Source organism: Miscanthus floridulus, chromosome 7 (genome assembly GCF_019320115.1).
Source record: "Miscanthus floridulus cultivar M001 chromosome 7, ASM1932011v1, whole genome shotgun sequence".
In the NCBI taxonomy this organism is placed as follows: Eukaryota; Viridiplantae; Streptophyta; class Magnoliopsida; order Poales; family Poaceae; genus Miscanthus; species Miscanthus floridulus.
In genome coordinates, this window is record NC_089586.1 from 18,136,876 (window position 1) to 18,208,489 (window position 71,614).

The following is a 71,614-nucleotide window of genomic DNA, read 5'->3' on the forward strand; positions in this document are numbered from 1 at the left end:
GTGTGCCACTTAATCAGCCGTTCCAGACGATCCCTGCAAGCACTGCGGGAAGAAAGGCCATTGGGCCCGTGACTGCCGCAAGAAAAAGAGGGAGGAGCAGGCCCATGTGGCCCAAGAGGAGGAGGCCACACTCATGATGGCCATCGCCTCGTTCCCCTCCGATGCGCCGTCACCAGTTTCGCCGCCGACGTCGCACTCAACTTCTACACCGGCGGCGCTCCCTGCCCTCCACCTCATCGAGCGCAAGGTGTTCGCCGCCCTCGACTCCGACGCAGATCCGGATCCGAGGCGATGGATCTTGGACACCGGCGCCTCCAATCATATGTCCAGGTCCAAGGCTGCCTTCGCCGATCTAGACAACGGCGTCATCGGCTCCATCAGGTTCGACGACGGCTCCATCGCGCAGATCGTAGGGAGCGGCACCGTGTGAAAGGATCAAGATGCCTAAGAGGGGGTTGAATTGGGTTAATTCTAAATTTTCTTGCAATAACCAAATCCTACAGTTAGCCCAATTAACCCCTTGTGCCTAGAAAAGTGTTTCTATTGATCTAATGCACAAAGGACTTGCAACCTATGTCCCAAACTTACTCTAGCATGGCAATTCTATGAATGTAAAAACAAGTATTGAATTGCTCAAAGTAAATGCTCAAAGTAAGTGCTCAAAGTAAATAGAGAGAGAGGAACGCGGCGATGTTTTGCCGAGGTATCGGAGAGTCGCCACTCCCCACTAGTCCTCGTTGGAGCACCCGCGCAAGGGTGTAGCTCCCCCTTGATCCGCGCAAGGATCAAGTGCTCTCTACGGGTTGATTCTTCGACACTCCGTCGCGGCGAATCACCCAAAGCCGCTCACAACTTGAGTTGGGTCACCCACAAGCTCCGCCGGGTGATCACCAAGCTCTCAATCACCACCAAGCCGTCTAGGTGATGGCGATCACCAAAAGTAACAAGCACGAACTCTCACTTGACCACGCGAAGCCTAATGAGAAGATGGATATACACTTTGCTACTCTTGATTCACTAGTGAGGCTACTCTCTTGGATTCTCAAATCTCAATCATCTCACTAGGACCTTGCTCTTCTTGGCACTCACAAATGTGTTTCTCAGCTGTTGGAATGAGCAAAAGTAACTCCACACACGAGTGGAGCTTCTATTTATAAGGCAGCCTGAAAAACGAACCGTTATGAGCTTCTGCGGGGTGACCGGACGCTCCGGTCATGTTGACCGGACGCTCCGGTCAGTTCAACCCGCAAACCAGTGTTGAAGTGTTGACCGGACGCGTCTGGTCGCATTTAACCCTCACTGGATGCTTACTGTACTCGACCGGACGCTGAACCCTCAAGGTCCGGTCAGTACTGACCGGACGCGTCCGGTCACAGATTCCCTTCACTGGAACCTTACTGGAGTCGACCGGACGCTGCCTCTCAGCGTCCGGTCGCACCGAACACAGTCTCTTGATCAAATGAACTGACCGGACCCTGCGGCCAGCGTCCGGTCGCACCGGAGCCAGCGTCCGGTCAGCATTTGACCCTCCATTCACTTCCAACTCTCGATCATATGTGAATGAAGTTTGCTCCAAAGGATCTTAGGCATTCATAGGAGCTACCTAGTGCTAGTTTTAATAAGTGTGCACCACACCTAACTCACTAGACTCATCTAGGTCAAGCTACCCGTCCATACCCCCCTTAATAGTACGGCCAAAAGAAAAACAAAGTCCTAAACTACTCTAAGTGTCTCTTCAACTCCAATTGACACTTAGAACTAGTTATCCTTAACCTTGTCGTCCATCCTTTGAAAACCGAAACGATTTCCATCGTAGGGGCATGACCACCTCGATTGCCCAATCGATCTCCATTACCATGACCTAACTCTATTGCCTCTACAAAACACACATTAGTCATATTAATCTTATATTGTCATTAATCACCGAAATCCAACTAGGGGCCTAGATGCTTTCACCGTGCTCTTCACCTACAAGAACGGGGAGCACCGGTCGTTTCCCAACGTCTACTACCTACCGCGCCTCACCGCCAACATCATCTTCGTCGGCCAGCTCGACGAAGGCGGCTTCCAAGTGCTCGTGGAGGAAGGCGTGATGCGCATATGCGACGAGGAGCGCCACCTGCTTGCGAAGATCCCATGGAGTCCAGGCAGACTGTACGTGCTCGACGTCACCATAGCACGCCCAGTTTGCCTGGCCGCACGCTTTGACGACGTCGCCTGGACGTGGCACGTGTGGTTCTGCCACATCAACTTCGCCGCGCTGCGCAAGATGGCGTGCGGGGGGCTGGTCCACGGTCTGCCCCAGCTCAGCCAGGTGGAGCAGGTCTGCGAGGCATGTCTCGCCGGCAAGCAGCGCCAGGCGCCGTTCCCACAGAAGGCGCTCGGACGTTCGACGGAGGTGCTGCAACTTCTCCACGGCAACATCTGCGGTCCCATCACGCCTGCGACACCCAGCGGTAATCGGTACTTTCTTTTGCTCGTCGATGATTTCTCACGGTATATGTGGATTGCCCTGTTGCCGAGCAAGGATGCCGCTGCTGCCGCCATCAAGAACATCCAAGCCATGGCCGAACGCAAGACCGGGAAGAAACTACTCGCCCTGCGTACCGATCACGGGGGCATGTTCACCACGGCAGACTTCGTCGACTACTGCGCCCACCTCGGAGTTCGGCGTGAGCTCACGACGCCGTACACGCTCCAACAGAATGGTGTCGTGGAGCGGCGCAACCAGACCGTCGTGGGCACGGCTCGAAGCATGTTGAAGGCCAAGTCCCTTCCCGACGTGTTCTGGGGAGAAGCCATGGTGACGGTTGTGTACCCCTGAATCGGTCGTCGTGCAAGGCCATCGGGGGAAGGACGCCGTACGAGCTGTGGACCGGCAGCACACCGATGGTGCACCACCTCCATACGTTCGGGTGTGTCGCTCACGTCAAAGTGACCACGTCGAACCAGAAGAAGCTGGACGACCGCAGCCGGCGCATGATCTTCGTCGGGTACGAGCCCGACTCTAAGGCGTATCGCATCTAAGATCCGATGACCCGGTGCGTCCACATCAGCCGCGACATCATCTTCGACGAAGCGGCACAATGGGCGTGGTCCGCTGAACACGACGACGACCCCGGTGACTTCGTCATTGAGGAGACCGAGCCCCTAGAGCCCGCGGTGATCACCACCACAAGTGCAGCGACAACGCGCGCTCCAGCTGCGGACTCGGCGCCAGGCTCAGCTTCACCTGCTCCATCAGTAGCGTCACCGCCACCAGCCGTGGACCCGTCCGCGACGACCCCTACAGCCAGCGGCTCTGCGTCTGTGACGTCAAGCCCGGCGCCACACCAGAACATCGAGTTCGCGTCACCGCCGGGAATTGGAGCTAGCGAACAGCTGGACGCCGACCACGACGACGACGCACCTCTCCGGTTCCGGTGAGTCGACAACGTGATCGGGCCGGCCTCACCACCGGGGCTTGCTGACCGGGAGCTAGAGGAGCACCTGCTGCTTGCAAGCGATGCCGAGCCAACCTCGCTCGAGGAGGCACTACGCCATGAGTGCTGGTGCCATGCTATGCTGGATGAGATGACCTCCATCAAAGCGAGTGGCATGTGGGAGTTGGTCAAGCCACCGCCCGTACCCGACCAATAGGCCTCAAGTGGGTCTACAAGGCCAAGAAGGATGCGCCAAGGGATCGATTTCGATGAAGTCTTCGCTCCCATGGCGCTCCTAGAGTCCGTGCGGCTGTTTCTCGTGCACGCCGCGTGCGAAGGCTGGGCTGTCCATCACATGGACATCAAGTCTGTGTTCCTGAATGGTGTGCTACAAGAAGAAGTCTACGTCGAGCAGCCCCCCGACTTCATCCTCTGGGGCCATGAGCACAAGGTGCTCCACCTCGTCAAGGCACTTTACGGGCTCTGGCAAGCTCCACGAGCCTAGTATGCCAAACTCGACGAGTCCCTGATCAGGCTCGAGTTCCAGAGGAGTACCTCCGAGCACGTCGTCTACCTCCGTGGTGCTAGGGACCGTCGCCGTGTACGTCGATGATCTTATCATCACCGGCGGCAATCAAGTCGACATCGATGCATTCAAGTCAGAGATGCACTCCACCTTCAAGATGAGCGACTTGGGGAGCCTCCACTACTACCTCGGCCTGGAGGTATCTCAATCGGAGGAGGGCATCACCCTGTGCCAGAACGCATACGCTGCCAAGATTCTGGAGACGGCAGGGATGATTGGGTGCAAATCAACCTGCACCCCCATGGAACCGTGCATGAAACTCAGTAAGTTGAGCACTGCCCCGGCTGTTGATCCTACTCATTACAGAAGCATTGTGGGGTCCCTGTGATATCTGGTGAATACATGGCCAGACTTGGCATATTCAGTGGGCTATGTGAGTCGGTTCATGGAAAACCCGACCACCGAGCATTTGGGGGCAGTCAAGAGGATCCTCAGGTACATCTCTGGGACCCTCAGCTATGGCTGCCAGTACCAGAGGAAGAAGGAGGAGGAGTCCCGTCTGCTCGGCTACAGCGATAGCGATCAGGCGGGTGACATTGATACGCGGAAGAGCACCACCGGCGTCCTCTTCTTCCTCGGTAACAACCCCGTCACCTGGCAATCTCAGAAGCAAAAGGTTGTAGCTCTATCGTCCTGTGAAGCAGAGTACATAGCTGCAACTACAGCTGCTTGTCAGAGAATTTGGCTGGCACGGCTGATCTCAGAACTCAGAGGCAGAGAGGCCGGTGCCACCAGCTTGAAGATTGACAACGAGTCCGTCATCGCGCTCAGCAAGAATCCTGTGTTCCACGACCGCAACAAACACATTGATGTCTGGTATCACTTCATCCGAGAGTGTGTTGAGGATGGCAGGGTGAAGACCGAGTCGATTGGAACTGCATATCGCTGGCGGACATTCTGACCAAGGCCCTGGCGCGAGAGCGTTTCTGTGAACTGCGCTCGTCGATTGGGGTCCGAGATGTACGACACCCGGGCAAGGCTTAGGATGAGTAATGTTAGATAAGTCTGGCCCTATTTTAGTCTTTGCATGTTTTTTCTTCCTTGCTGCATGCGCGCGAGCTCCGGAATGTGGCAGCCGCGCGCGTAGGAACCGTGGCGTGAGAATCGCTCGCGCCACACGCTTGAGCATGCAGTCATGGCCGGCGATCGCGGTGTGTGGGGATGGACGCGCACACATCTCGCGTCGTGCGTGCTTTGGCGAGCTTCGCTCTTTGTATTTCAGTTCAATAAAAGGAGAACAGGTAGATAGAAAACGCTGCGCTTTCGAGCAGCACCAAAATCGTTGTGTTCTCGCTCGCTCATTCTCTCTCGCCGCCGCTCGTGTTCATCTCGCAGGTGTTCACCGCCGTTCTGTTTCTAACAATCTCGAACTCCCGCGGCCCATCTTACTACTGTCAGTTGGTTGCTTCAAACGTTTGATACTGGAAGAAAATGATGGAACTTTAGTAAGCAGGCCTTGGATAAAACTTAAGCTAGGACAACACGGACAATACTGGTACTCCGTGTCCGTGGCGATTGGAGACTATTACCTTCGGAGCAGAGCGGAGGCCGCCGGCGCGCCACGCCGTCGGGCGCGTTTCCCGATCCTGTACTCGAGCTCACGACCACCGTACGCCGGAGCGCGTGCGGATGGGTTCCCAGCGCCGCCGCCCGCCGTCGCTCCGCTTGGGACCTGAAGCGGTGAAGCCTGCGAAGGGTGACGACGAACTGGGCTGGGCCGTGGCCGGTGAGTGTTGGGATCCATGATGCATGGGCTGTTTTGGGGTAGCATGTTTGGGCTCGAATCTTCTTACCATGGGCTAAGCCGGGATCATGACTTTTGAAACCAATTAATCATCGTGACTTATTTCTCAAAAAAAAATCATCGTGAGTTTTTTATGTTATTATCTCTATCATTCCCATTGACCCTCAAAAAAAAATCTCTATCATTCTCATTGATAATCATGACTTCAATTTTTCCTCCTCCATTGAAAATTTGTAAGGTTATTTAATTCCGTGTTTTATATCACCGTGTCATGATCATTCCATATGCTCAAGTCAAGGTTATATGACACATTCTAGACCTTCATCTAAAAAATGACATTCTAGACAGCTAGTTTTAGCTTGCATTTATTTTAGGTTTAATTAACTAATTTATTTATTGTCCGGAACGTCGAATACTGCTATGTGATTGGTGGCAACAATCTGCAAACACTTAGGCCAATTTTAGTAAGAGTTTCACATAAGTTTTTATCTACATTTAATAGGCTGTCACATATGTATTTTTTAGAATATGACAGTGTCTTTGATGACATGAAACTCACTTAGCACGATTACTAGCTCTATACGAGTCATGAAATTAAATGCCTATAAAAAATAGAATGAAACTATACATTGACAATGAATGTTTCATTTAGGTTTTATTTTATTTTACACGATGTGACGGTCTTGAAAATAATGTTATAAAACTCTTCATTGAGAATAACTTTACTCAAATAGGTTTTATGTCCCGGTTTTACAAAGACTTATGTGTTGAAAACACTGTATTCATGACCGATGAAACTCTACTCTTATAAAACTTTGATATTTTTTATTAATATTATGTTATGTTAGCATATTTGCTAAGTTTGTAGCTTATTTAATATCTATAAAACCTCCACTGAGACATCAAACCTCTTATGTTTTCTAGGAGCCACACATTTCAAATGTGACTCAAACGATCATCATCTATCAAGTTTCTCATGTTTCTAAGTCACGCAATTATTTCAAAAGTGACTTGAAATGACTAATACCAATAATATAAACTAGCATCACAAGATCGTATTCGAGCGTGTCCAGTGGCGGACCCAGCGCCGAGAATTGAGGTAGGGCGAATTTAGACTATAAAATTTCGGCTAAAAATGACAAAATGCATATTATGAAAGAAAGTTGTAGAACAACTAACAAGTAATCAAACCACAAATTCGCAATGGCTTGCATAATGACAATACCAAATTTCTTAGAGCATCTCTAACAAATTAACTATACTCTATGCTCCAAAATATGCATATAGACGATCTCTATTACTGGTAATGTGACTTTTTTTGTCCCCTCCATCAAACTACCCAAAACACATCCCCTATATTTCTTTTTCTACTCTCTTTTCCTCTTGCGCATATACACTAATTTTAACTACAATTTCATGTCACAATAATTCAACTTTTTCGTAAATAAACTGTAATTTCTTACAGGCTAGATCGTTGCTATACATGGTAGGATTTACTCCTAGGCAATCTGGACACACCTTTTTGACTCACAGGCAATTCAACAAGCACCTAGAGAGCACCATGATACATCACATCACCAGCGAAGTACAAAGAGAAGACACACCTTTCTAGAAGGACCACACAGATCCAGAAGAATAGAGCATGGCCTGAATGTCGGACCTGCTAAGCGTGTGACGACGTGCTCCCCCGGGTCCGCCGGCGAGGCTGCTGCTGCCTGTTGGCGTCTTCGCCTCTTCGGAGCTCGCCGGCTCGTCGCCTCGGCCGACCAAGCGCAGCGCGCAGGGACACCCGCCGCCGCTCGCTCCTCGCTGGCCGTCGGCGTAGGGACTAGGGAGTAGGGACGCCGGGACTGGGAGGCAGGGAGCTCGGCTTGGAGCGCCGCCGCCGCACCGCCAGTTGGAGCGCCGCCGCCGAGCCCGAGCGCAGAGCGCATTTCGCCCTCTGCCTCTGGTGTCTAGTGTGCGCGGTGCTTAGACCTAAGGGCCAAAATGGGCCATTCCTCAGACGGCCAGACGGCCCAGCATGCAGCAGGCAGCAAGGCACCTTCTTCAACCTCCCAGCTCCCGTCATCGCCGCATCGGACCTGCACGGCTGCGCTCGCACTTCGACGGACGCTCGTCAGCGGCCGGAGAATAGGGGGTACTAGTGGTGCTCGCCGGAGGGCCGCCGCCCTATAGGTCGGTCCGCCCGTTTCCTCATGTCATGTACCGTGAGAATCCAATGAATCCCACGTTCCAACCATGTGCCAAGTTTGTTTTGACGGCTCCATCAAGCTACTATATATGATGAATCAATGCACACGTTGGGCTGTTCGCCAGAGGGAAAAAATAACAAATAAGTAGAATGCAAACAGTAGAAGCGAACGAACCAATGCACAGACTAGCAGAAAGGGACGCAGCACCAACTCAGGGCTGGAGCAGACTCTTCGTCTCCCCACATGAAGCATAAACAAAAATACAGTAATAATTTGAACTGAAGTTCCAGGAGTCTTCACACCGGCAATTTTTCACGCCGCGATCAGTCCGAAGCACGCGTAGCTTTTTGTCACTCTCCGCCTCCGCACGCGTCTTGAAATTCTTGATCGCCTCCGCCGCCTCATCCTCGCTCGTCAGGAATTGCAGCCACATATTACGACTGCAATCATCTACGAGCAGGAGGAAGTACCGTCGACCATCGTTTGTGGCTGGCGTGATTGGCCCGAAGAGATCGCCGTGGACGAGCTTGAGAGCGTCCGCCGCGCGATACTTGGCCGTCTTTGGGAACGACAGCCTCCTCTGCTTCCCCGCCAGGCAGCTGTCACACAGCTCGCCTGCGTGCTTGATGTGGGGCAACCCTCGGACCATCTTATCCAGCCGACCGAGCATGTCAAAGCTGAGATGGCCGAACCGGGCATGCCACAGCCACGGCTCCTCGGTGTGCCGTGCTGCCAGGCACACCGGCCGCTCCACCTTCAAGTCAAGCAGGTACAATCGATTACGTGAGTGTTTTACCTTCGCGAGAAGACGCCGCTCCTGATCCCAAATCTTCAGGATCCCGCTCTCGATCAGTACCTCGCATCCGCGCTCGTCCAGTTGCCCGATGCTGATGATGCTTGAACACAACTGCGAGATGTAGTATACATCCGTTAGCGCACGGTGCTCATCGTTCTGGCACCTGAAGATGATGGTGCCGCGCCCTTGGATCGACACCCTTGAGCCGTCACCGAACTTCACCGTGCCGGTCACATTGCCGTCGAGCTCGGAGAAGGATTCCTTGGACCCCGTCATGTGGTTGCTGGCGCCGGAGTCCAGGTACCACCGCTGCCCCTGCTTGCCGCCCACACGTCCGAGGTGGACTTGGGCGCGTGGTTCATCGAGCTTGACAGCCTTCAGAGCCTTGTCGTGCCCTTCCACCGTCATCACCTCTCCCTTCTCCTTGGTCTCAACGTCGTGCAGTGCAAAGAATGTCGCAATCAGGAGAGTGGCCTCATCATCCTCATCAGCCTGCGCTAAATGAGCCTCAGCCTTCTTCTGCTGCTTACGATTTGGACACTCCTTTGCCCAATGTCCCGTCTTCTTCTTCTCCGAAGAAGCCTTGCCACGACGCTTGCCATCGCCACTGCGGCTGGAGGAGGTCTCCCCGGACTTCTGCTCCTTCATCCGGGTAGCCTACTCCTCCTCTATCAACAGCAGTTTGCCGCTGTCCGTCGTTGCTGTGGCCTGCTCCATGCGCTCATTCATTACCCGCAGACGGCCTGTCACATCCTCAATGGTGAGGGTGGACAAGTTCAGCATCGTCTCTATGGAGAAAGCGACCTGGATGTACTTCATCGGCATGGAGTGGAGGTACTTGGAGACCGCCTATTCTTCGTCGATAGTGACACCGTGGCTCCTCAGCTTGCTGATGAACGACTGCAGGCAGAGGAAGAAGTCCTCCACCGACTCACCATCCTTAAACTTGAGGTTGACGTACTCCTGCTTCGGCAGCTGGGCCGTCGCCTTCTTTGCGCGGTCGGAGCTGATGCGCATCGCTGCAATGGCCTCCCACGCCTCCTTAGCATAGTTCTTCGCCCCCAACGGCTCCTTGTACTCCATTGACACAGCAGCGAGGATAGCCTCCAACGCTGACATGTCGTCTTCTTCGTTGTCGGTGCCCTTGTCAATGGCATTCTAGAGCCGTCGGGCTCTGAGCTTGACCTTTATGGTCACCGCCCACTCGCCATAGTTGGTGCGAGTTAGCGTCGGCCAACTGGTGTCGCTGACCTCCCACACCGTGCGCACGGGTGAGCCGATCGGTCACCGATGTTCTCGCTCACTATGGCTAGAGGTAGAAGAAGGAGGAGAGAACAGAGGACACACACAACACAAAAGCGCCAACGTTGGTCGAAGCTCTGCAGAGGAGATGGCAAAACTGAACTCTCTCGCTTTATTGAGTTGTAGTGGGAAGCTATATATATATAACTCTACCCATCTAATCATAGTACACAGACATGCTAAGCTATCATGCTGCTACAGTGACTAGATGTGACAGTAGGACTGACTTTGGCGCCTGCCCCTGCTATGGCTACAGTGCGGTGGGGGAGCCTTTCGGCGCCTGCCCCTGCCGCGGCTACAGTGCAGTAGCAGAGGAGCCCTTTCAGCGTCTGCCCCTGCCGCGCGTACAGAGGAAGAGCAACATATTACTTTACAGAAGGAACAGGCTTGGTCGCAGACTTGTAAGTTCCAAGTTTTTATCCATTGTTGCATCAACATTTCTACAAAATTCAGTGGCCATAAAAGCTTATTTGATATGTTGAAAGAATCAAGCTACTAAAAAATTGTTTTTTTTAGGGAATACTAAAAAAATTGTTGCCATATATATAAGAACATATATGCATGCACAGCTCTGGCATAAGGAATTCAATAAGTATATTCTTTAATCCAAGGACCTGAGAGTTGAAGCAATTGGAGGATGGAGAAACTTGTGTGAACTTAACAAGAAGCCGCAGCATGGAATCATCATTGTTTGGTTGCTAGTCAAAGTTAAAATAATGGCTTTCTACAGTACACACTCCAAGCAAAGTAGCTCATATTTTTCTTCTGGAAGGGGATGGCTGGATGGGATGCATGGAATTATTGATTGGCAGCTAGTCAAATTTAAGGAGCTCAGAGTCCAAACTATATGATCATAATTTGTAACAACATGCTATAACCATCAGGGAGGGTCACTTAATCATGGCATGCTGTTCCCATAGCAGCAGACGTATATCATGTTGCATTTGAAATTATACAAGCTAATCAAGGAAAATGAAACGTGAATTCAAGTCTTCTATTTGAATCGATATTACAACAAATGATTAGAATCTTTACGCAGACTGCGATCAGATTCGTAAGTCTCGGTAAAACTTAAGCTAGGATGACGCGGACAATGCGACTACTCTGTATTCGTGATGATTGGAGTCTGGATTGAGGACCCACTTGGGAGGAATCTCTCCAGCTCTACGCTACAATAACCAGAGAGGCCACGAAATGTGGCTTCACTGCTTGCTATAAATTTTTTTTTTTTGGGAAGAAGAAAGAAAAACAATTTCATAAACAGTGTAGTTGCACTAAAGGCCCGACTCCATTTTTCTTTGAGTTGATTACGACTAGGGTATGTAACCAAGATAAAAGCATGATACCCTCGCTTCTTCTACCTCATGCTCTTCCCTGATTACACCATTGGTACTTCATCTAGACAGGATATAATGCAGCCAAACCATTTCTCATACAACAAATGCAGCAGCAAATTACACGTACCTTTTGTTGGCCTTGCCATTCTGCTGCTGATCTCCTTGACCACCCCAGCCAGTTCCTGCACGGAGGTGGAGAAGTCCTCTACAGGTAATTAACATCTCAAGCAACATGTTTACAGGGCAACTTACATCCATAACATGGAAGGGAATGGAGAATCTAGTGGTGCTCAATGCCAGCAACAACAGTTTTACTGGGCAGATTCCAAGTCATTTCTGTAATATGTCACCATACTTGGCTGTTCTTGAGCTCTGTTACAACAGATTCAGTGGCAATATCCCCCCAGGCCTTGGTAATTGCTCCATGCTCAGAGTACTCAAGGCTGGCGACAACCACCTCAGTGGGACTCTCCCTCATGAACTCTTCAACGCTATCTCGTTGGAATGTCTCTCCTTTTCTAGCAATGGTTTACAAGGAATACTTGATGGAGGATATATAGCCAAACTCACTAATCTGGTCATCCTTGATCTTGGGGAAAATAGATTCACCGGCAAGATTCCAGACTCTATAGGTCAGCTCAAGAGATTGCAGGAAATCCATTTGGACCAGAACAGTATGTTTGGGGAGCTACCATCAATCCTGAGCAACTGCACAAATCTCATGACCATCGACCTCAAGATGAACAGCTTCACGGGAGAGCTTGCCAAGGTCAATTTCTCCGACTTAGAAAATTTAAAAACCTGTTGCAGAACAACTTCAGTGGAAAAATTCCAGAAAGCATGTATTTGTGCAGAAACCTTACGGCGTTACGGCTAGCTTACAATAAGTTCCATGGACAATTATCAGAAGGACTAGGTAATCTGAAATCACTCTCGTTCCTTTCACCTACTGGCAACAGTTTTACAAATTTAACGAATGCACTTCAGATACTGAAGAGCTCCCAGAACCTCACCACCCTTCTTATTGGGCCCAACTTCATGAACGAGATCATGCCAGATGATGACACCATCGACGGTTTTGAGAATCTTCAGGTTCTTTACTTAGGTGGATGCTCATTGTTGGGGAAAATACCTTATTGGTTATCGAAGCTAACAAATCTGCAGATGTTATTTTTAAATGACAATCAACTAACTGGGCCAATTCCTGACTGGATCAGCAGCCTAAACTTCTTGTTGTGTCTAGAATTAGCAAATAACAGTCTGACTGGGGAAATTCCTATAGCATTAACAAAGATGTTGATGCTAAAATCAGATAAGACTGCGGCACCTTCGGATTTAATAGTCTTTGAGCTACCAGTTTATATACATACATCAATTGAATACCGCAAGGTGAGTACTTCTATGAAAGCGCTCGATCTAGGAAACAATAATTTCATTGGTGTAATCCCTCCAGAGATTGGTCTCCTAAAAGGGCTAGTTGGACTTAATCTGAGCTTCAACAGATTATATGGGGATATCCCCCTCTCCATCTGCAACCTCACAAACTTGCTGGTGCTCGACATGTCAAGCAACCATCTAACTGGTACAATCCCTGGTGCACTGAACAATCTACACTTCCTTTCTCAATTCAACGTTTCTTTCAATGACTTAGAAGGGCTTGTGCCCACCACAGGCCAGTTGAGTACGTTTACAGATTCTAGCTTTAGTGGCAACCCTAAGCTGTGTAGTCCTATACTTATTCACCAGTGCGATTCAGCAGAGGAAGGTCCCATGTCCACTGTATATGAAAACCAAGGTAGCAGCAAGGTCATCTTCACAATCACCTTCTGTCTTTTCTTTGGAGTAGGGGTGCTATATGATCAGATTGTATTATCCAGGTACTTTGGCTAACCTCAATCAATAGAAATGGGCATGAGTTTTCAGACAAGCGATTGACATAACTGGGCAGAGAAACAAACAGCTGCTACAGCTTTGTAATTGTATTACCAATTTACCAGTGCCAAACTTGGTGGGATCTCCAGTATTTTCACTTCCAGAAGATCAAATAAATGGCCCCAGGCACAACTCTGGCATTGGGGGTTCAATAAGTAATCTTTGATCCAAGAACTTTAGAGTTGAAGCAATTGGAGGATGGATAAATTGGTGTGGACGCAACAAACTGCAGCATGTAAAGGGCGTACCCAGTGCAGAGAGCTCCCGCTCTGTGCGGTGTCTGGGGAAGGGTGTCAGTGGCAAGCCTTATCCTTGCCTGTGCAATGCGAGGAGACCGCGACTCGAACCCAGGACCTTCCGGTCACAGGCGGTAAGACTCTACCACTTGCACTAGGCCCGTCCTTCAACAAACTGCAGCATGTAATAATTATTATTGATTGGTTGTTCGTCATTTGTCAACGTTAAAATAGTTTGCATCTACAGTACATGCTCAAAGAAACTAGCTTAGATTCTCTTTGGAAGATGAGACTTGTCTGTGTTTCGAACCGCTGACTAGTAAATTTGTGTTTGCGCGTTTAGCCTGGATAGTGTGCTCGAAGGACACAAGGGTTATACTGGTTCGGACTGAATGTCCCTACGTCCAGTCTGAGGCTGCTCGTGTTACCAGCACTTGTTTGTAGTAGGGTTACAAACGGGCGAGAGGTAAAAGGTCCCAAGTCTCTAATGGAAGTATCGAATGGAGTTGAGTCTAGTTGAACTGAGTTCATTGAGCCGTGCCCTTTATGAGGCGTCCTGCTTCCCCTTTTATAGATGAAGGGGAAGGCTCAGGTTACACGAGTGAAAGAGAGAGAGAGAGAGAGAGAGAGAGAGAGAGAGAGAGAGGAAAAAAGCGAGGAGGAAGAAGGCCTCCGGGGTCGCGACGCCCTTCATCTCCTTTACACGGGTCCCGCCTGCCCTGTAGATGATGACAAGGACGGCTCCACGTCGCGACCCTGTTCATCACTGACACTATATGCGGGTGTCGTCAACCGATCCTGGCGCTCCATTCGATCTCGACGGGCGGCATAGTTAGCAGATACCCCCGTCGGAAGTCGTACATGGATTAGGTAGCACAGCGCCGGCACGCCCGACGCTGTTGGTGACGTGAGTCCTCAGGTATGGCCCATCGTGGCCGCGGGTCACATCAAGACACGTCTACTCCCTTTCTGGTGTCAGAAGTTTGACCCTAGGTTCGTACTCTTAGACCCGTAGTGGTTGGAGACCGCACGAACCCCCGTCTGGCGAGGCGGAATCCCCCTTCGATGGGTCTAGCGAGGCGAAGTCCGCACCCGAGGGGTCGGGCGAGAAGGAGCCCGCACCATCGGGGTCAGGCGAGACGGAGCCCGCGCCCTCGGGGTCGGGCGACACAGAGCCCGCACCCTCGGGGTCAGGCGTGATGGAGCCCGCGCCCTCGGGGTCAGGCGAGTTAATTGTTCATGGTCATTAGCCTCCTTGTTCCGGGTATCCCTAATATCGATACCCGATAGTAGCCCCCTAGCCTACGGAGGAGTAGGATACTCCTTTGACAGATTTTTCATACGGAAGGACTCTGAGGGCCTTGATCTTCCTTTGCGGCCCACGGGATGTCTTGGTAGGGTTGCAATTCCTTTCTGTTACGATCGGACTCTTCGAGAGCATGCAACTACAGGGTTCGGGGGTCGAAAAAGATTTCTCTTGATTCCGATCCCTCCCTAGGATCCGATCGATCTGTCATTGATATGCGACCACGCACTCGGTCTCCTTGCGAGTCCGACTTCCCCCGAGCCCCCGCTTGTAGCAGGGGTCCGATCGAGGGGTCAGCTCGTCTTGTGGTCGTCCTCCCTCAAGCGTTTTTTTATAAAATAGAGGGGCTGAGCTATGCCATGTTTTCCTCGATGGACGAATCATGGTGCTTAGTGAGCTATTAATGGGCTAGTCCAAGTAGGGCCTAGGCTTCCCGTTCGCGGGGGTCCGGCATGGGTCAGCTGGTGACTGACTCCAGATTCCTGACGGCCAGTCCATATAGTTCTCAGGTCTGTTCGACCGGTCCCAAGGTCTCGTTGCCTTTCTTCGAGGAAAACCATTGACCTCTCACCGGCCAAGACTCAAACGTGGGTCGGAATGCCCGTGGCGCTCATGCGCCTAGGTGCTGGCCACTACTCACTCTAAAGGTGCCCCGGAGCAGTTGTGAACCCGTCGATGGGCCAACCTTCGAACTCTTGGGCCTTAATGGGCCGTGGGAGCATTTTTAGCTCCATATCCCTCCTTACCTATGGCGGTTTTTGTCCCATCGAGGTGGCAAACCATTGTTCGACGCGCCCTTCGAGGAGCGACTAGGGGTGGCCTGTGCACGATTCCCGGAAAGGTGATGTGACGAGGCGCGGCAGACGCGTCAAGCCGCCCCGCTCCGTTCGGGCCTTATAAATAGCGGTCTTTTCCTTCACCATTTGGTACGCCTAACCGCAGCCTCGCCTTCTCCGCTTCTCCACCGCCAGCACTTTAGATATCTTGCCCTCGCTCTTGCGTCGCCAGCAAAATCCTTGTTCCTCCGCCCTTGCTCTTCCGCCATCAGCAAAGCTTTCATTCCTCCGCCTTTGCTTCCCATGGAGTCATGGTATCACTCTGATGTCACCCACGTGCACATGGAGGGCCTTGTCAAGCGTGTCCTTCTCCACGGGAGGACTGACGCGGCAGAGTGGCTCATGCTCGATCATGAGGAGGTGTCGGCACTGCTTGACGGCTATGTCATATCCTTCGTGCCCCTTCCACGAGCGCAGACTCACGATTCCTCCCCATCCATTCTTTCGGGGGCTGCTGCACCATTACCAGATCGAGTTGCACCACCTGAATCCCAATGGGATCCAGCACATCAGCTGGTGACTGACTCCAGATTCCTGACGGCCAGTCCATATAGTTCTCAGGTCTGTTCGACCGGTCCCAAGGTCTCATTGCCTTTCTTCGAGGAAAACCATTGACCTCTCACCGGCCAAGACTCAAACGTGGGTCGGAATGCCCGTGGCGCTCATGCGCCCAGGTGCTGGCCACTAGCGGGCCCATCCTTAACCACCCCTCACTCTAAAGGTGCCCCAGAGCAGTTGTGAACCCGTCGATGGGCCAACCTTCGAACTCCTAGGCTTTAATGGGCCGTGGGAGCATTTTTAGCTCCATATCCCTCCTTACCTGTGGTGGTTTTTGGCCCATCAAGGTGACAAACCATCGTCCGATGCGCCCTTCAAGGAGCGGCTGGGGGTGACGTGTGCATGATTCCCGGAGAGGTGATGTGACGAGGCGCGGTAGGCGCGTCAAGCCACCCCGCTCCGTCCGGGCCTTATAAATAGTGTCCTTCCCCTTCACCTTTTGGTACACCTAATCATAGCCTCGCCTTCTCCACTTCTCTGCCGCCAGCGCTTTAGATCTCTTGCCCTCGCTCTTGCGTAGCCAGCGAAATCCTTGTTCCTTCGCCCTTGCTCTTCCGCCAATAGCGAAGCTTTCATTCCTCCGCTTTTACTTCCCATGGAGTCATGGTATCACTCCGACGTCACCCACACGCACATGGAGGGCCTTGTCAAGTGTGGCCTTCTTAGCGGGAGGACTGACACGGCGGAGTGGCTCGTGCCTGGTCGTGAGGAGGTGCTGGCGCCGCTCGACGGCTACGTCGTGTCCATCGTGCCCTTCCACGAGCACGGACTCGCGATTCCTCCCCACCCGTTCTTCCGGGGGCTACTACACCATTACCAGATCGAGTTGCAGCACTTGCATCCCAATGGGATCTAGGACATCACGGCCTTCATCATGCTGTGCGTGGGATATCTGGGGATCGAGCCCCACTTTGAGCTATGGAGGTACGTCTTCTCCGTCTCCCTGCTCAAGAAGAGGGATGGAGCTAGGGACCTGTCGGTGCCGATGGGATGCATGGGCATCCACCTCCGAGGGCAGCGGTCCACCGAGTACATGCCCTACTAGCTGTCGAGATCCAACAAGGGGATGGCATGCATAGTGATTCTACAAGAAGAATGATGCCACCGACCCCTTGCTAGACTTCACCGGATGCCTCATCGAAGAGGCACCGTAGGTGTGGTCGTGGGGACCTCCCGAGAAGGAAAAGAAGAGGATGTGTGATATTCTTGATGCCATCATGTTCCTAAAGAGCCACGACCTTCGTGGGGCCAGTGTCATCGGGGCGTATCATGCGAGGCGGGTGGCATCGCTAATGGCGCACGCCCTCCTGCTGTACGGGATGATGCCCGGCGCGTAGCTCGATGAGACAGTGCTCGCCCAGGGGCTGCTCCATGACAGCGAGGTTGTGCAGCGCATCAAGGAGGCGACAGAGGAGTCCAATGCCATATTCCCGATCCTGGGACATCCCATGATGCGACCGGACATGGGCTTCGTCGAGTTGCCGGCGGGGTTGGGCTTTCGGGCCTCCGTCGCGCTGCTGTCAGAGCACGTGGCCATGAGAGCGTCGAACCGTGCCGCAGATAAGAAGAGGAAGAAGGAGAAGGACGACAAGAAGGCAAGGCAGTGTGCAAAGGAGCAGGCAAAGCTAAACCAAGGAAGGTGGCTGCAAGGTTCGGAGGAGGAACAAGAAGAAGGAGAGGGAGGCGATGGTTCTGGGTGGCCCATCCAATGGGACGAGCTGAGAGGTGGGGAAGAGAACTTGCCTTTGCCATAGGTGGGGCCCTTCTCATGGCATGCCCTAGGGCAGGAGGGGGAGGACATGCCCCTAGAGTTAATGGAATCAGGCCGCTCCGCTCCATCCGGGCCTTCTAGGGTGCCCCCGGAGTCAGCGGGATCCGACCGCTTCGCTCTGTCTGGGCCTTCTAAGCAAAGGGAAGGCTCAAAATAGCAATGTGCCAATGAGGTGCAGCCGAGGTCAGGCGGGCCAACCCCAAAACATCACCATCTGGTGGCGTCGAGGTGAGTTAAGAATTTCTTTGCTCCTTTGCTCTAACGAATTTTGTCGTAAACCGATCATCATGTCTTTCGCAGTGTTGGGTGAGGCGGGACTCTCCTGAGGCTAGCGCTGAAGAAGAGCCTCACCCTGTAGCAGATTCGCCAGGAGTCAGCTGGCGTCACGTTGGTGGTGAGCAGGAGTGGCACTGGGGTGGCCGCAGCGTCGACTAGGGAGGCATAGCCGATGGCTGCGTCCGTAGGGGAGCAGACAGAGGAGGATGCGTCCGGGGCGCTCATGGCAAATGTGGCTTGGCCAGGTGTGGCTGTGATGTCATAGGTGGAGATGGTGCCACTGGAGCCATCGTCCGTGCAGGTGGCCACGTCTGCGATGGGGCATACGGAATAGGGCACACCTGAGGCGTCCTTAGCGGATGTGGCGATGGGGTAGGCCTCCACGTCTATGTCACTCGCCCCCTCTACTACCAGAGGGGCCGCTCTAGAGGAGTTGCTAATGCAAGAGGGATCGGTGCCGCTTGCGTTTGGCTTGGAGCCATCCCGGTCTCTAGTCCGGGTGAGCGGTGAACCGCACGCGTGGGGAGGATCCTAGATCTGGTGGGTGGACCGGCAGGACTCAAAGGCAACACTTTTTGCCATTGACGACGCTACGAAGGAGAGGGAATGGAGGAGCATCCACATGGAGGTAGGGACCGCGGTTCGCACCCTGACCACCGCGCTGAGCTCGTTGCGTGACGCCGTCGCCTCGGTTGGCCAGTTATGATATGACCGTGTTTTCAACTCTCATTTTCCCTTTCCGCGCCTCTAAGTCTTGTCCTTCCCATAGTCCCTTATGGTCCATAGTTGGGAGAAGTCACAATTCCTTTGTCATGAGAAGGACGTTTGGGACCGACTCGCCAAAGAGACTCGGCGGAGTGAGGAGCTAGCCGCGCAACTCGCTGCTACCCATCAGGAGGTGGCTGAGCTTGCCCCCGCCACTCGGGAGCTGGCCGACCTCTGAGTCGGGGAGAAGGATGCTCGCGATGATGCCCGTGAGGCTAGGGAGAAGCTCATGGCCCTAATCAAGATGGCGCGCATGGACAGCGCAGAGCCGAGCGGCCACGAAAGGAGCGAGACGATTTGCTCTAGGCAATAGAGGGGCTCCACATGGAGTGACTTGGCTCGCTAGGAGCGCGCCGACAACCAGCAGCGGATCGACCTCCTCGAGGGTGAGCTTGAGGGGGAGTGGGACTTGAAGGTTGTGGCCGAGGGCATGTCCGCTAGGCTCACCACGGAGGTCGGTCAGTGCTAGGAAGAGGTCTAGCACCTGGAGGCCAAGGTGACCCGGTAGCGTGATGAGGTGCGCAAGGTTTGGGCGGACATGGACGGTAAGCCTCTGGTTTCCCTTGTTGTCTTTCTCCCTAGAGTCCATGGTAAACCTTTTGACACGGTCGGTATGTGACTTGGACAGGTCTCGATGACAAGCTTGGGGCGGAGGTGACGAAGGGCTGTGGTCTGGAGAAGGAGCTTGGCGAGGTGAAGGCCTCCCTCCTGAAGGAGAGCGATGAGCATGATACCCTACGCATTGCCATCAGCTGGTCTGCCACGACCTCGAGCTGGCTCCGAAGCAGGAGACAAGCTCGCTCATGGTCCGCGCTGTCCGGATTATGAATCAGGCATGCGAGATCGCGAGGGACGCGCTTCGCTTTGGCGTTCATCAGTCATTTGCGATCACTCATTCTCACTAGGAGAACATCGATCTGGCGACGATGAGTCAGGGCTTTGCGCTCGGTTCCACCAGGGCTGAGCTGGAGGAGATCGAGGAGTCAGTGGCCCCCCTGGCACAAGACCTATCTATCAAGATCGAGGATGAGGTCATTCCCCCGAGGGGTTAGTTAGTTAGATAGGCCAGGCGGCGAACTTGTAATAAGTACACAAGTTTTTAACTTTTGTTATGGTCGAACATGCTTTTGATTCTTCTCCCTTTTTTATGTATAAAAAGGTTAATGTGTTCCGACCCTTTCCGTAGTTAAGGCCATAAATCTTGGGGTGCGGGCGAAAAAACTCAGATCACGCTGGTGAGCAAAAACATCATAGCCGCTGGGGCGTAGGTTTCTTGCGGTCTGACCAGTTTTACTCAGCGTTTGTTTCCACAACCCTTGCTTCCAGACCTTAACGTAAGAGAGGATCGAGCATTGAGAATGTTTTTGGGTAGATATACTCATATCAGCCCCTGAGTGAGGCCTGACTCCTTGTTGTTGCCGGGGTTGGGTGTCACTGAAGATCGAGGAGACAAATAGCGAAACCGATAAGAAAAAATGTTTTCGCATTTCAGAAACATCATTCTTAATTTTTGCAAGTACATGCATAGGCTAGGGGTAAAAGTGACGTAGCTATTCAATACTCCAGGCATTGATGAAGACTTTGCCATCAATGGTCTTAAGCTTGTAGGTGCTCGGTCGAACCACCTCCGCGACAACGTACGGTCCCTCCCACGGTGTCGTCTGTCGTCGGCTCCGGCAGCGTCCGCCGTCGGCTCAGGTTTCTTCCTCTGGTCCCCCCTTTTGGAGCCGTCAGACAGGAAACCCTTCATGAGGGCACAGTCCTTGTACAGATACTTGACAACGAAGGTGTGGTTTAGGCACGACCCCTCGAGTAACTTCTCAAAGTGGTCGAGGGCACCCTCGGTGGGCGCCTGGCCGCCCTTTTGCTCGGTAACAGCCGCGAGCGAGCTCCCGTGCTGCTGCTTGTTCTTTTTCTTGTTCGGGCAGTTGGAGGCGCTCTCGCCGGTGTCCTCGTCCCACTTCGCTTTGCCCTTGGGGCGATTGAAAATTGTTTTGGCCGCCTCCTCGCCTAAGGCGTGGCTGGTCATGATGTAGAGGAGCTCCTTGGTGGTCCGAGGGAACTTGCATCCTAGTTTGTGGACTAGGGACTTGCAGGTGGTCCCAGACAGGAAGGCTCCGATGACGTCGGCGTCAGCGACGTTGGGCAACTCATTGCATTACCTGGAGAAGCGTCGAATGTACTCGCGGAGAGTTTTCCTAGACTTATGTCGGCAATTCTTTAGATTCCAGGGGTTCCTAGGGTGCATGTAGGTGCCCTGGAAATTTCCCACAAAGATCTCCTTCAGGTCCACCCAGCTTTGAATCTGGTTGGGCGGAAGGTGATGCAGTCATGTTCGTGCCGAATCGGCCAGGAACAAGGGGAGGTTACGGATAATGAAGTAATCACTATCCACACCATCGGCTTCACAAGCAAGCCGGTAATCCTCGAGCCATAGGCCAGGGTTCGTTTCCCTAGAGTATTTCGACATGTTGGTTGGTGGTCGATATCACGACGGAAAAGCCCCGTTGAGAATGTGCCGATAGAAAGCCTGGGGCCCCAGTAGATCGGGGCTCGAGCTCTGGTCCTCGCCGCTTTCATAGCATCTACCATGACGAGCGTGGTAGTCACGGCCAGCCTTCTCTCTCTTGTCCCCCCGTCCACACCTATAGGCATCTAGAGTGTTACGTGCGTCACGGTCGTGGCCGAGACGCTCATGCACCAAGACCATGGCAAGCCCCCTGCCATCACATGGTGCCTAGTGGACAGATATGTTTATGCCATGTCATCCTGAAGACATGCACTGATTGGCATCGAGCTCGTGTCACCAAGACAGTGAGCTTTCCGCCTGCTAAACCGCCGCGCGGTCGAGTATCGTGCGGATCTCGCGATGGGCCTGACGGTCTTCGGGTGTCGTGGGCTCTGGGAGCCCTTGGAGCAAGGCCGCCATGGTAGCTATGTTCTGGCATGCCTAGGCGAAGTGCGGGAGGCCTCCATCATCCTCGATGATCCTTCGGTTTATGTCGCAGGCGATGGCACGTGCACGGCCACCATCTCTGTGGCGTTCGATCTCGCACTTGAGCTCCACATGCTCCTGCTCTAGTTGGAGTCATGTATCCTCTATCTCCTCTCCGTGCCCTCAACTGCTCTACCCATAGGCAAGGTAGGGCCCCTGCATCTCCCTTGACCTTGTCGTCGGGGTCATTCGTAGGAGTAGCCCCGCCCTCGTGGATGCTTTCAACGCGTCCCTCGGGGATGCCTGCCATGAAGCATTCTCATGAGGGGTGATGGCTTCCCCTACTGGAGTCAGAGTCAGAGATCGTCTCTAAATCTCCCACGAGAAGGCCGTGGAAAAATTCTGTGACGTAGTCCATCATACCCACAAATTCATTATCCATGGGGGACAGGTGCATGCACTGTGCTGCGAGGTGACCAATGGTCCTCGCGGCATTACGTAGACCGAATGGGAATGCTATAGGGGTGCTCCGAGTGAGGTATTCTAGGGAGAGCGGTTCCCCTCTAGCAAGCTATGTTATGACGTTGGCGAATGAGAAGGTGAGGTAGGGTAGATCCACCTAGGACGGTCGGGGTCCCAGGAAGGCATCGAGCTGGCGCTCTAGCCTCTCGTAATCGAAGTCAAGGAGCTAGTCGCTCCTGGAGGCATGGGCCTCTGGGGTGTGCAGCTGTAGCTCCTCAAGGGCCTCGATGATTATGTCGAGGCCAGTGGAGTGAAGAGGATGGATGGGGGCGGGAGCCCACGCTAGCTCTCCCTTCATGGTGACGAAGAAATCCAGGCTCCCAAAACGCATGTGCATGCCCGAAACCCAGCTTACGCCATGGCTAGCCATCTATGGCCTGATATGGACGATGAGACACGCAAAAGGCCCCTACCTGGCGCGCCAACTATCAGTGTTTCAAACCGTCGACTAGTAAATTTGTGTTTGCGTGTCTGGGCCAGATGGTGTGCTCGGAGGACATAAGAGTTTATACTGGTTTCGATGGAATGTCCCTACATCCAGTTTAAGGCTGCTCGTGTTACCGGCACTTGTTTGTAGTAGGGGTTATAAACGGATGAGAGAGGGTGAAGGTCCTATGTCTTTGATGGAAGGATCGAATGGAGTTGAGTCTAGTTGAACTAAGTTCGTTGAGCCATGCCCTTCACGGGGCGTTCTGCTTCCCCTTTTATAGATGAAAGGGAAAGCGCAGGTTACATGAGAGAAAGAGAGAGTGGAAAAAAGCGAGGAGGAAGAAGGCCTCTAGGGTCGCGGCACCCTTCATCTCCTTTACGTGGGTCCCGCCAGTCCTATAAATGATGATAGGGATGGCTCCACGTCATGACCCTATTCATCACTGGTGCTATACGCGGGTGTCGTCAGCTAGTCATGGCGCTTCATTCCATCCTAGCGGGAGGCATGTTTAGCAGATACCCCCATCGGAAGTTGCAAGACCTCCAGCCCAGGGCACGCCGGTTGACCCTAGAGCCATGCCTGGGTGCTCGGGGAAGCAGCGCCGGTTCAGAACCGTCTACCGAGAAGCTGACGTGTAAGTATCCCTGTCTTGGAGTTGGTTGCTGTTTGATCTTTATAGTTGCGGTGATTGATGAGCAAATCTGATGCAGAAAGAGGCGCATGGAGGATCTGAATCCTTCCGTCCAGTCTGGCAAGCAGCCAGGGGCTGTTCCTGGTGCAGAGACCATGCCGGTGGACTTTGTCCTAGAGTCCTCGTGTGCTCGGCGGTTTGTGGAGGAGTCGACCACCATTGCTGATGGAGTTGGCGGTGGAGAGCGGTTGGCGACGACGATGGTCGATGCGATGGAGACACCAGGGGCAACAGCGAGAAACACCAAATCTTTAGAGGCAGGAGCGGGAGCAGCCAGCATCGTGCTGGAGCCTAAGGCGCAGGGGCCGGCAGCATCGGAGGAGCAAGAGGCGTGCCCTAAAACATCGCAGGGCATGGTCGAACGGTCTATGCGGCCACCAAGCCCCCATGGAGCACCACCGGTTGTGGAGGAAGAGGATGAGGTCGAGGAGATTGAGCGTGAAGAATCACAACCTCAAGCCATCTGGATCCTCCACAAGTGGGGGATGAAGTGGTGGTCGTGGAAGAGGACACCATCAGGGAGGTGAAGAGGCTACGGTCCACTCTTTCCACAGCTATGAAGCAAATCGAGGTTAGTATTGCGTCGGTGATGTCCGACTTTGGTGTTGGAGAATAGGGCTCTTTATAATCTTGGTGTTGTTGCAGAGCATAGTGCGAACTGCCGCACAACGGTAGTAGCTGATCAAGCGGATGGAGCCCCTCACCAAGGAGAACGAGAAGCCGAAGGAGGCGGTGAAGCTGATGAAGAGAAACATCCAGAGGGCCCAGCACGAAAGGAATCTTGCCGAATCAAACACGAGGGACCTAGAGTACCAAAAGGGGGCCTTATCCGAGCAGTTGATGACTGTCTCCGAGCAATTGAGGCACAACTCTGAGCAGCTAGAGCGCAACTCTGTGCAGCTGAGAAGCGTCTCCGAACAGAAGAAAGGTATTGCGGATCGGTGAACTTGTTCTGTATTGCCGAAAAAACTAGATGTTGCTGACAATCGTCACTTTTGTAGAGCAAGATGCAAAGCTTGGCCAGTTGTGTTAGGTCATCAGTCAACTCCAAGAGGAGAAGGAGAAGGTGTCAGGGCGAGCGGAGAAACTGGTCAAGGAGCTAAAAGATGAGTAGTTCATGGTTGGAGTTATTGCTGAAGTGATTGCTTCATTTGATGAATCCCCTTGGTGTTTGCAGAATACCGTCAGAGGACCAAGGCGTAGCTTGATGTGCTGGAGTTGGAGGCTAGAACCCAGAGGGGGAAACTTGACGCTGTGGTGGCCGAAGTCAAGCCTGTGCTCGATTGTATCGACGTGGAGGTGGCTCCTCAGCTCGACGACAGGCCACCACGTCCGGACACAATCATCGACAGGTGCAAGGCGGCATGGGAGAACTTCAACCAAGATGCCACTGTCTCCGTCCTGACCCATGCCCTAGCGGTGGTCCAGTCTCATTACCCTGCCATCGATCTTCGAGCGATAGGGGCCGGATTCACTAGAGGGATGGGTGCGATGAAGCAGCAGCAGCTTGATGATGACGTGGAGGACGTGGTGAAGAGGCTAGCCAACGATGTCGATCTGTTCAGCGAGGTAGATGGTGAGGGCCAAGCTCAATGACCTGAGTAGAGGGAAACCTATATGTAATAGCTGGAGAGGAGAGTTAAATGCGCGAGGGCGTAAACAAACATTTATGTATTTGTATAAATGTTGTAAGTAGACATTGTATGCATGTTTATGCAGTTGGCTAGCACTTTCAGTGAAAAATAGATGTATTGTTAACCCTAACGCATTTATACGTGGTATAAGTAGCGTTTGAGCAGTTAGTTCGTTACTGAGCCCTTGGCCTTGGCTAGCCTGTATTCCATAACATCGAGCGCTAGAACCCATGCACGTGTAGGAGGAATAGACGTGACCAAGGAATTGTAGCCGACCACCCATAACGCAGAGCGCGGAGCCCGTAGCATGTGTAGGGAGAGATCGGAGATTGGGTTTTCTCCAAAGAACGTAGAGCAGAACGTGTGCTGCTCGATGGTTGGCGAAATATCTTAGAGATATTTTTAGTATGGAGAAACGGGGCAGAGCATTTATGGAGATCACGTATAATTGTCGGAATTTGTTAAGGAGTAGCGTAAAGCTGATGATTGCAAATGGAGACAAAACCAGAGTGGAGAAATAACGGAGACAAATTATGGTGACAAAAACTTCATTCATTATTGAATGGAGAGTACATATCTGGAGCGTTTCAAGGATAGAAACGTATAAGGTGCTCGATGTGCCACGAATTGGGGATATCGATTCCATCCAAATCACATAGCCGGTAGGACCCTGGTTGGGTAACCTCTTTGACCATGTAAGGCCCTTCCCAGGGGGAGGAGAGCTTGTGCATCCCTTCGGTTTTCTGCTTTCTGCGGAGAACGAGGTCGCTGACCACAAATGAACGACCTCTAATGTTGCGATTATAGTATCTTCACAAGCCTTCTAGGTACTTGGCTATGCGGATGCAAGTGATCAGGCATTCTTCTTTGGCCCTATTGACGTCCTCTATCCGAACAGCTGTGGCTTGCTCTTCATTATAATGTTCCACCCTAGGTGCTCGGAAGGCAATGTCCACGGGAAGTACGGCCTCTGAGCCGTAGACCAAAAAAATATGAAAACACATCGATGTTGTGGCTAGCTTGTGTGCGCAATCCCCATACCATAGCTAGGAGCTCTTTGAGCCATCTGCCCAGATACTTTTCCTCTTTCTGGTATAGTCTCTTTTTGAGGGCATCGAGGATCATGCCGTTCGCCCGTTTGACCTGGCCGTTGGCTCTAGGATGGGCAACAGAGACCTATTTGACGGAGATGCATCGGTCTTCATAGAAGTCCCAAAAATGATGTCTAGTGAATGTAGTTCCGAGGTCGGTGATAATGCTGTTCGGGAGACCGAATCTATGGATGATATCTTCGAAAAGCTTGACTGCCTTCTTTGTAGCGGCCGAAACAAGCGGCTTGTATTCGATCCACTTGGAGAATTTGTCAATGGCGACGTATATGTACCGAAAACTGCCTGGCGCAGGCTTAAAAGGCCCGATCATGTCCAGTCCCCAGCATGCAAAAGGCCAAGAAGCTAGGATGGTCTGCAATTGCTGCGCCGGCACGTGTATTTGCTTGGCAAAAAATTGACATCCTTCACAACATCGGACGATGTCTTCTGCATTTCAAGAAGTAGTTCCCTCTAGGTTTCTCGAGGCCGCGTGATTGCCACAGGAACCAAAGTGAATTTCAAGAAGTAGTTTCACTCCCTCTTCTTGGGTGATGCATTTTTGTAGTATCCTTTCCTTGGCACTTTTCCTCATCAAGTTCCCGTCTACCAGTACGTAATGCTTGCTGCGACAGATTAGGCATTTAGTTTTGGTCTTGTCAGTGGGTACGTCAGTGCTGGTGAGGTACTTGATGAAATGTTCCCTCCAATCTATGGTCGACGAAGCTACTGCAAGTACCAGCTGCTCGGCGGGGGGGATTTCTTGAACTTCCTTCTCTTCCTTAATAGACGGCATAAAGAGGTCTTGAACGAAGACCCCAAGTGGAATCACGGCACAAGAAGAGCCTATCTTAGATAGGTTGTCACTGAGCTGATTTTGGTCTCGTACCACATGGTGGTACTCGATACCGTAGAACTCTCCTTCGAGTTTCCTGATCTTGACGTAGTATGTGTCCATCTTCTCACTAGAACAGGACCAATCTTTGTTGACTTGGTTGATGATCAGCGTGGAGTCTCCATATACCATGAGGCATTTGACGCCGAGCTCAATGGCTATACAAAGTTCATGGAGACACGCTTCATATTCTACGGCATTGTTGGAGGCTGGAAAATGAATTCGGAGGATGTATCAGAGCTTGTCCTTGGTTAGAGTAATGAATAAAATGCCAGTGCTAGCACCGTTGATGTTGAGGGCTCCATCGAAGTACATCACCCAGTGCTCGGGGCAAGTAGCGGGGATGGGCTCTTGGATCTTGGTCCACTCAGCGACGAAGTCAACCAGTGCCTGTGACTTAATGGTACGCCTGCTTCTGAACTCGATGGAGTAAGTGCTGAGCTCGATAGCCCATTTGATAATGTGGCCATTGGCCTCTTTGTTGCGGAGGATGTCCCCTAGAGGGAACTCGGTGACCATGGCGATCTTGTAGTACTCAAAGTAATGGCAGAGCTTGCACGACGTGATTAGAATGGCATATAACAGCTTCTGAACCTGAGGGTAACGAGTTTTGGACTCATTGAGAACCTCGCAGATGAAGTAAATTGGACGTTGCACCTTATAGGCATGTCTGGCTTCCTCGTGCTCGACGACGATAGCTATGCTAATGATGCGAGAAGTGGCGGCGATGTAGATCAGTAGGGTTTCATCTAGTTGAGGTGCCATCATGATCGGAGGCTTTGTTAGAAATGACTTGAGCTGCTCGAAAGCCGTATCAGCCTGCTCCGACCAGGAGAAGCACTCGGAAGCCTTGAGTAGTTTGAAGAACGGTAGTCCCTTTTCGCCGAGGCGTGATATAAAGTGGCTAAGAGCAGCCATACACCCTATGAGCTTATGTATATCCTTTACGTAGGTTGGCCATTTCATATTGGTAATGGCGGAGACCTTGTCGGGGTTGGGTTCGATACCGCGGGCGCTGACGATGTAGCCTAGGAGTATGCCAGATGGAACTCCAAAGATGCACTTTGAAGGGTTCAACTTCCATCGGTATCTTTTTAGGTTGGCAAACGTTTTTTCGAGGTCGGCGATAAGATTGTCGATGGTTTTGGATTTGACGACCACATCATCGATGTAAGCTTCGACATTGCGACCTATCTATTGGTCAAGGCACATCTGGATGACCCTTTGGTAGGTTGCCCTAGGGTTCTTGAGTCCAAAGGACATGGTGGTATAGCAATACGCACCGAAAGGCGTGATGAACGACGTCCTGATCTGGTCGTCCTCATTGAGGGATATCTGGTGATAGCTGGAGTAACAGTCGAGGAAGGAGAGTAGTTCGCAGTCGGCGGTGGAGTCTACAACCTTGTCTATCCAAGGCAGACCAAAGGGGTCTTTAGGGCAGTGTCTGTTGAGATCAATGTAATCAACGCACATTCTCCATTCTTTATTCTTTTTTTGAACAAGAACAACGTTTGCTAACCACTCAAGATGATACACTTCTTTAATAAATCCGACAGCTAAGAGCCATTTTATTTCAACCCTAATAGCCTCCTTCTTGTCTGGCGCGAATCGTCAGAGTTTCTACTTGATCAGTTTAGCAGTCAGCGAGACATTCAAGGAGTGCTCGATCTTCTCTCGTGGTACCCCCGGCATGTCTGCAGGTTTCCAAGCAAACACGTCGGTGTTGGCATGTAGGAAGGAGATGAGCGCGCTTTCCTATTTGGGGTCGAGGTGAGCCCCAATCTTGACGGTCTTGGTGGGGTCACCGAGACCGAGGCTGACCTTCTTCATTTCCTTGGACTTGGCAGAGGCGCGAGGAGGCTCTAGCGCTGGGATCTCCAGGTCATCGACATGCACTGTCTTGGTATCGATGACCATGCTAGCTATCTGGATAGAGAGGTTGGTGGCTTCAGCGAGGGCGAGACTCTCTATCTCACAGGCGTAGACGATGGAGAGGTTGGCCCGTGGAGCCAGAACTCCTATAGGTGAAGGCATCTTCAACACCAAATAGGCGTAGTGTGGTATGGCCATGAACTTGACCAGAGCTAGCCGACTAAGTATGGTGTGGTAGGCGGTGTTGAAGTCAGCGACGTAGAAGTTGATGTTCTCGATGCGGAAGTTGCTAGCCGTGCTGAATTGTACCGTGAGGGTGATCTCTCCAAGCAGTTTGGATGCCCTACTAGGTACCACACCCTAGAAGGAGGAGTCAGAGGGCATAAGGTCTTCTATTCCAAGGCCTAGCTCCTTTAGGGCTCCGGCAAAGAGGAGGTTCAGAGCGCTTCTGCCGTCGACGAGTACTTTCCTGAAGAGTACTTTCATGATGGTTGCATCAAGAACGAGGGGAAACTCCCTGAGTAAGGGATATCCACCCACTAGTCGGCCCTACTGAAGGTGATGGGGACCTCAGACCAGGGGTGATAACTGGGGTTGGTGATGGCGTCTTCTGCATTGACGGCGAGCACCCGGCGAGCAGTGAGCTTCCGATGTCTTCTGCTCTTAGCGGTGACAAGGCCTTCGAAGATGGTGGCGACCACTTTGTCATGATCCTAAAAGGCATTGTTGTCCCCAGGTGGTTGGCGGCCTCTAGCTCCGTTGTCATTGTCGTCGTCCGACTTTTTGGCCTAGAACTCCTTTGCCAATCCGAGGCAGTCCTTCATCTTGTGCTTGCTATTCTTGTGGAAGGGGCATGGGCCTTCGAGGATCTTCTTGTACTGCTCGTCATAGTTATGCTTGGCGTGAGGTTCATCAACGACGGTGACGATGTGGTCTAGTCGGTGGTGGAGATATTAACCAGCTCTGGACCTTTCCGGCCGAACACGGCCACTGTCCTGATGGTGGCCGCGGTCATCATGGTGGCGGTCACTGTGGCGTCGTTCATCGAGGCACTCATCGCTGTGGTGAGTTGGGCGATGAGTGCCCGCATCCTCGTTGATGTGAACTTCGACCTCTTCGGCATCGGCGTACTGATCGGCGATCGTGATCATCTCGTCAATCCCCTTTGGTGGCTTATGATTGAATTTGGAGTGGAGGTCACGGTGATGGAGTCCTCGGACGAAGGCGGTGATGACTTCTGCTTCCATGATATTGGGAATAGAATTCCACATCTCAGAAAAGCGTCTGATGTAGCTACGGAGGAGCTCGGATGGTTTCTGGTAGATGCGATTTAGATCATGCTTGGTGCCCGGCCGAGTACACGTAGCCATGTAGTTGTCGGTGAAAACCTTCTACAGCTGTTCCCAAGATCCGATGGAATCCAGGGCGAGGCTTGTAATCCAGTTTATCGTAGTTGGTGTGAGCATGACGGGAAGATAGTTAGCCAAGACACTGGTATCTCCTCCGGCAACGCGCACAGCGGTGGCATAGGCTTGTAGCCACTGTGTGGGGTTCTTCTGCCCCTCGTAGGGCTTGACCCCGGTGATTTTGAAACCATGGGGCCACTGGAGTGTTAAGAGTGCCCTCGCGAATGCTCTGGGCCCTTCGGGATCATCACTGTCGTGATCTGCGGCGTTGCCGGCGTTAAGTGGCTGGAGGGCTTTGTCCGGATTACCAAATTCTTGCTCGTATTCTTGACGCTGGCGTATTTGCTCTTCATGGCGAGAGAAATGGCGCCCATCAATACGACGTCGTGCGTCCCAGAGATTGTTGATGTCCGCTTGGATGTCTTGGTCGACTTTTTGGTCATGTTGGTGAGGGTAGTCGATGTGGTTCCCCCTAGCTCCCCCTAGAGGGGTTGTCCATCATCACGTTGCTAGTAGGCAAAACGGCTTTTGCTGGGGCGGCGATTAGATATCAGCGCGGTGGATCGGTGAATCAAGCTTGTCGAGTAGGAAGGTCTCTGATCCTGGCAGATCTCGTTGACCTGGTAGTGCACCGCTTTAAGCATCCTGGTGACCTTGGTGACCTCTGGTGTTTGCTAGAGCTAGGCGAGCTCATTAGAGGCCATGGCCAAGTTGGCGCTTGGGGTCTTGTAGACGTTGTGGCCGTCGACACGGATGAATTCGTCGTCGAATTTGCGTTGGAGTGGGTGTGGCCTCCCTTATGAGTCGAGTTGTTCATTGCGAGCATCCTCGGCTAGCACAATGTCAGCCTCATTTGCTCGGTGCTACAGACGGTTGGCGTTTCTGTGGATGCGAGCCGCGCGGTCCTCATCGGTTTCTCCATCCCGTGGAGGGCTGTCGACACTGACATTAAAAATCCTGCCTCCTCGGAAGGGTGGGAAAGGAGATTGGACGGCGACAGTTTCAGCGATAGTCTTCATGGAGCCTTGGGACTCAGAGTCTGGGTTTTCCTCCAGGATGGTTTGGAGGGATGCTTCGAGACGTTGGCCAATTTGCAGCATGTTGATAGTCGGCGAAAACTGGTCGACGATTGGATCGGCGAGAGGATAGATGTCCCCCACCTGGTCGGTGAATCTACCCCTTAGGGCATCCTGATGGATGGTGGCCGCAACCCCCAGAGTTTCATGATTGGCCACCGATAGATCGAAATCGGAGGGTGGTTGGCGCTGAACCAGAGTGCTCTGAGTCGATTCGGTGATGGAGAGGCAGTCGGCAAGCTTCTGGCCAACCTGATCGATGGATGCGACCAGATCATCGTTGTTGATCTGCTTCCTCAGGTAGCGGGGAGCGGGCGGCGAGTTGTTGATGAAGACAACCTTAGAGGCGGTTCCAAGATCGGATCTACTGTTGCAGGTGCTGGTGTGATCGACGCAGAATCGATCTGCACCAGATTGATGATCTCTCCGTCTATGTCAGCATTGATGACCCAGGAGATTGATCTGACCGTAAAGATCTGGTCGGGCTATGGGAGGGACGAAGAGCCTGCAAAACATACTACCTTGTTCATCATAGAAACAACACGTACACCCCTACCTGACGCGCAAACTATCGACAGAATATTATCGGCAGTCCTCCGAAGGGTATCCCACGAAGGAAGATTGATCGGTAGAGATGCGTGTAATCGAGAACAAGAAGCCAACAGAAACACAAGAGTTAGACAGGCCCAGGCCATCAGCGCGACGTAATACCCTACTCCTGTGGTCTGTTGGATTGTATTGGTTTCGTATGATCTTGTGTGTATTTTGAGGGGGTCCCTGCCCGCCTTATATAGTCTGGGGGGCAGCATTACAAATCAGTTAGATCTAGGAGATAACCGGAAAGTAATAACAGATTATATGAATCATGGGATCGAACGTATCCTAACAGATCTCGTAGTATCTTTAGGATATCACCCTTGATGTCATGCGGTGCACACCGAGCAGTGCCATGCACCGTAGGTCTTCGTTTTGTGGGCTAGACCACCCCTGGGAGCGCAGCCCATGTAGTCTACCATGGGTATCCAGGGTCGTACCCCGCATAGGTAGCACAGCGATGACACGTCCGCCACTGTTGATGACGTGAGTCCTCAGGTATGGCCCATCGTGGCCGCATGTCACGTCAAGATGCGCCTACTCCCTTTCTGATGTCAGAAGTCTGGCGAGGAGAAGTCCGCGCTCGATGGTTTGGGCGAGACGGAGCCCGCACCCTCAGGGTCAGGTGACACAGAGCCCGCGTGAAAGCTCTAGTTTGATTTTGGTGAATTGATGAAACCCTAAGAGCTAACCTAGTTTATCAAAGTAATTATGAGATAGGTAGCACTACTTCAAGTGGTGAAGCAAATGAAGATCGTGACATGATGATGGTGATGCCATGGTGATGATCAAGTGCTTGGACTTGGAAAAGAAGAAAGAGAAAAACAAAAAGCTCATGGCAAAGGTGAAATTGATAGGAGCTTTTCGGTTTAAGTGATTGAGACACTTAGCGAGTGTGATCACATTTAGGATCGATAGCCGTACTATTAAGAGGGGTGAAACTCGTATCGAAATGCGGTTATCAAAGTGCCACTAGATGCTCTAACTCATTGCATATGCATTTAGGATCTAATGGAGTGCTAACACCCTTGAAAATATTTGTAAAAATATGCTAACACATATGCACAAAGTGATACACTTGGTGGTTGGCACATTTGATCAAGGGTGGTGAAGTTCGGGATCAAAAGGAGAAGTTTCGTATTGACCGGACTCTAACCCTACGTCCGGTCAGTGGCACGCAGTGAAGGTCGTCCTCGGTCCCTTGACCGAAAGCTAAAGAGAAAGAGGGACTGGATGCGTAGGGGGTGCGTTCGGTCACCTAGTGACGTACGCTAACGCAAGCAACAGAGAGAGGCTGAGTTGACCTGACGCAGGCCTAGGTCCGATCATGAGCCACCGAACGCGTCTGGTCGCGAATTTTCGCCTCTAGAACCTTACTGAAAGTGACCGGACGCCAGGCGATAGTGCGTCCGGTCCTACACTGCAGTGCGTCCGGTCGTAACTTAACACGTGGTGCAAAGCTGACTAGCCATTAAGATCGGGTGCTCAGCATTTGAGGCTGATGACACGTGATGAGCATCGGGCGATCGGACGCTGGGGTCCTGCGTTCGGTCAACCTGACCGACGCATCCGGTCAGCCCGTGTTTCACTGGATAGAGGAGCCAACGGCTCTATTCATGGGGGCTCTCTATTTAAGCCCTATGACCAGCTCAAACTCACTCTCTTGGCCATTTACATTGACATAGCAACCTTGTGAGCTTAGTCAAAGCTCTTCCACTCAGCTGCATCATTGATTCATCATCTTTGTGAGATTGGGAGAGAATCCAAATGCATTGCTTGAGTCATTGCATCTAGAGGCACTTGGTGTTCGTGTTTCACTGCGGGGTTCGCTTGTTACTCTTGGTGGTTGCCGCCACCTAGACGTCTTAGAGCAACGAGGATCGTCGAGCGGAGGTTGGTGATTGTCTCCGGCTCCGATCGTGGTAATTGTGAGGGGTTCTTGACCTTTCCCTGGCGGAGAGCCAAAAGGTACTCTAGTAAATTGCTCGTGGCTTGTGTGATTCTCATCTTATGTCGGTTGTGCGACACCCTATTGAGGGTTTGGCGTGTGATGCCAATTAGCGCGTGAACCTCCAAGTGAGTGAATCACCACAACGAGGACTAGCTTGCCGGCAAGCAAGTGAACCTTGGTAAAAATCATTGTGTCATCATTTGATTCCGAGGTGATTGGTCTTCACTGGTATTCATTCTTGTGATTGATTGGTTCATTCCTCGACTCGGCGGTATAACCATCTTTCTCTCTCTTTACATTACCGTAAACTAGTTGTTAAGCTCTTTAGTGTAGCTAGTCGTGAGAGCTTATTAGTTTGGTTAGTGTGGCTCTTTAGTTAGCCTTTAAGAGCACACCAATTTAGTATAGTAACATAGCCATTGTGTGGATAGAGACTATAGAAACTAGAATTGTGGTAGGTGGATTGCTTTTTAGTAGACTAGCGCAACACTCGCTCCGCCTCATATTTGTTTAACCGGTTTGCTAAGTGTTGTTGTAGAAATTGTTAATAGGCTATTCACCCCATCTAGCCATTAGGACCTTTCACCGCGCCCTTGGAGTCAAACGTGACAGAGCCCACGTCCTCAGGATCGGACGAGTTAATTGTTCGTGGTCATTAGCCTCCTTCTTCCAGGTATCTCTAATATCGATACCCAACAAGACTCTTATTAGCTCACAGTCCAAATTATATACGATAATAATTTGTAACTCTTATTAGCTCGGAGTCCAAATTATATACGATAATAATTTGTAAGAACATGATGATATAACCATCCGGTTATCTGTTGGTGTGTCGTGTTTTTTCCATTGCAGCAAATAGATATCATGTTGCATTTGAAATTATACAAGCGAGACGAGAAAAATGAAATGTGAAACCAAGTCTTCCATTTGAGTCGATAATTTCAATAAATGATTGGAATCTTTTCGCAGACCTCGATCAGATCCGTAAAACACGACGCGGACAATGCGGCTACTCCGTGTCCGTGGTGATTGAAGTCTTGGGAGCACAGAGTGGAGGCCGCCGAACGCGCAACGCCGTCGGGCGCGTTGCTCGAGCCTGTACTCGAGACCACGGCCACCGTACGCTGGAGCGCGTGCGCATGGGTTCCCCGCGCCGCCGTTGCCCGTCGCTCCGCTTGGAACTTGGGCGGTGGTTCGCCTGAAGTCTGAAGCGGTGAAGCCCTGCGAAAGGAAACGATGAACTGGGCTGGGCCGTGGCCGCTGAGTCTCAGGATCCATGATACATGGGCTGTGTTTGGGTAGCACGTTTGGGCTGCGATGCGAGTGGTTTGGGCTGGAATCTTACTGTGGCAGCACTTCTCTCTTACCGTGGTTTAGCAACCCAATCTTTGTTCATATCTATCAACAAAATCCACTAAAAAAATCTATCAAAAAAATATCATAATAATTTCTTAACATAATTTTTCTAGCACAGTTTTATGTAGTAAATTTTACAAATAACATGACTTATACACATAAGTTTTTGGTGGACAACACAATTATTTTACATAATTCCCGACAAACTTATGAATCCAAAAAGAAAATTATTCATAGTATATAGAAGAAAATATTGGTTGGTTGATATGAAAAAATGGAAAAAGGAAGAATAATAAAACGAAAAAAAATAAAAAGAGAAAAAAGTGATGACTACATAGAAGCGGGGCCATGACCATCGTCCGCTCTGAAAGAACCATCTTAAAAATAGAATTAGTTAATATATAAAATGTCATTATGAAAAGTTGTTATCAATATAGTGTAATATGTAAAGATGTCTCTTTCATTTTTTTTAAAAGAAAACATCATGCTCAAAAGTTGTAATGATGAGATTGTCTACAAAATTATCTAAAAATATATTGAAAAAGGTAACATAAGAAGTTTTGGTACTAAGTTTGTCTATAAAAATTATGTCAATAAATTGTTTTGAAAAACTACGATAAAAAGTTATAGTAATAAGTTTAGTATCGCGGAATGTTGAAATTATGTCAATAAATTGTTCTGAAAAGTTATGGTAAAAAGTTATAGTAAGAAGTTTGTCTCGCAAAATATAAGGCACAAAACATTTGTGAGTGTAACTTTCTAAAAATAGAAAGTTGAAGAAACAAATTACTCCGTATTATTCTAAGAAAGTAAAATCACGGGCTGGCCGTTCGCTAGTTTCTCGTTCAAGGAACGATCGTTAAAATAGAATACAGTGCACGGGTAAGTGGCCAAACATACACGGCTCCCATGTTCTAAACATGGTCTAATAACTAATAAAGGTTTCCAGAACATATAATTGTTGCGGGGGAATGCCGAGTTTGCTTGTTTGGAAGAAAGAAAAAAAAATGTGGAGTTTGTTGGGCAGCTCGACCGAGCTAGTACGCTGAACAGTGAACACAGGGACTTGTTGGGTCGGTATCGGTCCCGTTTTCACGTCACGTCGCCACCCCAACAGTGAACACAGGGACACGTTGGGTCGGTATCGGTCCCGTTTTCACGTCACGTCGCACCCCCCCCCCCCCCCCCCCCCCCCCCCCCCCAAGATTTCGTTCAGCCCGTTCTCAGAGTTGGGACGACTTTGAATCGGATCGGAGAAGGTAAGGCTTTTTTGGACTTTCTGACTGATGATGATGAACTGAGCACGTACGCGATGGGTGGCGGAACAGAAAGAACACGGCTCAGACGAACTAAAGAAAGCTGGCTGACGGACGTGCGACAACGCGTCTTCTGCCATGTGTCGCGTCGCCGCCGCCCGCCCGCCGGTTTGGCAGTCGTCAGTTGAGGGCGGGGCGCTGACCAGACCGCGTCCACTCACGCGCGTGCCGCTCGTTGGACTCTGGACGCGTACTGCCTTGCCAGCCGTGGTCCGTGGAGCACAGCGGCCGGCCCCTGTCTGGCTGCACTCCAGCAAGCCAGCAAGCAGAGTCCAAGCCGGCACACGTACGCCAGCCCCTCGCTCCATCTCCCAATCTCCCAGGTCCCTCCAATTGCCTTTCAACCTGAATACCTGATAGATGTGTTTGAGGAAATAAGCAAACTGAGCGTAAATGCAAGGAACACAGAAACCAAGAATATATGCACAATAGGGACTGGGACGCAACGCCGCCTGCTCAGCAGATCTTTGAGCTCATCCAGCCACATGCTGTTCTGTTCTGCAATCAACACCACGAGAAAAAAGTAAGCGACCCGTGATGATAGATAATCATACAACAGCTACTAAGAGCCAATATAAAATGTGCAATTGCGCTCATACTGTAACCAAGTAAGCATAATCATCAACATAATCTAAAAAGGCCGTACCCAGTGCAGAGAGCTCCTGCTCTGTGTGGGATCCGGAGAAGGGTGTCAGTGGCAAGCCTTACCCTCGCCTGTGCAATGCGAGGAGACTGCGACTCGAATCCGGGACCTTACGGTCATGGACGGTAAGACTCTGCCGCTTGCAGACCCGCGCTTCAACATAATCTCAACCAATAAAAAATTACTTCCCCTCCGTTTGGGTTTATTCGACATCACCTTTTTACCTAGCGATTTTGACTGTTCTACAGTAGGTCAGTAAATTATTGGTGACAGGTAAACCCAAACAGAAGGAAGTGCAAAATCACGATGACCACACACAGATAAACCAAAACGGAGGAAAAGTAAATTATTAAATTATTGGTGAAACGTAAACCCAAACAGAGGCAATTACAAATACACGAGATTATTGGCATCACCACCTGAATGAATAAATTTGATAGGCCATGCTCACACTTCACAGTAGCACTAGCTTCCCCGCTCTCCATGGCTGTTACTTCCATTCCAGCGCTTTTGAATTCCAGTCAGCAACACCAGCCGAGGACCAAAGGTTCATCATATGCGCCTCTGGAACCTGGGCTATGGAAAACAGCCATGCGCATCAGCCAGTCAGAAGAATAGGGCACCAGGCACCAGCCACCAGGTCGCCCTCGCCCTGTCACCACCACCTCAATTGCTTTCTTAGTTTTCTTGCCTCCACGGCTCCACTTGCGCCTAAGTCCAAACCATGTACACACCTTGACCATCAACCCGATGATTGCTCTAAATTGTAGGCGTCTTTCGGAATCATGCGCTTTGCATACTCTCAGGCCAATCGGGTCTTGCAGATCTTCGGCAATTGTGGCTTTCACTTTTCCCGTTCAACAAAAAGGGCGCATCGATTAGTGATTCTAATTTATTTATTTTTGTCTTAGACAGAGCCAAAAAAAAGCGTTTTTTTTTTGTTAGAGGGACCAACAATACAAATTTTATCAAAATTTGGTCAAATTCAAAAAATTTCAGTGCAGCCACTACTCACTTTTTTTTGTGTGTGTGTGGGGGGTGGGGGGGGGGGAGGGGGGTGCCCCCTCTGCCCCTGGTCAGATCCTTAGATCGGGCCAATTGAGGGGTTATACGAACGTGGCAACATAAATTATGTCAAACCAGGTAAAATGGTAAATCACAGCAGACTGTAGAAACTCAACAAGGATTGAATCCATGATGACTGGACAGAAGCAAATATTTTGTACGGCCAGGAAGCTTCGTCAGTTGGATTCCTAGTGGACCATAGCAGGTAGCCACCAATGAAACATCTAGGTGTGAACAAGCGAGCTGATTTCTCTGTTGCATATAATAGAATCATAATAAAGACTTTGTTGTACCATCTAATCCTTGCCTCTATTTTTCTTTGTGGTGGACACTACTAGAAGGGATCAGCTAGATGGAACCAGCAGCCTCTTCCTTCTTCTACCTTATATTCTTCTCCGGTTAGACCATTATAACTCTGTCAAGATTGGGCACTATTAAACATTTGGTTTCCATGCTAGTTTCAATAGGCAGCCATGCAGCCACTCCATTTTTCATACAAGAAATACAACATTAGTTTACCCCTACCTGTCCTTGCCATTTCTCTTGTGCTGCTGCTGTCCTTGGCCACCCCCATCAGTTCTTGCACGGAGCAGGAGAAGACATCTCTCCTCCAGTTCCTTGCTGGGCTCTCGAAGGATTCTGATCTCGTCAAGTCATGGCAAGAAGGCACTGATTGCTGCAAATGGGAAGGGGTCACCTGCAATGAAAACAAGACGGTCATTGAGGTCTCTCTGCAATCTAGAGGCCTTGAAGGGAGTATCACGTCTCTTGGAAACCTCACCAGCCTGAAGCATCTTAACTTGTCCTACAATTCGCTGTACGGTAACCTGCCCCGGGAATTGGTGTCATCCAGCAGTATCATTGTCCTCGACATCAGCTTTAACCAGATCAGTGGAGACTTGCATGAACTACCATCTTCGACCTCTGGCCAACCTCTAAAGGTACTAAACATCTCAAGCAACTTGTTTACAGGGCAGTTTACAATCGCGACATGGAAGGGGATGGAGAATCTAGTGGCGCTCAATGCCAGCAACAACAGCTTTACTGGGCAGATTCCAAGTCATTTATGTAACATATCACCAAACCTTGCTATCCTTGAACTCAGTCACAACAAACTCAGTGGCAGTATACACCCAGGGCTTGGTAATTGCTCCAAGCTCAAAGTGCTCAAGGCTGGCCACAACCACCTCAGTGGGACTCTCCCTGATGAACTCTTCAATGCTACCTTGTTGGAGCACCTCTCTTTTTCCAGCAACAGTTTACATGGAATACTTGAGGGCACACATATTGCCGAACTCACTAATCTGGTCATCCTTGATCTTGGAGAAAATAATTTCAGCGGAAAGGTACCTGATTCCATAGTTCAGCTCAAGAAATTGCAGGAACTTCATTTGGGCTATAACAGCATGTCTGGGGAGCTGCCATCCACCCTGAGCAACTGCACAAATCTCACAAACATCGACCTCGGGAACAACAATTTCAGTGGAGAACTCACCAAGGTCAATTTCTCCAACTTACCCAATCTAAAAATCTTAGATCTTAGGGAGAACAACTTCAGTGGCAAAATTCCAGAAACCATATACGCATGCCACAGCCTTACTGCACTACGTCTATCTTCAAACAATTTCGAAGGCCAGTTATCAAAGGGACTAGGCAATCTGAAGTCACTCTCGTTCCTTTCACTTAGTGGCAACAGTTTTACGAATTTGACAAATGCACTTCAGATACTAAAGAGCTCCAAAAACCTCACCACCCTTCTTATTGGGCCCAACTTCATGAATGAGACCATGCCAGATGATGAAAGCATTGATGGTTTTGAGAATCTACAGGTTTTGGCCATCGATAATTGTCTACTGTTGGGGAAAGTACCTCTTTGGATATCAAAGATAGTAAAATTGGAGATGCTGTTTTTGCAAGGCAATCGACTAAGCGGACTGATACCAACCTGGATAAACACCCTGGACTATCTTTTCTATTTAGACCTATCGAACAACAGCCTTACAGGGGATATTCCAAAAGAATTAATGAATATGCCAATGCTAACTTCAGAGAAGACTGCAGCTCATTTGGACCCAAGGATCTTTGATCTCACAGTTTATTATGGTCCATCACTTCAATACCGCATACCAATTGCTTTTCCTAAAGTGCTTTATCTAAGCAGTAACAGATTCACGGGTGTGATTCCCCAAGAGATCGGTCAGTTGAATGCCCTCCTTTCACTCGATATCAGCTCAAACAACTTAACAGGACCAATCCCCCCATCCATCTGCAACCTCACAAACCTGCTGGCGCTAGACTTGTCCAACAATAATCTCACAGGTAGAATCCCAGCTGCATTGGAGAACCTGCACTTCCTTTCCACTTTCAACATTTCTAACAATAACCTGGAAGGGCCTATTCCAACTGGTGGCCAGTTTAGCACATTTCAGAATTCTAGCTTTGAGGGGAATCCAAAGCTATGTGGCTCTATGCTTGCCCATCAATGCAGTTCAGCTCAAGCATCTCCAGTCACCAGAAAAGAACAAAAGAAGATGGTTAGTATTGCAATTGCATTTGGCGTGTTCTTTGCAGGGATTGCCATTCTTCTGTTGCTGGGTCGTCTCCTTGTCTCAATCAGGGTAAAGTGTTTAGCAGCGAAAAGTAGAAGGGAGGATAGTGGAGATGTTGAAACGACTTCATTCAATTCCAGCTCAGAGCATGAACTGGTCATGATGCCACAAGGCAAGGGAGACAGAAACAAGCTCACATTCTCTGACATTGTAAAATCTACAAATAACTTCAGCAAGGAGAACATCATTGGGTGTGGTGGTTACGGTCTAGTCTACAAAGCCGAGCTACCTGATGGATCCAAGCTTGCAATTAAGAAGCTCAACAGTGAAATGTGCCTTATGGAAAGGGAGTTCACTGCTGAGGTTGAAGCACTCTCCATGGCCCAGCATGAAAATCTTGTGCCACTGTGGGGTTATTGCATCCATGGAAACTCTAGGTTCCTCATATATTCTTTTATGGAGAATGGCAGTTTAGATGATTGGCTTCACAACAGGGATGACGATGCTAGCACATTTCTTGACTGGCCGATGAGGCTGAAAATTGCCCAAGGAGCAAGCCGTGGTCTTTCCTGCATCCATAATGTCTGCAAGCCGCACATTGTCCATCGTGACATAAAATGTAGCAACATACTGCTTGACAAAGAATTCAAAGCTTATGTGGCAGATTTTGGGCTGGCAAGATTGATATTGCCCAATAAAACTCATGTTACGACCGAGCTGGTTGGTACTCTTGGTTACATTCCACCTGAGTATGGGCACGGGTGGGTGGCTACTCTGAGAGGTGATATATACAGCTTCGGAGTTGTCCTACTGGAGCTACTCACAGGATTGCGACCTGTTCCTGTTCTGTCAACATCAAAAGAACTTGTTCCGTGGGTGCTGGAGATGAGGTCTCATGGAAAGCAGATTGAGGTCCTTGATCCAACACTCCGTGGCACAGGGCATGAAGAGCAAATGCTGATGATGCTTGAAGTTGCTTGTAAGTGTGTGAACCATAACGCTTCCATGAGGCCAGCTATAATGGAAGTAGTCTTATGCCTGGAAAGCATCAATGCTGGCTTGCAGACACAAGAGTCAGCCAAGACATAATGCAGTAAGCATCCAGACATGATGATATTGCAGTTAGGTGAATAGAGTAGATATACTTTTCACTAGAGGTACCAGTTTGAGTTTGGCTAGTATTACAGTGCATTCTGTACAGTTCTTGCACATTATAAAATGTAAATTTTGGCGAAGATAAGTACCCATCCCCAGGGCTGAAGCTAGGTATTAAGTAGGGGGTGCAAATGCACACGCCCTAAAATATAAAAACAGTGATTATATGATTATATCTAAAATCTCACCATATATGCATCTCTGAGATACATGTTCATGCAACCACAAGACAAGCGCACCCTCTCTAATTTGCTCTAGCTTCGTCACTCCCTCGCCTACTTCTTTTTTTCTTGAAGTACTAACATGTATGCTCCGATCAGTTTGTGGACTACTTTTGAAAAAAAGAAAGTGAAAAACAAATGTGCTTGCTGAGTTGTTACGTAGTTCAAGTGCTGATACTAATGCATTAGATACTGTGATCACTCAGCTATTGGCTATGATGAACAAAGTTCTGAAACCACTGGAATGGAGTGGGGATATAGAGTGAGTAAATGCAAAAATTGTCTGGATAAAGCATGAAATGGAGTGGCCGCATAGTAATATGTAGTACCACCAACATTTAGACTATGCGAAGTACCACTGTACCTGTACTAAGTACTCCTAGCAACCATGCAAGCAGAAGTTTGACCCGGCGAGGAGACCAGGTCCTTGCAGCACGCGGCCCTGCACCCAACGTCCTCGACCTGCTCCTGCACGACGCGCCCATTCACACGAGGCATTCGACAGCCACCGTATCCGTCCATGGAGCCCTCAAGTGACGGGTCCTGGCGGCGGCATTTCCACGAACACCCTGAGCGCGCGGCTTCCGAGACGGCGCCGCCGGCGCCGCGTTCTCGGTCCCCGGGACCGGCAATGCGTCGTACAACACTGGGCTTGGAACGCACGCGGCCGAGCGGGAACGAGCGCCCAACGCGAGCGCGGCGAGGACACGCTGCGCGGGTGTTGGTGGTGGACTGGTCGGGGACAAGAGAGGAGCTACTGCAGAGTGCAGAGTTCGCTAGTAGGCCCGACCGATAACCCAGTCATGGGTCCGAACTCCGAAGGTACCCACGCCGGCGCCTCGCCTGGTGCAATTTGGTAGATGCCCAGTTGAGCGAGACGCGCGGCGATTGGGTTGCGGCTTGCCGGCGACCGCTGACGGAAGCGCGGCCTAGATGGCCGCCATGACGCCGCGGAACAAGGGGGTGTTTGGTTCGAGGCAGTAAACTTTAGTACCTAAGTTTAGTTATTTTTAAGTAAATTTTTTAATAGCTTTTAATCATAACGTTGGTTAAAAAGTTACTAAAGTGACTAAACGTTACTAAATTTAGTAGCGGCTAGGCGAACCAAACATACCCTAAGCACTGTTTTACAACCCCCTCCTGTTAGTGTTTTTGGGTCAGTTTTTTTTTTAAGTTTGGGCCAGGAATCAGGATGTATGGAAGAAGAGACTTTTACGTGTATGTCATTAAAAAAGTTTGTAATTATATACATATCATTAAAAAAGTTGACCGCACACATATGCTACCGTTATGAATTTCTTTGCTCTCCAAGTCATTCTGTCCGTTTTTCTACTTAACGCTGTCAAACCAACAGGTGAAATGATCATTTTACCCACGGTGGGATCCGTTTCTCAGCCACCCAAACTCTCTTTTTCTCTCTCTTTCTCTTGCGCCTCCGTTCCGCGCTCCTCGTGCTCCTGCTCGTCGTCGCGGCGTAGGCGATGTGCTGCTGCTTCCCCTTCGCGGTGGTGGAGCTCGTCGTGCTCGCGGCTGTGGGCGTGCCCGCCGCGCTGTGCCGCCGCGCCGGGGCGAGGTGCAGGCGCGCCTCCTGCGCCGCCGCGGCCAAGAAGAAGGAGATGGCGGGGATGGACAGGGTGAGCAAAGGGGAGTTGCAGCAGCCAAGGGCGGAGCTCCTCCGCGCACATCGACACGAGCCCCGATAGCGACGACGAGGGCCCCGGTGTGCAGGGAGGCGGCCTCGTCCCCAACGGCGGCGGCGAGAGCCAAGAGGAGGCGCGCATGGAGCTGCCGCAGCCTGTCCTCGCCGTGGATTTGCCGCAGCGCGCGTGGAGGTGACGCGAGGAGGTGAGCTCCAGCCGCCGCTGGAGCGGGGGAGCTCCGCCCCGGCCGCCGCGGGCGCGCGCGGGCGAGCTCCGCCCCGGGCACTGCGGGTGCGCGCGGGAGAGCTCCAGCCCGGCCAGCCGCCGCGGGCGCACGCGGGCTCTGCCGGGGGCGCGCGCGGAGAAGAGAGATGAGGTCGAGTTTGAAAGAGAGAAGGAGAGGATAGGGATGAGAGGGGTATTATGGACTTCTTGACTGACCTGACCCACTTGTCAGGACTCCCAAACGGTGAAAAATGAACGAAATACGGATGGAATGGCTTGGAGAGCAAAGAAGTTCAGAATGGTGGCATATATATGCGGTCAACTTTTTTAATGATCTATGTATAATTATAAACTTTTTTAATGGCATATATGTAAAAGCCTCATGGAAGAAGACCCCCGCATTTTACGAGATACCCTATTGTGAATTGCGAGCCAGGCCTTATTTAGGTGGTGTTTGGTTGCCCCCTCATAAATTTTAGTCGCGGTTCCATCAAATGTTTGGACACATGCATAGAGTATTAAATATAGACTAATTACGAAACTAATTGCATAGTTTGCGACTAATTTACGAGACAAATCTTTTAAGTCTAATTAGTCCATGATTTGACAATGTGGTGCTACAGTAAACATGCGCTAATGATGAATTAATTAGGCTTAAAAATTCGCCTCGTGGAGTACTAACGGATTATGTAATTTGTTTTTTTATTAGTATCCGAACACCCCATGCAACATTCTCCCGACACACCTCCTAAATTTTAATCACCGGATCCAAACACCACCTTAGTTCTTCATCTAAAGTTTAGTCCCTATCCCATCGGATATTTGAATATATGTATAAAGTATTAAATATAGACTAAAAATAACTAATTGTACAGATTGCGACTAATTTGCGAGGCGAAATTTTTAAGTCTAATTAGTCCATGATTTGACAATGTGTTGGTGTTACAGTAAACATGTGCTAATGACGGATTAATTAGGCTTAATAAATTCGTCTTCGGAGTAATGATGACTTCTGTAATTTATTTTATTATTACTATCCGTACACTTTCATATGACACCCCGATGTGACACCCCTAAACTTTAGCCATAGATTTAAATACCACCTAAATAATATTTTACATAGAGAGAAGTCTAATTTTGATGGCGTGTGCTAAGGCAAAAAAAAAAAAGGTATAAAAATTGCTGAGTTTGATGGCTCCGACAAGTTTGTCTAGCTGAATACACAATGTATAAAGTTAGGTTAACGTTGAGCCCAAAAATTACAGTTCAAGATATATTTATGAGGAAGTGATTGATACTAAGATAACATGGAGATTGGTGCGGGGAGGGGCGACGTGGAGACCGGAGAGCGACGCGGGGAGACATGGTCAACAATCGATATTTCAAGAGAGACTGAGATCTTCTTTAGTAAAACGTGAGTTAACCACATGAGGAACTGATTGAACCTGTAGACATGAAGAAAATTGACAGGCAATAGGCAGATAAACCCGCTAGATGGCAAAACACGATACGCCAAATTCATGTGGACTCCCTGGCCGTTCTCCAATTTATCACTCTGTTGTAGATTCATCACCCGTTGTAGATCTACTAATGTGTAAAGTTAGGATAGAGTTAAACTCAAAGATCGCAGTTCAAGACATCATGAGAAAGTGGTCGATACTAAGACGACGTGGAGATCGATACGGGGATGGACGGAGGGGGGCAAGGATGGACGGAGGGGGGCAAGGATGGGAGGGGGGCCTGTAACCGTTTTTTTCGAGATAGACTGGGATCCTCTTTGGTAAAGCGTGAGGTAATCATGTGGGGAACCGGTTGAACCCATAGGAAAGAAAAAAAAATTGACGGGTAACAGACGGTCAAAACTCCCAGATGGCAAAACATGATACGCCAAATTCATACGGACGCCTTGCCATTCTCCAAATTATCACTCGTTATAGATCTACTAATGTGTAAAATTATGATAAAGTTGAGCCCAAAGATCTCAGTTCAAGATATATTTATGAGAAAGTGGTCGATTCTAAGATGATGTGGAGATAGGAGTGGGGATGGACGGAGGGGGCAAGGACAGAGAGATGTGAGAGCGACGCAGGGATGCGTGGTCAGCCATCGATTTTTTTTTTTTAAGAGATTGGGATCCTCTTTGGTAAAGTGTGAGGTAACCGCATGGGGAACCGATTGAACGTGTAGGCATGAAGAAAATTGACGGGCAACAGGTAGTCAAAACTGCTAGGCGGCAAAACACGGCAATACATTCTCTAATTTATCACTCGTTGTAGATCTACTAATGTGTAAAGTTAGGATAAAATTAAGCCAAAGATCACAGTTCAAGACATAATGAGAGAATGGTCAATACTAAGACGACATGGAGATTGATGCGGAGATGGACGGACCCGTCCACATCCAGTTCGTGCAATGAGCGCGCTGACCGACCGCGTGGAGTTTGGAGTTGGAGTGGGAAGGCCGTGTCGTCCACGCGCATGCCGTTGCCGTGGCTTCTGCATCCTCCAGCCGTGCTTCCACTCCATGTCTGGCTGCAGGAAGCCGAGAGTCCGAGCCGACACGCCAGCCACTCGCTCCTTAGCTGCTCTACTAACAGGTTCCTCTGCAATTGGCTCTGAACCTGGTAGATTATGTAACCCTGCGAAAAGTAGTGTGTGAATGCAAGGAGCAGAGCAGACAAGACCCAGAGTGTTCTTCTAAGAAAAAGACACAGAAAGGGACGCAGCGCTAGCCTTGTTCTGCTCAGCAGACTCTTGTTAAAGCCTCGACAGTGTTTAGTGCCATCCACTTGCTGTTCTGCAGTCGACACCACGAGAAAAGAGTAGCCACCCGTGATGACAGATAATCATACAACGACCACTATGAAATGTGCAACTGCACCCACTAACCAGGCAAGCAATCATCGTCAACATGAACATGATCAAGATGCCCTGGAAAAAAACACGACATCTTTAGATCACTACCTGAATAATTTCGATCGGCCATGTTTCACAGCAGCTTGCTTCAGGCACTCCACTCTCCGGGGCTGCTTCAAATCTGTCTGCCAGTCCTCGTGCACACGCTGCATGCCCAGTTTACTTCCAGCCAGAGCCGAGGTCCATCACGCACCTGTGGAACAGGGGAGGGGGGCATGGAAAACAGCCGCAAACGTGCACACTGCATCAGCTGCAAGGATAACAGAAAGTAGACACCTCGGGCCGAGGCGGCTAATCAGACGAAGAATAGTACACCAGGTCGCCCTCAACCACCACCATGTTGATACCTTGACCGTGGCGCCGATGATTGATCTAAATTATGTGATGCGATGCCAGTCCTGAGATAAGGTAAATTCATGCAGGCTCTGTGTTGACTGTAGAGTGAATCTGACAAAATAGGTTATGTCAGATCAGGTAAATCATGTCACGCTGTAATAATTCAACACGGATTGATTCAAGGATGACTGGGAAAAGAAAAATATTTTGTGCAACCAGGAAGCGTGGTCACTGGTCAGTTGAACTTCTTAATTGATCATACAAGGTAGCCACCAATGAGACGTCAAAGTGCTAACAAGCGACCTGCTGTGTCTACTGCATAAAATACAATCGGTATGAGGAAATTGTTATAGCATCTAATCCTTGACTCCATTTTTCTCTCTGCTAGCCACACCAAGAAGGGATCAGAAAGATGGAAGAGAGGGCTTCCTCCTCCTCCTCCTCCTCCTCCTCCTCCTCCTCCTACCCTATGCACTTCCCTGATTATATCATTTGGTGCTGCCTAGACAGGACATAGGTTCAGCATCTGGTTTCCATGCTTGTCTCTATTAGAAGCCATGCAGTCACTCCACTTTTCATACAAGAAATACAGGAGTAGATTACCCATACCAGTTCTTGTCATTGCTCTTGTGCTGCTGATCTCTCTGTCCACCCCCACCAGTTCCTGCACAGAGCAGGAGAAGACATCTCTCCTCCAGTTCCTTGCTGGGCTCTCGAAGGATTCTGGTCTCGCCAAGTCATGGAAGGAAGAAGGAACTGATTGCTGCAAATGGCAAGGGATCACCTGCAACGGTAACAAGGCGGTCACTGAGGTCTCTTTGCCATGTAGAGACCTTGAAGGGTCCATCGGACTGTCTCTTGGGAACCTCACCGACCTGCAGTACCTAAACTTGTCCTACAACTCACTGTCCGGTGGCCTTCCGCTCGGATTGGTGTCATCCAGCAGCATCATCGTCCTCGACGTCAGCTTCAACCAGCTCAGTGGAGACCTGATTGAGCTGTCAGCTTCAACCCCGGGCCAGCCTCTACAGGTACTAAACATATCGAGCAACTTGTTTACAGGGCAGTTTACATCCACAACATGGAAGGGAATGGAGAATCTAGCCGTGCTCAATGCCAGCAACAATAGCTTTACTGGTTTGATACCAAGCCATTTCTGTAACATATCTCCATCCTTTGCTGTGCTTGAACTCTGCTACAACCAATTCAGTGGTAGAGTTCCTCCGGGGCTTGGTAATTGCTCCATGCTGAGAGTGTTCAAGGCTGGCCAAAACAACCTCAGTGGGGCACTCCCAGATGACATTTTTAATGCTACCTCGTTGGAGTACTTGTCTTTACCTAGCAATGAGTTACAAGGTGCACTAGATGGTTCACACATAACGAACCTAAAAAATCTGACAACTCTTAATCTTGGAGGGAACAACTTCAGCAGCAGTATTCCAGATTCCATAGGTCAGCTCAAGAGACTGCAGGAGCTCCATCTCGACCACAACAGCATGACAGGAGAGCTCCCATCAACTCTGAGCAGCTGCACAGATCTCATAACAATTGACCTCAAGAGCAACAGCTTCAGTGGAGACCTTGTCAAGGTCAATTTCTCCACCCTTAAAAATCTAAGAACTTTAGATCTCTTGTACAACACTTTCACTGGCACCATTCCAGAGAGTATCTACTCTTGCACTAATCTGACTGCACTGAGGCTATCAGGTAACAAGTTACATGGTCAGCTTTCACAAAAAATAGTTAATCTGAAGTCGCTCACCTTCCTATCAATAGGCGAAAACAATTTTACAAATGTCACAAATACACTTCAAATCCTCAAGAGATTCAGGAACCTAACGACTTTGCTTATGGGATCCAGTTTCATGGGTGAGTCCATTCCGGAGGATGAAACAATACATGGTTTTCACAATCTTCAGTTTCTGAGTATGGCTAATTCCTCATTATGTGGAACAATACCACTTTGGTTATCCAAGCTAACTACTTTACAGATCCTAGATTTATCTGGTAATCAACTCACTGGACCAATACCTGCATGGATCAACAGACTAAAGTTCCTCTTCTATCTAGATATATCGAACAACAGCTTTATAGGGGAAATTCCAAAATCTTTAATGCAGATGCAAATGCTAACATCAAAGAATACTGCAGCGCATTTTGATCCAGGAATCCTTGAGCTGCCTGTTTATCAAGGACAATCGCTTCAATACCATGGGATTAGAGCTTTTCCAACAGTGTTGAATCTTGCAAGTAACAACTTTACAGGGGCAATTCCTCAAGAGATTGGTCAACTGAAAATGCTCTTGTCACTCAATATAAGCCACAACAACTTATTCAAACAGATCCCACAATCAATCTGCAACCTCACAGACCTCGAGGTACTGGACTTATCCAATAATCATCTCACTGGAGCTATCCCGGTTGCACTGAACAATCTGCACTTCCTTTCCCAGTTTAGTGTGGCTAACAATGATCTTGAAGGGCCTATTCCAACTGGAGGACAGTTTAGCACATTTCCTATTTCTAGTTTCGAAGGGAACCCAAAGTTGTGTGGTTCTATCCTCTTTCGTAGCTGTGGATCTACTGGAGCACTTCCAGTCTCCACGAAACAACACAACAAGAAGATCGCTTTTGCAATTGCATTTGGTGTGTTCTTTGGAGCAGTTATAATTCTTCTATTGCTTGTGTGTTTCCTCATCTCAACCAAGGGTACAACATCCATAAGAAAGGATACAAGTACAGCCACTGAGGATGTAGGAGCTTCACGCTCTAATACAGAGCAACCATTTGTGATACTTCCACAAAGAAAGGGAGAAGGAAGTAATTTCACATTCATCGACATCGTGAAGGCAACAAATAAGTTTGACAAGGAGAACATCATTGGATGTGGTGGCTATGGACTAGTATACAAGGCTGAGCTACCTGATGGGTCCAAGCTCGCCATCAAGAAGCTTAACGGTGAGATGTGCCTCATGGAAAGGGAATTTACTGCAGAAGTTGATGCGTTGTCCATGGCACAGCATGAAAATCTAGTGCCACTGTGGGGCTACTGCATCCAGGGGAACTCGAGGTTCCTAATATATTCCTTGATGGAAAATGGCAATCTGGACGATTGGCTTCACAACAGTGATGATGATACCAGCACATCTCTTGACTGGCTGACGAGGCTCAGGATTGCCCAAGGAGCGAGCCGTGGCCTTTCTTATATCCATAATGTCTGCAAACCTCACATTGTCCACCGTGACATCAAATCCAGCAACATCCTACTTGACAAAGAATTCAAAGCTTATGTAGCAGATTTTGGGCTGTCAAGATTGATCCTGCCCAACAAAACTCATGTCACAACCGAGTTGGTTGGCACTCTTGGTTACATTCCACCTGAGTATGGCCAAGGGTGGGTGGCTACTCTGAGAGGTGATATATACAGTTTCGGAGTTGTCCTACTTGAGCTGCTCACAGGATTGCGACCTGTTCCAGTTCTGTCAACATCAAAAGAACTTGTCCCGTGGGTGCTGGAGATGAGGTCTCAGGGAAAACAGATTGAGGTCCTGGATCCAACACTCCGTGGCACAGGGCATGAAGAGCAAATGCTGATGATGCTTGAAGGTGCTTGTAAGTGTGTGAACCATAATCCTGTCATGAGGCCCAGTATAATGGAAGTAGTCTCATGCCTGGAAAGCATAGATGCTGGCCTGCCGACGCAAAAGTCAGCCAAGACATGAAGCAGTAAGCATCTAGTTACACATGATGATGCTGCAGTTAGGTGAATAGAGTAGATATACTTTTCTCTGCTTTTTCACTAGAGGTACCGATTTGAGTAAATTTTGAGGAAGATAAGTACTCATCCCCACACCTACTTCTTTTTTCTTGAAGTACGAACATGTATGCTCTGATCAGTTTCTGGACTATTGTGGCAAAGCAAAAGCAAGTGAAATACTAATGTGCTTTCTGAGTTGTTACTAGCTCATACTCATGCATTAGATGCTGTGATCACTCAGCTGTGGCTATGATAAACAAAGTTCTGAAACCACTGGAATGGAGTGGGGATACAGAGCGAGTAAATTCAAAAATTGTCTGGCTAAAGTATGAAATGGAGTGGCAGCATGATAATACGTAGTACAAGGTTTGGTTTTGAGACGATCACTAAATAAATCTCGACATGCATTTGGACTATGCGAAGTACCACTGTACCTGTACAAAGTAGTAACCATGCATCCAGAAGTTTGACCCGGCGAGGAGACCAGGTCCTTGCAGTACGCGGCCGTGCGCCCAACGTCCTGCAGCACTGGGCGTATCCGTCCATGGAGCCCCCAACCCAAGTGACGGGTCCTGGCGGCGGCATTTCCATGAACACCCTGAGCGCGCGGCTTCCGAGGGCGCCACGTTCCCTACCGCCGGGATCGGCATTGCCTCCTGCAGCACTGGGCTGGGCACGCACGCGGCCGAGCGGGAAGGAGCGCCCAACGCGAAGCGGCGATGGCACGGTCCGCGGGTGTTGGTCGGGGAGAGAGAGGAGCTACTGCAGAGTGCAGTGTTCGCTAGTAGTAATGCTTGCGGTTGCGGCCCGGCCAATAACCCAATCATGGGTCCGAAGGTACCGGCGCCGCGCCTGGGTGCAGTTTGGTATATGGCCAGGCCAGTTGAGCGAGACGCGCGGCGATTGGGATGCCGGCGACCGCCGACGGAGGCTCGATGGCCGGGGCCGCCATGACCGAGACCCCATCCTCCGTCCCTTCATCCCTCCTACCAGAACACTGGATCCGTCTCCACCAAACGGATAACAGGGACCTTCCCATTCCTAAAACAGAGCTGGGTCCATCAAATCCCACTATGTCCCTGAACCAAACGATATCTCAGTGTTTTTATCACGATATTTGGTAAACGTAGAAGCCTCACACATTTTTAAGAGAAAAATCCAGACCGAATATTACATTGTCCCATGTGAGCGTGGCGGCTAATGTACCATGACAAAAAAAACTGAACGATCCTGTTTGAACTGCCTAAGATAAGTTGTACTTGATTCAACGGTAATGCTGGGAAGCGGACATTGGACGGTAATGCTCGGAAGCGGACGTTGGACAGATCGATGGTGGGCCACGATATTAGCCTAACCATCTCTTTCTATCCGCTCGGAAGTTTAAAAAAAAAACGATCTTCCAATCTTGTGGCCCTCTTCCTTCCCCACTGTGTTGCATCCTGCACGCAGCTCGCGTCACCTACAGGCAGTGTCACGCCATCGCTCGCGGCCCCGCGACCACCCACCGCCCCTCGCTGCTCCGACCCGGCATCGCACCGCCCTTTCCGCCCACCTGCTGCGCCACCCACGCTTGCTCCAGAAGTTTGACCCGGCGAGGAGACCAGGTCCTTGCAGTACGCGGCCGTGCGCCAAAACGTCCTCGGCCTAACCGACGCGCCCATTAACACCTGTCATTCGACAGCCACCGTATCCGTCCATGGAGCCCCCAACCCAAGTGACGGGTCCTGGCGGCGGCATTTCCATGAACACCCTGAGCGCGCGGCTTCCGAGACGGCGGCGCCACGTTCCCTACCGCCGGGATCGGCATTGCCTCCTGCAGCACTGGGCTGGGCACGCACGCGGCCGAGCTGGAAGGGGCGCCCAACGCGAAGCGGCGATGGCACGGTCCGCGGGTGTTGGTCGGGGAGAGAGAGGAGCTACTGCAGAGTGCAGTGTTCGCTAGTAGTAATGCTTGCGGTTGCGGCCCGGCCAATAACCCAATCATGGGTCCGAAGGTACCGCGCGCCGCGCCTGGGTGCAGTTTGGTAGATGGCCAGGCCAGTTGAGCGAGATGCGCGGCGATTGGGATGCCGGCGACCGCCGACGGAGGCGCGGGCTCGATGGCCGGGGCCGCCATGACCGAGACCCCATCCTCCGTCCCTTCATCCCTCCTACCAAATAGAACACAGGATCCGTCTCCACCAAACGGAGAACAGGGACCGTCCCATTCCTAAAACTGAGCTAGGTCCATCAAATCCCACTATGTCCCTGAAGGATCCCTGAACCAAACGATATCTCAGTGTTTTTATCACGATATTCGGTAAAGAGTTAAATGCACCAGAGATTCATTAACTTGTGAGAAGGTTTCAGTTAGGTCCATTAATTTTTAAAGTGGTTTTTTTGTCTATAAACTTAGCATGTGTATCACTTAGGTCCATGTCGCTCCATAGGCTTCTCATGCTGACATGGCCTGCTGACCTGTTCTTCTAAAACAACTGTTGACGCTTCATTTCATCAAACATCCTGTGACCGCGAGCAGGTGCCGCCGCCGTTGTTCGAGGCTTGGCTGGCGCCGGCGGCCGCGACGTGCGGCACTGAACCGGCATCACGCACGGGCGCCGCCATCCTCCTCCTAGGCATCCCCGCGCGCTCGAGTCCGGCTCCGGCGCGGCGTCCGTCGAGCACGCATGGGGCATCCCGTCGAGCGTCTTCGGATGGATTTACCTGGTGACTTTGACATCCATGGCGACCGACATCCTGTCGCTCTTGGACCCTACCAACGACGCCGGTGGGAATGCCATCGCGCAAGCCCTGTACACCACCTTCCGATAGAGGTTCGGCGGCGGCGGGGGCGTCCTGTGCCTGGCGGCCATGGCCGTCGCCATATTCCTCTATGGCACGGCGTCCGTGACCAGCAACTCGAGGATGGGGTATGCCTTCTCCAGGGACGGCGCGATGCCGCTATCGCGGCTCTGGTACCGTGTCAACAAGCAGGAGGTGCCCTTCAACGTCGTCTGGCTCTCCGTCTCCGTGGCATTCGTCATGTCGCCGGCGTGACCACAGAGGGAACTACGGTGGGCAAGATGGAGATCCCCGTGGCCTCCTTCGGCGTCTTCGCCATCTTGACGCTCACCGTCTGGGTAGCCGTGTACGACCACGTGCTGGTGCAGCCACTGTCCTGGCTCACTGGCCATGCGCGCGGGCTCAGCCTGCGGCAGCGGATGGGCGCCGGCCTCGCGCTCTTCGCCGTGGCCATGGCCGTGGCCGCGTACACCGAGAGCATCCGCCGAGCCACCACGATCGCCCAGGAGCTCTGCGACCCGGGGCACCCGGACGAACCGGTGCACATGTCGGCCATGAAGCTGGTGCTGGGCAGCGCCATCGTGTAGGGCGCGGAGGAGCGCACGGAGGCCGCGCAGGCGCAAGAACGAGAACCCTGCGGCCGCGTCAATGGTGGTGACGGGCCCTCAAAACCAAAACCGAGCATGGAGCACCCACGCATCGAGGCTGAGCAGCAGCCTGCCTCTGACGGCTAGCGGCGTGTAGTTGAAGTTTACCCCAGTGACGGGGTACGCCACTGGCAAGCAGAACAGCACGGTGACAAGGGCCACCCAGAGGATGGCGACCCAGCCGATGACAAGGCTATAGCGTCTGAGATGAAATGGCCCTGGGACAAACAAGTTCCACGTCGTCGTCACATGAAAGAAGATGGGTAGGGCGTAGGCGATGTACATGCCTGAAAGCATCTAGGCCCGTAGTCAGGTTTCCGTGATTAATGACAATACATGATTACTGTGACTAACGTGTGTTTTGCAGAGGTAATTAAGTTAGGTCACGGTAATAAAGATCGATTGGGCAATTATGGTTGTCATGCCCCTACGATGGAAATCGTTTCAGTTTTCAAAGGATGGACGACAAGGTTAAGGACGGACTAGTTCTAAGTGTCGATTGGAGTTGAAGAGACACTTAGAGTAGTTTAGGACTTTGTTTTTCCTTTGGCCGTACTATTAAGGGGGGTATGAACGGGTAGCTTGACCTAGGTGAGTCTAGTGAGTTAGGTGTGGTGCACACTTGCTAAATCTAGCACTAGGTAGCTCCTTAACAACCCTTTGATCTAATGGAGCAAACTTCATTCATATATGATCAAGAGTTGGAAGTGAATGGAGGGTCAAATACTGACCAGACGCTGGCTCCGGTGTGACCGGACGCTGGCTCAGTGTCCGGTCAGTTCATTTGACCAAGGTGAAAGCGTCTGGAAGTGACCGAACGCTGAGAGGTCAAGTGACCAGACACTGAGGGCCAGCGTCCGGTCGACTCCAGTAAGGTCCCAAAGAGGGAGAATCCTGATCGGACGCGTCCGGTCAATGCTGACCGGACGCTGATCAGGTTTCGACTACTGACCGGACGCTACTCAGCAAGTGACCGGGCGCTGGGGGTCCAGCGTCCGGTCGACATCAGTAAGGTTCCAGTGAGGGGAAAATGTGACCGGACACATCCGGTCAGTGTTGACCGGACGCTGGCCAGCGTTCGGTCAACACTTAACCACTAGAGTTTGGGTGTACTGACCGGAGCGTTCGGTCACCCCGCAGAGGCACACAACGGTTCGTTTTTTAGCCGGTGTTATAAATACAACCTCCACTCATGTGTGGGGGCACTTTTTGCTCATTCCAACAGCTGAGAAACATGTTTGAGAGTGTTAAGAAGAGCAAGGTCCTAGTGAGGTGATTGAGATTTGAGAATCCCAAAGAGAGCCCTCATTAGTGAGATCAAGAGTAGTAAAGTGTGCATCCACCCTTCTCATTAGGCTTGTCGTGATCAAGTGAGAGTTCGTGCTTGTTACTCTTGGTGATCGCCATCACCTAGACGGCTTGGTGGTGATTGGGAGCTTGGTGATCATCCGAAGAGCTTATGGATGACCCAACTCAAGTTGTGAGCGGTTGTGGGTGATTCACCGCGACGGAGTATCGAAGAATCAACCCGTAGAGAGCACTTGATCCTTGCGCGAATCAAGGGGGAGCTACACCCTTGCGCGGGTGCTCCAACGAGGACTAGTGGGGAGTGGCGACTCTCCGATACCTCAGCAAAACATCGCTGCGTTCCTCCTTCTCTATTTACTTTGAGCATTTACTTTGAGCAATTCAATTCTTGTCTTTACATTCATAGAATTACCATGCTAGAGTAGGATTGGAACTTAGGTTGCAAGTCTTTTGTGTGGTAGAACAATTAGAAACACTTTCTAGGCACAAGGGGTTAATTGGGCTAACCATAGGATTTAATTATTGCAAAAAATTAGAATTAGCCCAATTCACCCCCCTCTTGGGCATCTTGATCCTTTCAATTGGTATCAGAGCCTCATGCTCATGTATTTAGGCTTAACCGCCTAGAACAAGATGTCTCACGGGGATAGACCTCCTCCTATCTTTGAGGAAGATGATTTTTCTTATTGGAAAATTCGTATGGAGGTGTATCTAGAAGCTCTAGATGTTGGTATTCTTAGAGCCGCCTCACATGGCTTCCTAAAACCTCGGGATGCTACTTACCTACAAGGCGATGAGGTGAACTATGAGAAGTGGAATGCAAAGGCTCAAAACACCATCTTTAGAGGCCTTTGCAAAGATGTGTTCAATCGGGTGAGGAACCACAAAGATGCCCATGCACTATGGTTGGACGTTTGTGCGCTCCATGAGGGAACTAAGAGTGAGCGTGAGGAACGCTATCATCTTGTCATGAAAAAGCTCAACTCTTTTGAAATGCTTCCTAAAGAATGTGCTAACGAGATGTATTCATGTTTGAATGTTCTTGTAGAGGAAGTCAATGGGCTTGGACTTACTCAAATGCAACCATCTGATGTTGTAAGAAAGATTTTGAGTGTCCTCACCATTGATAAATATGGGCATATTGTGACCGTGCTTCATCAAGGTGATCTTTCCACTGCTACATCGACACAAATCTTGGGAAAGATCAATGCTCATGAGATGTACATGCACATCATGCCACAAGATGGCTCATCCTCTACCAAGAAGAAAGATAAGGACTTAGCATTCAAAGCTAGTCAAGAGAAGGGTAAAGCAAGACTTGAGTATGAGAGCTCAAGTGATGATGAAGTTGATGATGAAAGTTTTGCTCTCATGGTGAAGAAGACTGCCAAGATGCTAAAGAAGCTCAACAAGAGTGGTATCAAGTTTGATGGCAAGAAGAAGAAGTTCTTCACTAGCTCTAGAAAAAAGTCAATCTTCGAGATGGATTGCTTCAATTGTGGAGAACTTGGTCATCTAGCACACCAATGCACTAAGCCCAAGAAAGACAAGTTTAAGAACAAATACAAGGGCAAGAAAGATGACTTAAGTAATAAAGAAGAAGAAGAGAAGAAGAAGAACAAGCCATACAAGAAGAGAGATGGCAAGAAGAGGGACTTCCACAAGAAGAAGAAGAGTGGAAAGGCATACATTATCGGTGATTGTCTCACGGACATTGATTCATCTAGTGCCTCATCCGATGATGATAGTGACAATGAGAAGGTGGCCACAATTGTTATCAACTCTTCATCATCTTCATCGCCACCACCGCCATCATCCTCTACACACCTATGCCTTATGGCCAAGGGTGACCGCAAGGTATCTAACAATGATGATAGTAGTGATGATGATAGCGATAGTAATGATGATGAATATGAATCACCTTCTTATGATGATCTTGCTAGATTACTAAAACAATACACTAAGATCATTATAAAAACTAGAGCTAAAAATAAAAAGCTAGAAGCTAAAAATGACTCTCTTTTAGCCAAATGTGATATAGCGGAAAAGGCTAGTGTTGAGCTTAAAGAAGCAAATGATGCTATATCATCCAAACTTAAGGAGCTCAAATCTTCTAAGAAAGAGCTTAAAGAAAAATATGATAAACTTGAGAGGACACATAATGAGCTCATCACTAGCCACAACAAGCTAAGAGAAGAATATACTACTCTTAAGATTAATCATGATAATCTTGTTATTGCTCAAGAATTCTTATCCAATGAGCCACATGATGCTACTAACGATGTTGTTAAGATTGATATAGCAACATCATGTGATGACTTAATTATTGAGAGCATTGAGCAAAGTTCTAGTAGCAAGGGCAAGCAAGTGGTTGAAGCCGATGATTATGATGAGTTTGTAAAGCTCAAGAATGACAATGAAAAACTCAAGAAAGATCTTGAAGAACTCAAAACCACCAAGTCTATTATGCTAGAAACTATTGTTCATGTTGATGGTTTGATCCTTGAGAATGAGAAGCTCAAAGATGAGAACAAGAAGCTCAAGGAAGAGAAAAACAATGATGCACTCAAGGAAGAAAACAAGAAGCTCAAGTTAGAGAAAGAGCATCTTAAGATTGGATTGAGCAAGTTCACTAGAGGCAAGCATATTCAAAGTGAGCTACTAATGAACACCGTCATGAAGATGGATAGAAGTGGCATTGGGTACTTGACAAATCAAGAGAAGAAGGCTCAAGCTCAACAACAACATAAGTCCAAGCCAAAGCCAAAGAGATATTTTGAGTGTAGACAAGAAGGCCACTTTGCTCATGAGTGCCAAACTCCACCACCACAACCCTTGCCCAAGTATGCTAGACCTTTTGCCTTCAATGCTCACTACATGCTTAGAAATGATTCTAGTGGAAAGATGAAAGTCATATTCTTAGGACCTCCCAACAAAAATAGGCCTAAGAAATTTTGGGTTGCAAAGTCACTTGTTGAGAAGGTGAAGGGCCCTCAATAAGTTTGGGTTCCTAAAGCTTGATCTCTTATGTGTAGGTGAACTACAAGACCGGTGGAAGTCATTGGGTTATTGATAGTGGTTGCACACAACATATGACCGGTGATCCTCATATGTTCACCTCACTAGATGAAGAAGTAGATGGACAAGAAAGAATCATATTTGGAGATAACTCAAAGGGCAAGGTCAAAGGATTAGGCAAAGTGGCTATATCAAATGATCATTCCATCTTCAATGTGCTATATGTTGCTTCATTGAGTTTCAACTTGCTATCCGTTGGACAATTGTGTGATCTTGGCTTCCAATGCTTGTTTACCAAGAAGAACATTGTTGTATCCAAGAAGGATGATGATCATGTGATATTCAAAGGATTTAGATATAACAACCTATATCTAGTGGACTTCACCTCCGAAGATGCAAACTTAAAGACATGCTTATTCACCAAAACAACTCTTGGGTGGCTATGGCATAGAAGACTTGCTTATGTTGGGATGAGCTCACTCAAGAAGTTAATGAAAAATGATTTGGTGAGAGGGTTGAAGGATGTGAAGTTTGAGGAGGATAAGCTTTATAGTGCGTGTCAAGCCGGCAAGCAAGTTGCAAATACTCATCCAACCAAAGCTTTCATGTCAACCACAAGAGTGCTAGAACTCCTTCACATGGACTTATTTGGACCAACAACATACAAGAGTTTGGGAGGAAATCTTTATTGCCTTGTGATTGTTGATGATTATTCAAGGTATACATGGGTATTCTTCCTTCATAACAAATCTGAAGTTGCATCTTGTTTCAAGAAGTTTGCCAAGAGAGCACAAAATGAATTTGAAGTGGAGCTTAAGAAGATAAGAAGTGACAATAGGAAGGAATTTGACAACACAAACATAGAAGCCTTTTGTGATGAAGTTGGAATCAAACATGTGGTCTCCGCAACATATACTCCTCGACAAAATGGTATAGTTGAGAGAAAGAACCGGACATTGATTACTCTTGCAAGAATAATTCTTGATGAGTACAACACCCCCAAAGCTCTATGGGCGGAAGCTATCAACACTGCATGCTATACATCAAACCGCCTATTCCTTCAAAAGTTTCTTGGCAAGACACCTTATGAGTTGCTCAATGGGAAGAAGCTGGACGTCTCCTTCTTTAGGGTGTTTGGATGTAAATGCTATATCTACAAGAAGCGCCAACACCTAGGGTAGTTTCAAAGACGTTGTGATATTGGTTTTCTTATTGGTTACTCATCAAAGTCCAAAGCATATAGAGTATTTAATCATGCCACCAGCTTGGTTGAAGAAACATATGATGTGTAATTTGATGAATCTAACGGCTCCCAGGGAGCACATGAGAATCTTGATGATATAGGTGATGAACCATTGAGGGAGGCTATAAAGAATATTCTGGTTAGAGACATCAAGCCTAAAGATGATGAAGATGATGCACAAGTGATTGATCCACCTTCTTCATCAAGTGTGCCACAAGATGGTGATAAAGATGGGAGAGTAAAAAATGAAGACACTCATGTCTCCCATGATCAAATGGTGGTACAAGCACAAGATGTTGATGCTCCACAACCTCCCCCTCAAGTGGTCAATAGAAGAAATACACCTCTACTTCAAAATCATCCATAAGATCTTATCATAGGGAGTCCATCAAAGGGTTAATGACTCGCTCACAAAAACTTGCTTCATTTATTGGTCATCACTCTTTTGTCTCTTGCTTTGAGCCTACTAAGGTAGAAGAAGCTCTTCAAAATCTGGATTGGATAAATGCAATGCATGAAGAGTTGAACAACTTCACCCGCAATGAAGTTTGGACTCTTAAAGAGCGACCAAAAGGTGCAAGAGTCATTGGAACAAAGTGGGTGTTCCGAAACAAGCAAGATGATCAAGGCGTTGTTGTGAGGAACAAGGCAAGACTAGTGGCAAAGGGGTTCTCTCAAGTTGAAGGTTTGGATTTTGGAGAGACCTTTGCACCAGTTGTAAGATTAGAAGCCATCCGTATCCTCCTTGCATATGCATCACATCATGAAATAAAACTTTATCAAATGGATGTGAAAAGTGCATTTTTAAATGGCTTTATTAATGAACTAGTCTATGTTGATCAACCTCCCGGGTTTGAAGACCATAGATATCCTAATCATGTTTATAGGTTGTCCAGGGCATTATATGGGCTTAAGCAAGCCCCAAGAGCTTGGTATGAGCGCCTTCGGGACTTCCTCATTGAGAAGGGCTTCACCATTGGAAAGGTCGACACCACACTATTTACCAAGAAGCTTGATGGGCATATCTTCATTTGTCAAGTGTATGTTGATGATATCATCTTTGGATCATCAAATGAAGATTCTTGCAAAGAGTTTGGTGAATTGATGTTGAATGAGTTCGAGATGTCAATGATTGGAGAGCTTACATTCTTTCTTGATTTTCAAGTCAAGCAAATGAGGGAAGGGATTTTCATCTCTCAAGAGAAATATACGAATGATCTTCTCAAGAGATTCAAGATGGATGAATATAAGCCAATCAAGACACCAATACCAACTAATGGACATCTCGACCTAGATGAGGGAGGTAACCCAATTAATCAAACTCTCTACCGCTCTATGATTGGTAGCTTGTTATATTTGACCGCATCTAGGCCCGACATCATGTTTAGTGTGTGTATGTGTGCTAGATTTCAAGCTAATCCTAAGGAAACTCATTTAATTGCTGTAAAATAAATCCTTAGGTATCTTAAGCACACACCAAGCATTGGCCTTTGGTATCCCAAAGGAGCTATATTTGAATTAGTTGGCTATTCTGATTCGGATTATGCCGGTTGCAAAGTTGATAGAAAGAGCACATCCGGAGGGTGCCATTTGCTTGGTAGATCACTTGTGTCTTGGTCCTCCAAGAAGCAAAATAGTGTGGCTTTGTCCACCACAGAAGCGGAATACATTACCGTGGGTGCTTGTTGTGCATAAATACTTTACATGAAACAAACTTTGCTAGACTATGGCGTAGTTCTAGAAAAAGTACCTCTTTTGTGCGACAATAAAAGTACGGTAAAACTTGCAAATAATCTGGTTCAACACTCTCGCACCAAGCACATAGATATCCGCCATTACTTTCTTACAGATCATGTTGCTAAAAATAATACATCACTAGAAGGTGTAAGGATCGAGGATTAATTGGCGGATATCTTCACTAAACCGCTAGATTGGGCAACATTTTGTAGATTGCGGAATGAGCTCAATGTGCTTGATTTTAGTAACTTCACTAAAAATGAGCTTGTGTTGTCCCTTGCATTGCATTGTAATATACAACATGTTTAATATTTTGTAATGCATATAGGGCTTGTCTAACATGGTTAAGATAACCGCCGAAAAACATGTGAAGAAGCTTAACCTTGGATCAAACTTGACAAGCAACTAGATTTGTTTTCAAGTATTACATTGCATATGCATGATTGCTGTTTGTCATTTATCTTAAATTGTCCTCTTATTGCCTATTTTCTTAAAAAGAATTATAGCCTAAGGCAAAACATTTTGAAAAACTTGAGGGTTTGAGAGAGGTCACTCACATCAGTCCCAATTGGTGTTTATTTGGATCTTATTTGAGTTGGGACTTGATTGGGAACAGGCAGCATGAAGGACTTTGAAGATTTGCTGAAGAAAGAGTGACCGGACGCTGCACCGGACTCTGATGTCCAGCGTTCGGTCAGTTCATAGGAGGTGAACTTGCTGCGAAGGAGTGACCGGACTCTGCATTTTAGCGTCCAATCAGAAGGCGTTTCAGCGTCCGATCGTGTGGAGAAGACGAAGGCTGTATTGACCGGACTCTGGCTGCGTCCGATCGGTGTCCACCAGATGCGTCTGGTCATGATTCCAGAGGAATTGGACCTCTTTGGAATCGACCGGACGCTGGGTGGTAGCGTCCGGTCACTGCCACTGGAGCATCCGGTCAATAGGAATCGTGCAGATTGCGAACTCTTTCTCCGTTTCCTATTCTATCCCACGGGGGACCCCTTTATAACCGTCGTGTCACCGTGACCCTTGACCCGCATTAGCGCCATAGCCGAGCCCTAGCCACAGACTTCCCCACGCTGCCCCGAGCCACCATCTTGCTCTAGTGCCGCCACATCCACATCGCCGCACAGCCGCCGCCGTACGCCCCGCGCCGCCGCAGCGCCTCCCCGCGCTTTCGAGCCACCGCCTGCCTGAGCTACCATGAGCCCGAGCAGCTCCCCATGCTGCCATGCCATCTAGCATCGCCAACCACCACCGCACCCTACCTAAAGCCGCCGCCAAGCCCCTATTCCAGCACCAACGAGCTTGTGCCCTAGCTCCACCCTTGCTGCAGCCAAGTTCGAGTGCTCTCATTACTTTGCTCGATCGCCAATCTTTGTTGAGCCAGAACCCTAACCCTAGCCTTGCGATTCGATGGTTCCCCGCACGTCGTTTCTCTTCTCCTCGGATTGCCGATTTGTCAGGTAGCATGCCCATGTTTCAATTTTCTACCTAATTGCTTGCTTTCATAGGATTTTGTATCTCTAGATGCATAATTAAAATTATTTGTATATCCTATCTATTCCATCGTGCAGTGAGTCGATTCCGTTGAGGTCTTAGTGGAAGTTGTCAGTCAACTCGGGGCCAAGCTCGTGAGTATGGAACGAGGCCAAGCCTCGGAAGTGACAGTTGATCTTTGTCAGCGACAGTTGATTCTTCTCACATCCATCAGATGGCTCATACGAAGAATGTCGGAGGTGGTCCCGGTGATGAGGATCCAAGGCCCCTGCCTTGCCAGCCTGCAGAACCAAAAGGCAAGGCGACAAAGAAGTTGGGAGTAAGAAAGCGGAAGTATCCAGATGCAGAGACAACAAGAGCCACCACAGTTGTAGAGGCAGCAGAGCATGCCAAGAGAGGAGGTGCTCGCAGTAGAGTCCGGATTACATATCAGCTTTCACCAGAAGCGAGGGCTACACTTGAGCAAGTTGAGCACCTTCATGGTGGTCCAGCTGGGACTCTCATGATAGGAGGACGGCATGTTGCCATTGATGAGGGTCAGCCTCAGGGGGAGTCACAGTAGCAGCCACATGCAGCAGAGTAGACTTAGGAGGCATAGCTAGCATAGTAGACTCAGGAGGGTGAGTAGGCCGAGGAGACATAGATAGCACCTCAGCCATAGTTATGCTGCTCTGGTCATACCCGTGCACCAGTCACGCTGAGGGTAGACACTCAGCGGAGGGATTCTCGTCCACCGACTAGACCACAGGGTCCACCTCCAGTGACCCATCTTGACCTGAGGGCCGCCACGGCCAAGCAGGTGCAGCAGGTGAGATTCGTGGATTTTGAGGTGTGGTTTCCACCCAGGAGGGATGAGAGAGCATCAGAGGTGTTCTATACACCCTTGCAGGAGGATTTCTATAATGCCTATCTTAATAGTGGAGCAGTATTCAGATCACAGAGGGTGTGCAACATAGAGTCTATAGTAGCAGTAGCTAGAGAGCACATTCACCCGTATCTACCCTATTTACCAGGGCTGACAAATCTGATTGGACGAACAGGACTGTATGTTCCACCTTAGGTTCGACAGTTCTATGCTACACTCTAGATTGACCCACAGCATAGGTTTATACACTTTGCATTCGGAGGCAGAGACTACCGGCTGACGAGCACTAGGGTTAGGGAGATACTTAGGCTTCAGGAGCAGCCAGTCAGGCTTCATGAGGTTTGTTATGGACAGACCGCACCCCCCAGACGCCCTCATGGCGGCATGGTGCCCCCCTACGGACTTGGTTCGTCACTGTTTCACAGAGCCCTTTGGCGAGGGGTCGCAGAGGAACCCCAGTGATCTTACTCCCACTGCTCGCGTGATTGAGGCTATCATGAGGAGGACATTACTTCTGAGGATGGGATATAGAGATGGATTGACTCGTATACAGCTATGGCTTCTCAACTCTCTGATGCAGCAGACAATTTTTGATATTTGGGATCTTCTTCTATCAAAGATGGAGGACACTATAGCTAAGGGCTTCAGAGGTCATAGGTGAAAGCTCTAGTTTGGTTTTGGTTAATTGATGAAACCATAAGTGCTAACCTAGTTTATCAAGATGATTATGAGATAGGTAGCACTACTCCAAGTGATGAAGCAATGGCGAAGATCATGACAATGGCGATGGCATGGTGATGGTCAAATGCTTAAACTTGGAAAAGAAGAAAGAGAAAAACAAAAGGCTCAAGGCAAAGGTATAAAATTTAGGAGCCATTTTGTTTGAGTGATCAAGACACTTAGTGAGTGTGATCACATTTAGGATAGATAGCCGTACTATTAAGAGGAGTGAAACTCGTATCAAAATGCGGTTATCAAAGTGCCACTAGATGTTCTAATTCATTGCATATGCATTTAGGATCTAGTGGAGTGCTAACACCCTTGAAAACATTTGTGAAAATATGCTAACACATGTGCACAAGGTGATACACTTGATGGTTGGCACATTTGAGCAAGGGTGAAGAAGTTAGAGTTGAAATGGAGTTGGTCGCGAAGACGCTGGCGTCAGTCAACTGACCGGACGCTGGGTCTGAAAGCACCGGACGCTGGCTGCATGCGTCTGGTCAAACTGATAAGACGGCACAGTACCTAGGGTTAACCACCGAACGCTGTACTGTGTTCGGTCAAGGTGGACCGGACGCGTCCGGTCAAAGAAATACGCCTCGGGGAGCTTACTAGAAACGACCAGACGCTGGAGCTTCAGCGTCCGGTCAGTTTTGCCGGAGCGTCTGGTCAGCTTCATAGCCGTTGAAATCTAACGAACAGCATTTGAAGCAAGTGACACGTGGCGTCCATCGGACGACCGGATGCTGAGGGCCAGCGTTCGGTCAGTCTGACCGGAGCGTCCGGTCAGAGCGTGTTTTGCCCAATGAAGGGGTACAACGGCTCTAATTGTTGGGGCTTCTATTTAAAGCCCCATGGCCGGCTCAAGCTCACTCTCTTACACATTTTCATTGACATAGCAATCTTGTGAGCTTAGCCAAAGCCCTCCCACTCATCTTCATCATTGATCCATCATCATTGTGAGATTGGGAGAGAATCCAAGTGCATTGCTTGAGTGATTGCATCTAGAGGCACTTGGTATTCGTGTTGCGCTGCGGATTTCGCTTGTTACTCTTGGTGGTTGCCACCACCTAGACGGTTGGAGCAGCGGTGAAGGATCGACACGAGTTGGTGATTGTTCATGGCCACCTTCGGTGATTGTGAGGGGAGTTGTACCTTCCTCGGCGGAGTGCCAAAAGGTAACTCTAGTGAATTGCTCGTGTCATTGAGTTACCTCACTTGTGGGTCGGTTCTTGCGGTGTCCTATCGTGTGGACGAGGTTTGTGAAACACCTCTTAGCCGCCGAACCACCAAGTGTTGGTCGACACAACGGGGACGTAGCGTGTTGGCAAGCACGTGAACCTCGGGAGAAAATTGATTGTCTCTTATCTTTGGCACTCCTGGTGATTGGCTTTATATTCATCTTGTGATTGGTTCATCCCCTACAAGGTGGTATAATTACCCTACTCACTTATTTACAATCTTGCAAACTAGTTGACACAAGCTCTTTAGTGTAATTAGAATTGAGAGCTTGCTTTATTACTTACATTCATCTAGTTGAGCTCTTTAGAGTAGCAAAGTTGAGAGCTCTTAGTGAGTAGTTACATAGCAAGTTTGGGTGCCTAAGTAATCATTGCAACTAGAATTGTTGGATAGGTGGCTTGCAACCCTTGTAGAGCTAGAGCAAGTTTGCATTGAGCTATTTGTCATACTAATCAAATTGCTCTAGTTGATTTGTAGATTTTTAAATAGGCTATTCACCCCCCCTCTAGCCATATTAGGACCTTTCAAGTGGTATCGGAGTCGTGGTCACCGTTTGATTAAAGGCTTAACAACCTCGGTGTCAAATTATGGATCAAGTTGTGTTCAACCATGTGGGGGGCAAACCACCGTTCTTTGATGGCACATGCTATGGTTATTGGAAGAGAAAGATGAGGATGTATCTTGGTTCGATCAATGATCAAGTATGGAAAGTGATCGAGAATGACTATGCTATCATTGATCCCGATGATCCAACAAATCAAGATAAGATCAACAAGCAATGCAATACAATGGCTCTCAACACCATATACAATGCCATTGATTCCAAGGTGTTTGAGCAAATCAAGGATTGTGATAGAGCAAATGAGGTGTGGAAGAGATTGGAGGAAACATATGAGAGCACACCAGCAGTGAAGAGTGCCAAGTTGTACATCCTCAAGGATAAATTGACAAGCTTCAAGATGAAGGAAGATGAGAGCATTCCGGAGATGTTCCATCGATTGCAAGTCATTATCAACGACTTGAAGGTATTGGGAGAGAAGATCAAGGATGATGATGTCTCCCATCGATTCTTGATATGCTTACCTCCAAGATTTGAGATGTTAAGATTGCTCATCATAAGAGGAGGATTGAAGGACATTACCCCCAACTAAGTACTAGGTGATGTCATGACACAAGAAACATACCGTGTGGAAAGGGAGGGGGATGACAAGGAGGACAAGAAGGAAGAAGAGGACAAGAAGAAGAAAAGCATAGCATTCAAGGCTAGTTCATCATCATACAAAAACATAGGCAAGTCTAGGAAAGAATCAAGTGATGATGAAGATCTAAGTGATATTGATGATGAGGCTATGGCTCTCTTTGTGCGCAAGATGGGCAAGTTCATGAAGAAGAAGGGCTATGGTGCAAGAAAGAGAAGAGATCACACCAAGAAGAAAGAGTATGTGAGAAGATGCTACAATTACAAGAGCCCCGATCATGTAGTAGCAAATTGTCCATACAATAGTGACAATGATGAGGATGAGAAGAAGAAGCACAAGGAGGATAAGAAAGAAAAGAAGGAGAAGAAGGAGAAGAGAATGACCTTCCAAAAGAAGAAGAAGGGTGGATGTTATGTAGTCACTTGGGATAGTGATGGCTCATCGGATAGTGATGACTCTAGTGATGATGGCAAGAAGTCTATCAAGAGAGCACTAGCAAGCATCACCATCAACGACAAGCCCTCCATCTTCGACACTCCATCAACATGCCTCATGGCAAAGCCTACCAAGGTAAAATATGATGAGAGTGATGATGATGAATGTGAAAGTGACTCTTGTAGGAATGATAATGATGATGATGACGAGGAGGAGGAATACTCCAAGGAGGAGCTCTTGGACATGTGTGAGCAAGTGCACGCTTGCAATGAGATGAAGAGAAAGGAGTGCAAAGAATTGCGCAAGAAAGTAAAATTTCTCGAGCAATCCTTTGATGAGCTCAATACCACTCATGAGGGGCTAATGGATGCCCATGAGAAGCTTGCCAAAGCTCACTCTAAGCTTGAAAAGGCTCACTCCTCTTTCATTGAGCAAGTCAAGAAGGAGGAAGCCAAGGAGGAGCAAGTGATAGTAACATGTGATGTGGGACTAACATGTGATCTTATTGATGAATCTTTTCATGAACCCATTATTGTTGCTCCTACTAACACTTCTTGTAGCACAACCATTACCACTCCACCTATGAATGATACATCACTAATGGTGGAAAATGAAACCCTCAAGAAGGAGGTGAATGAGCTCACTCGTGCCTTAGGCAATGCCTATAGTGGAGATGCCCGCTTGCTAAAGTGCTTGGGTAGCCAAAGGTTTTCTCTCAACAAAGAGGGATTAGGCTATACCCCCAAAAAAGGCAAGTCGGCCTTTGTCACTCCCAAAGCTAGCTTTGTGAAGGGCAATGGTCAGTTTTGCAATAGATGCAAGCAAGTTGGGCATATAGAGAAAAATTGCAAGACTAACAAGAACAAGCTACCTAATGTATCCTCAATAAAATTTGATTCTTGTTACATGCTTTATAAGGGTGCCAATAGTGTGAAGGCTAAGTTCATTGGTACACCAATTGTGGGCCCAAAGAAGAAGGTCATTTGGATACCAAAGACCTTGGTGACTAACCTACAAGGACCCAAGCAAGTTTGGGTACCTAAAAGGAATTGATCTTCTTTTGTAGGTAAATTATAAAGCTGGAGGGAGGCATTGGGTGCTTGATAGTGGGTGCACACAACACATGACCGGTGATTCAAGAATGTTCAATTCAATCAATGAAAACAAGAGCAATGGGATTGATAGTATCACATTTGGTGACAATGGCAAAGGCAAGGTCAAAGGGCTTGGTAAGATTGCAATATCCAATGACTTGAGCATTTCCAATGTGCTACTAGTAGAGAGCTTGAACTTCAACTTATTGTCGGTAGCTCAATTGTGTGATCTTGGTTTCAAGTGCATATTTGGTGTGGATGATGTAGAGATCATAAGTGTAGATGGCTCTAACTTGATATTCAAAGGATTTAGATATGAGAATCTATACTTGGTTGATTTCAATGCTAGAGAAGCTCAATTGTCAACATGTTTGATCACTAGGTCTAGCATGGGTTGGTTGTGGCATAGAAGGCTTGGCCATGTTGGAATGAAACAATTGAACAAATTGATTAAGCATGACTTAGTTAGAGGCTTAAAAGATATCACATTTGAGAAGAATAAGTTATGTAGTGCATGTCAAGCCGGAAAAGCAAGTTGGTAACACACATCCTAAGAAGAGCATGATGAGCACATCCAAGGCATTTGAGTTGATGCACATGGACTTGTTTGGACCAACCACATACACTAGCATTGGTGGAAGCAAATATGGATTTATGATTGTGGATGATTTCACTAGATACACATGGGTATTCTTTCTTGGTGACAAGAGTGATGTGTTTGCAACATTTAAATCATTTGTCAAAGGTATTCACAATGAGTTTGAAACAACAATCAAGAAAGTTAGAAGTGATAATGGTAGTGAATTCAAGAACACTAGAGTTGATGAGTTGTGTGATGAATTTGGAATTAGACATCAATTCTCGGTCAAGTATACTCCTTAATCAAATGGGCTAGTTGAAAGAAAGAATAGAACCTTAATTGATATGGCAAGATCAATGTTGAGTGAGTACAATGTGAGTCATTCATTTTGGGCTGAAGCAATCAACATGGCTTGCTACTATAGCAACCGACTCTATTGTCACCCCATGATGGAGAAGACACCTTATGAGCTATTGAATAGAAGAAAGCCAAACATAGCATACTTCCGGGTTTTTGGTTGTAAATGCTATATATTGAAGAAAGGCACTAGATTGAGCAAGTTTAAAAAGAAATGTGATGAAGGTTTCTTGCTTGGTTACTCCACTACTAGCAAGGCTTATAGAGTTTGGAATTTGGCTAGTGGTACTCTTGAGGAGGTTCATGATGTGGAGTTTGATGAAACAAATGGTTCCCAAAAGGAAGATGAGAATCTAGATGATGTAAGAGGCACTCAATTGGTCAATGCAATGAAGAACATGGACATTGGTGAGTTAAGGCCTAGAGTGATGATTGATGTTGAAGATGACAAGAATCAAGTACTCTCTAACTCAAATGTGCAAGCTAGGGGTTCTCATGATCAAATCCAAGTAAGCACTAGTGATGGCAATGTACAAGATCAACAAATGGCTAGTTCATCATCTCAACCAAATGATCAATCAAATGTTAGCAATCAAATGCAAGTGCTTCAACCAACCAATGTTGCAAGAGATCATCCATTGGACACTATCATTGGTGATATTTCAAGAGGTGTGCAAACAAGATCAAGATTGGCTTCATTTTGTGAGCATTTCTCATTTGTGTCATCCATTAAACCTAAGAAGATAGATGAAGCTTTGAGGGATGTTGATTGGATAAATGCTATGCATGAAGAGCTAAACAACTTCACAAGAAACCAAGTATGGGATTTAGTTGAGAGGCCTAAGGATCATAATGTGATTAGAACTAAGTGGATCTTTCAGAACAAGCAAGATCAAGATGGGATAGTAGTAAGGAACAAAGCAAGATTAGTGGCTCAAGGTTACACTCAAGTTAAAGGTCTTGACTTTGGAGAAACATATGCCCCGGTTGCAAGATTGGAAGCAATTAGGATCTTGCTAGCTTATGCTTGTGCCCACAACATCAAGTTGTACCAAATGGATGTGAAAAGTGCATTTCTAAATGGGTACATCAATGAGCTTGTGTATGTTGAGCAACCTCCCGGTTTTGAAGATGAGAAGAAACCCAACCATGTCTACAAGTTGAGAAAGGCTTTGTATGGATTGAATCAAGCACCTAGAGCATGGTATGAGAGATTGAGGGATTTTCTACTCTCTAAGGGATTCAAGATGGGAAAGGTTGACACCACTCTCTTCACCAAGAAGCTTGGAAGTGACTTGTTTGTAATGCAAATCTATGTTGACAATATCATCTTTGGATCAACAAATCAAGAATTTTGTGAGGAGTTTGGCAAGATGATGGCAAATAAGTTTGAGATGTCTATGATTGGAGAACTTAGTTACTTCCTTGGTATTCAAATCAAGCAAATGAAGAATGGCACATTTGTGAGTCAAGGCAAGTATATCAAGGACATGCTCAAGAAGTTTGAAATGGATGAGAGTAAAGCTATTAGTACACCAATGGGGACAAGTG

General features: G+C 48.9%; 3 protein-coding genes, 1 long non-coding RNA gene and 1 pseudogene across 4 annotated transcripts; 3 read left to right on the top strand and 2 right to left on the bottom strand.

The window, feature by feature from the left end:
* Positions 1–11,409: 11,409 nt before the first annotated feature.
* Positions 11,410–13,228, top strand: LOC136465161 (receptor-like protein 3; annotated as a pseudogene).
* A 15,784-nt stretch (positions 13,229–29,012) lies between these two features.
* On the bottom strand, positions 29,013–30,174 carry LOC136465162 (uncharacterized). Its single transcript, XM_066464013.1, has 2 exons — positions 30,088–30,174; positions 29,013–29,489 (listed from the first exon to the last, which is right to left on the bottom strand). The coding sequence occupies exons 1-2, from the start codon at positions 30,172–30,174 to the stop codon at positions 29,013–29,015; spliced, it is 564 nt and encodes a 187-aa protein (XP_066320110.1).
* An 8,415-nt stretch (positions 30,175–38,589) lies between these two features.
* Positions 38,590–42,804, top strand: LOC136466649 (tyrosine-sulfated glycopeptide receptor 1-like). Its single transcript, XM_066465118.1, has one exon. It carries the CDS (start codon positions 39,010–39,012, stop codon positions 42,172–42,174), a length of 3,165 nt encoding a protein of 1,054 aa, XP_066321215.1. The 5' UTR covers positions 38,590–39,009; the 3' UTR covers positions 42,175–42,804.
* Positions 42,805–46,526: 3,722 nt separating this feature from the next.
* Positions 46,527–51,918, bottom strand: LOC136466652 (uncharacterized). The gene is made up of 3 exons (XR_010761397.1): positions 51,769–51,918; positions 47,589–47,688; positions 46,527–47,434 (listed from the first exon to the last, which is right to left on the bottom strand). It is a non-coding gene; the product is annotated as an uncharacterized lncRNA (long non-coding RNA).
* Positions 47,727–51,532, top strand: LOC136466651 (tyrosine-sulfated glycopeptide receptor 1-like). Its single transcript, XM_066465119.1, has one exon. It carries the CDS (start codon positions 48,135–48,137, stop codon positions 51,297–51,299), a length of 3,165 nt encoding a protein of 1,054 aa, XP_066321216.1. The 5' UTR covers positions 47,727–48,134; the 3' UTR covers positions 51,300–51,532.
* Positions 51,919–71,614: the final 19,696 nt, after the last annotated feature.

What these genes read in the sequence shown, in the direction of transcription:
- LOC136465162 (XM_066464013.1), bottom strand. Translation starts at nt 30,174, where the DNA reads ATGAACGACGCCACAGTGACCGCCACCATGATGACCGCGGCCACCATC. An exon ending in GCCGGAAAGGTCCAGAGCTG is followed by an intron (nt 29,490 to 30,087) that starts GTTAATATCTCC and finishes TCCTCCTTCTAG; the next exon opens with GGTGTGGTACCTAGTAGGGC.
- LOC136466649 (XM_066465118.1), top strand. Translation starts at nt 39,010, where the DNA reads ATGCAGCCACTCCATTTTTCATACAAGAAATACAACATTAGTTTACCC.
- LOC136466651 (XM_066465119.1), top strand. Translation starts at nt 48,135, where the DNA reads ATGCAGTCACTCCACTTTTCATACAAGAAATACAGGAGTAGATTACCC.